This window comes from Giraffa tippelskirchi, chromosome 6 (genome assembly GCF_054371585.1).
Source record: "Giraffa tippelskirchi isolate mGirTip1 chromosome 6, T2T-mGirTip1v1.2.pri, whole genome shotgun sequence".
Classification (NCBI taxonomy): domain Eukaryota; kingdom Metazoa; phylum Chordata; class Mammalia; order Artiodactyla; family Giraffidae; genus Giraffa; species Giraffa tippelskirchi.
The window spans coordinates 96,848,904-96,918,268 of NC_137280.1; the positions used below are offsets into that span (position 1 = coordinate 96,848,904).

Sequence of the window (69,365 nt, forward strand, 5' to 3'; positions counted from 1 at the left end):
CTCTGTGCAGGGGTGGGTGGGGAGGTGTTGAGCAGCTTCCCTGCCCCACCCTCTTGGCACCAAGAGCACCCCCCAGTTGTGACAGTTGTCCCTAGACGTGGCCCAGGGTCCAAGGTGAGAACTGCTGATGTGAACAGGTAAGGTGCTTACCTTGGCTTACCTCGGCAGAGGGGCCAGACTGGGATCAGGGGGACAATGTCCAGGCTGCACCGTCCCTCAGATGTGCGGGAGACCACCTGGGCATTCTGTTGAAAACGCAGAACTGCCCCCAACCCCGTGGGTCTGATGAGGGGCATAGGACTCTATTTCGAACCAGTCTCCAAGTGAAGGGCAGCAAAGGTGTCCAAGGAGACATCCACCGTGTCCCTGTCTTGACGTCTACTGCAAGACTCATTTCATAGCGTGTGGGTTCATTTCATTGGGAGTGGGTGTGACAAGGGCTGAGCCCATGAAGGGAAACATCCTTTCTGTGTCCTGGTCTTGCCACCCTTGGTTTGAGGGTTCATCTGGTGGTGGTGGAAGGGTCAGCCAGTGGGACTAGGGGCCCAGCCTGGAGCACCAAAGACAGTGGTCTCTGCATTGCCAGCCCAAGTGTCTTCCTGGGTGAAGGTCAGCCGTGCCCCGTCCCCTTGGACCCTGTGTCCTTCAGCCTTGTCCCTTCAGTGCCCCCAAGACCCTCATCGTCCAGGCTGTGTACACCTCCTCTGGCACATCCCCAGAGATTGAAATGTCCCCATCCGACAGGGCTTCGGGGCTCAGGATATGTCCCCCAGAAACCTGTACCGCAGTCCCCACCCACCCCAGATGCTGCCCGCCTTCACACACCTAAGGACACAAAGCAGCCGGGGCTGTCCAGGGCTCAGCGCCCCCAGCCCCACTGCCTTCCCTCCGCTGGGAAGGAACTGCCTGTCCGCCTTCCTGCAGGGACCCCGGATCCTCCCTGACCCTCGCCATTTGGCTTCAGGGATGGGAAAAGGTTTTTCATTGAGCCAACCCCTCACTGCCCCCTCTCTCAGCAAATGCCACTCCCTGGACACAGCCAGGGGGAGGGGAATCTGAAACACAACTCCGTCACCCCCTGAGCAAATCTCTCCTCGAGTGGGGAGGTGGGGGAAGGAAAGGAGAGGCTGGAAATAGAGTAGGGACCCAGCCATGCACCCCTCAGTGGTCATGGTCCCTTCCCCCCATCCCTCCTCTGCTGTGGCCCCGCCCCTTTGGCCCCAGGAGTGGACACCTGCCCCTCAGGGCTTCTTCCTGTGGGAATCTGAGCCTGGGAACAAGAGGGCCTGGGTGTTGAACTAGGGAGTTTGTCAGAGGATCTTCCCCCTCCCCAAGTTAGAATGAGAAAGAGATGAATAAATGCTGTTTTCTGAATGAGCTAGCCTCACTGTGTTTCTGTAACTTGCCATCAAAATGGCATGAGAGTCTATATTGCAGGATTCTATTTCTGTGAAATGTCCAGAACAGGCAGAATCCACAGAGACATACAGTGGGTTTGTGGTTCCCAGGGGCTGGGGGAGAGGCTGGGGGGTGACTGCTCATGAGGGCAGGGTTTCCTTTCGGGAGTGGGATAGGACGTTCTGGAATTAGATAGAGCTGACAGATGCACAGCTCTGTGAATGGACTAAAACCCACTGAACTATACACATTGAAATGGCAAATGTTATGGTGTGTGAATGTAATCTTAATTAGACTTAAAAAAATAAAAATAAAAAAGGTGGGAGACTTCCCTGGTGATCCAGGGGTTAAGATTCTGCACTTCCACTGTGGGGGCATGGGTTCAATCCCCAGCTGGGGAACTAGGATCCCACATGCTGCAGGACGCAGCCAAATATATATATATATTAAAGTGACTGCCAGCTGCGTCCTGTTGCCAAGGGACCTTAAGGCAAGATAGTTCTGCCCAGATACCCTTTTGTCCTCTGCAAACTGGACACAGAAGCAGGTATGTGATCCTGACCTGAGCCTTTAGGAGAGGGATGGAAGGAGGGTCCCCGCTGGGCACCAGGTCTCGGTGGTTTCAAGCAGGAACTGTCAGTGGTCACCGACCCTGGGACTAAAGGATCAACCCACAACTTGCTCATTAATCACAAAGGGGAAACAGTGACTCTCTTTTGAGACACCCAGCAGACACATTGTCCTGAGGTCAGCAATGACACCCCTACTTCATTCCTGGTTCCTGTACCAGCGCTCCCTGCACCCTCTCTTCTCCCCTCCCTTAATTTTTTTCTGGACCTTCTATAGGTCAAATACTGATTAAAATTATCAATAACTCTCAGAACTGAGGCTGAAATGTCAAAAGAAGCCAAGGATGTGTATGTGTTAGTCACTCAGTCGGGTCCAACTCTTTGCAGACCCATGGACTGTAGCCCGCCAGGCTTCTCTATCCATGGAATTCTCCAGGCAAGAATACTGGAGTGGGTAGCCATTCCATTCTCCAGGGGATCTTCCCGAACCAGGGATCGAACTCGGGTCTCCCACATTGCAGTTAAGACTCTTTACTGTCTGAGCCACTCGGGAAGCTCCTGAACTGAGGCTGAAATGTCCAAAGAAGCCCAGGACATGTGTCCCCTGCAAAAGGACTGCACCGCCAGTCTGCTCTGGTACCTGCCAGACGTGTCCCATGGTGAGAAAGGGGAGAAAACAGAGGGCAGACTTTGGGGGGCTATGGACTTTTCCCAGAAAGAGCCAGAACGGTAAGCGCTTAAGGGTTTGTGGCCCCTGCAGTGAGAAAACAGCTGAGGGTGATTCACACCCAGGTGGGTCTGGTTGTGGCCATGTGCCAATAAAGCTTTATTTACAAAGATGGGCAGTGGGCCAGACACAGTCAAGGGCCATATTTCTCTGGCATCTGGTTAAACACACTCCCTCCCGAGAGGCACCTATGAAGACTTGTGATGGTATGAACATCAGCAGGGCGTCAGTAGATAAGCCGCAGTATCTTCTGAGTACAGATTACTACACAGCAGGGAAAACGAGCGTGGAATGTAAGTGAGAGATACCAAAGCAAGAGTTAATGCAAGAGAAGGACAGTACAATGTGACCCACAGATGTGTAGGCCACACACAAGCAAAGCAGAATATTGTGTACATACCCATAAACAAGACGCTTGTTCCTTGTAAGGAAAGCTATGACATACCTAGACAGTGCATTAAAAAACAGAGGCATCACTTTGCCAACAAAGGTCCATCTAGTCAAAGCTATGGTTTTTCCAGTCATGTACAGGTGTAAGAGCTGGACCATAACGAAGGCTGAATGCTGAAGAAATGATGCTTTCGAAGTGTGGTGTTGGAGAAGACTTTTGAGAGTCCTGTGGACTGCAAGGAGATCAAACCAGCCAATCCAAAGGAAATCAACCCTGAATATTCATTGGAAGGACTGATGCTTAAGCTGAAGCTCTAATAGTTTAGCCACCTGATATGAAGGGCTAACTCACTGGAAAAGACCCTGATACTGGGAAAGATTACAGGCAGGAGGAGAAGGGGATGACAGAGGATGAGATGGTTAGATAGCATCATTGATTCAATTCAATGGACATGAATTTGAGCAAACTCTGGGAGATGGTGGAGGACAGAGGAGGCTGGTGTGCTGCAGTCCATGGAGTCACAGAGTCGGACATGACTGAGCGGCTGAACAACATATCCATAAACACACACATAGATGTTTTTAGGAGTGAGAAAGTTACAGACAGTGGGAGATGCCTCTGTGCAGAAAGAAGAGATACCAAGGTGGTTTCACCAGATGCTCTTCCTGTTTTATAGCCTTAAAACACAGACCCTGGGAAGAGATTGATGCCACTGGAGTCCCAGTAGGGGATGGCACCTTTGCCCAAATTGTTTGCTGCTGCCCAGGGTTGATGGGAACCTGGGGTCATGCTCACTGGTGCTGAGGGAGCCCACAGAATAGGGTCATCTTCACAACTGTCCCCTGGGAGTCAGTGGCCTTGCCGCAGCCCTCCTCTCTTCTGCCCTTCCCTCCCCACAGCTTCCCATCACACCGACAGCAGGAAGCAAATGCCCACCAATTCCCCAGGGGCCTCTTGTGCCCCCACCTCCTTCTTCTCTCCCCCTCCATCACTGCCCCACCCACAGGCCCCCTCCTCACTGCTCCTGCAGCTTGCCAGGCCTGGTCCTGTCCCAGGGCCTTTGCACGGGCTGTACACTCTGCTTGGACCCCCGTCCTGGATTTCACCATATGGCTTAGTCCCTCCTGTCACCCTGATTTCACTCAAAAGCCTTCTCATGTCCACTCGGGAGGTTTATTTTTACTCCAGTGGACCACGGGCCCCAGGGTCTCTGCTTGGCAGCTGCGTCTGTATGCCCAACAGAGCACCTGGCACATGGTGGGGAAATACTGGCTGACTCCACAGTTGAATGAGACTGATCTGCAGTGGCGGGACCAGAGGGCACCTGGGGACAAGGAGGCCACAGGAAGGGGTGGCAGATGGAAGCCAGGAGCGCTGAGGGTGATGCATACATGCCTTCTATGTGGCAATGGTTCTGTGGGTGTAACGTGTGCACGTGTGTACCTCTCACCGCCTAACGTGCCTACAGAGAGAAACAGTTTTTCACATGTGGATCTCATTTCCAGAATGTGACTTGGTGTACATCCACGTACACATGCCACATACCCAGGGTGGACATGATAGGGAGACACCAGCACATACATAATGGCAGCTGTGTCTGTCTGCCGGTATTGTTGTGGTTTTCATAGTTTTGGTTATGATGGGAACAGTTTTGTGGAAAAGGAAGAGGAAGTTAACAGTCTATGTTGAAATAAGGGGAGGGGCTGGCTTTTCCCCTGAAACGTGGGGAGTTTTACCTGAGTCCAAACTGGGGCCAGAGCCACTTTCCAGCCACCGGGTAGTGGTGTGGGGGACACGAGGGTCTGAGAAGAGGCAGCAGTGACACTGACCCTGAAGATGGGAGACACTATGGAGACTTGAGCAACCCTGTGGTCAGGCCCACATATGGTCCAGAAACAGCCTTCGAGCCCCTCATCTGGGTCCAGGGAACCCAGTCCCCTTCTCCCCTCATGTGTCCCCCACCTGGACAAGCATAGCCCCCTGACCTGCTGGGGGTACCCACCCTGTCTGCCTTCCCCAAAGCTGCCACCAGAGGGCGCCCATGAGCACCTGAGTCCGACCCCTCCTCTGCCCACAGCTCCCCCAAGGCTTCCACCCCCCTGGGGTCAAGGATCTCACAGCCCTCTTTCTTGGCTCAAGCCATGGCGTTCAAACCACACCCCCTGTACTGCCTACCTCCCCCAGGCTTCCTCTTCCCACTGCACATGTCTCTATACTCTGTTCTCTGCTCCCCAAAACCCAAGCCCCTGACGCAGGGAGACTGACACAAAGGCACTGAGAATGGTGTGGACAGGCAGAAGCCAACAGGGATAGGCCCCAGATCAGGGGTCCCCCCCAGTGGAGCCCAGAAAGCAGGTGGACCCCTCGGGAGCTCCCGGGCCCAGAGCAGGGACCCCGATGCTGGAACCCCAGTGTGGAACTGCACCAGGCACCCCGATGACTGGCCAGGGCCTCCCCAAAGCCTGGGCTGGGGCTGAGGCTGGCCAGTGGGTTTGACCTTCATACAGCCATCACCCATTCTCCCCCCACCCCATGTCAGGTTGAATGGTATCCTTCCAAATTCACAACTATGGAGAACTTCAGAACGTGTCCTTATGTGGAAACAGGGCGTCTGCAGGCGGAGTGAGTTGGCATGCAGGCTGGAGCAGGATGTGCCCTAAACCCAAAGACGGACGCGTGCTTATGAGACATCAGAAGAGATGGTCACGGAGCCAGGGGACACATGGGACCCTGGCCCTCACCACCTCCAGGGCTGGGAGGTAATGGATCCCAGCTGTATTGTGGTACGCCACCCCCCACCACGATCTATCAGCTCTGAACTGGCTGGTCACCTTCATGTTGCCATGGGGTGGGTGGTGGTCCCAGCTAGGGGCAGGAAGGATGCAGACTCTGCTCTTTATACAGGCATGAGGCTCCCCCCAGCCCCGCCCCAGAAATGCATATGACCCTCAGGGGGTCTGTCCAGACCCTGAGGCCCCAGCCCCAACAGGACACGTGATGCTGTAGTTTGTTATGGCTTTATTTCTCATCGTCTGGCCGCCTCCCACAAGCAGCCTGAGCTCCACCTAGTCAGTGGCCCTGACCATGCCCCCCGGGGAGGAAGGCCACTCACTCAGCCCCCAAGCTGGTCCCTGGCTCACACATTCACACCCGGAGAAGGGTGGGCCACCAGCCCCGCATTGCCCTAGGGGGGGCCAGGCACTGGGTAAACAGTCTGGGGCAGACGGGCCACTGGACAGGGAGGGGCAAGGAACCTGCAGCCCCCACGCCTGTCCCTCCCAGGCCTCCCAGATAGTCACCTGTTCCCTCCAGTGTGCGGTAGGTGGCTTTGGGAGGGAGCCAGCCCCCGGACCTCCAAATTGGAAGCCTGGCGAGCATCCCCTGGTGGCCAATAGGCCCCTGGAGTCCCTCCTCCTGGACCCTGAGTCCCCAGCACTCGACAAATCACTGATTATATTGCTAATGAATGGATACACCTAGGTCTCCCTGAGGTCACTCCCAGCCCTGCTCACCTCCCCCACCTCACCCCTTCCCAGGGGCTCAGGCCTGGATCTGCCCCCTCCAGGTCCCAGGAAGAGCTCCCCTGTGGTCACGTCCCCTCCGGGGATAGGAGGGTACACGCTCCTGCGAATGCGACCTCCTCCTTGCAGATGAGGAAACCGAGGCCCCGGGACAGGAGCAGAGGGGCTGCCTCCGCCCCCAGGGCTCCGCAGAACAGGCTGAGCAGGAGCCCCAAGGACTAGGAGAGGTGGGCGGGGCTCCCGGGCAGGAGGCGGGGCAGAGGAAGCCAGAGGCGGGGTGAGAGGGTGCCGGGTGTCCAGGGCACCAACTGCCCAGGGGCTTCAGGGAGTCCGGAGGCCGCCCCCTGAGCTGGTTCCCCTCAGCCGGGCTAGGGGGTGTGGAGGCGGAGCACAAGGCTGCGAGGGAGGGGCCGGAACCCGGAGACCCAGAGGCCGGCGCACTCTCCAGACAGGAGAGAAGGGAGAGCCCGGGTTACTGGAGGGCGGGGCGGGGAATGCGGAGGGCAGCCTCGAGGTCAGAACAGAGCCAGCGTGGTGGAGGGCTGGGGGTTTGGGGGGTGGCCTGGCCGGACTTCCTTGGCCTGCGACTGCCAGGTCCAGGGTCAGCGTCTGGCGGGGGTGATGCCCAAGGCCACGCTGGGTGCATTTCCTCTTTCCTGGCCATGGCTTATGCCGCAGGGCCATGGGGCCGACTCCAGGGTAGGGGGCTCATCCACACATTTGTCCCCGAGTCTGTGGCTTGGCCCCAGACCTCCACCAACGCTCCTCCAGGGGAGCGCAAAGGACAAAAAAGAGAAAGAAGCCCCCAAGTCCTCAAGAGCAACACAGAAAAGCTCTGTAATTCAGGGTTTCGGCCACCGAGGGGGAGGCCCTGCCCTCCAGGTGAGGCGGGGATGGCAGCCTGGTCACTGCGTCTTGGCCTTCAGCAGTCTCTGAACTGTTTTGTACAAGAGGTCGAAGTGCTGGGGGTGGTGGGAGGACTCCAATGAGGCCGGGGGGAAAAGGGCCACCCGTTGGGCTCCCACGAGGACCCACCTCCCGCTGCCCCCTGCTTACCTGGACTGCCGTGTAGGCCATCCCGAGGTAGGCACCAATGCAGACGGCCAGGAGCAGGTCAAAGATGGCTGGCTTGACCCTGGGGAGGGGAGGGGGGCAGCGGAGGCGGTCAGCCGGCTGCTCCCAGCTGTCCCAAGGACCCAGGCCCCTGGGCAGTGACTCAGGGCGCTCACCTGTAGGCATTCATCACCTGCTTCAGCTGGTCGTAGAAGACAAACTCGGGGTCCCTGGCAAGAGAGCACTTGCTCAGCAGGCTCACCCTGACATCAGAGCCACCCGAAGTCCCACTAGCCCAGGAACACACCAGTGGGGAGGACCCTGGGTATGTGTCTGCAGGGGGTTGCCACTGTCTGTCCTAGGGAAGGACGTCCTTTATTCTGCACTAACATCTTTTCTATGGCTTTCTGGGCCAACAACTCTCTAAGAACAAAGTGTGGTGACTGTGGAAATGCTCTGGTCTGGTTTCTATAGAGGGAGAATGATCACAGCTGAGGACTTGGAAGCCCCAGCTCCACAGCTGTGGGTCCACGGTGACTCTCAGTTTCTTTTTCTGTTCAAGAGCTGTCTCCCTGGAGTGCCACAAATTGGGAGGAAGAAGGAGAGCCAGTGAGTGGCACTGAGCTGTCTGTGGAGGAGGAGGGGTGTCTCTTGCCTGAGGGTCCCCAGACACCCTTCCTTAGTCCTCATTCAGCCCAACCAGGGAACTTGGGAGCATCAGACAGAAAGAAGGCAAATCCCAGGAGGCCTGCAGTGGGCAGGAGCATTCTGAGGGCAGGAGGGGGCCAGGGTATGAGTCGCCTGGGGTCCAGGGCACAGAAGGATCACAGAAGGTGGGCAGGGGTACAGGGCTGCCAGATAAAACACAGGGCTTCAGTTCCGTGAGGACTGAGGATAAGACGACAAGGGCTTTCAGTGTGTGCCCCAGACACCGCGTGAGAGGCACTTATGCTGGGATAGTTCGTAGTTCACCTGGAGCTCAGGTTTAATAGGCCGCCTGCACTGCTCACTCATCCTGTTACATTTCGCCCTGAGTTTCCATTTGCTTCATCTGGTTCAAGGGTGTGGTAGGGAGACCCTGGAAGGGCCCTCTGCCAGCTGGGGACAGGGGCTGCGCCTGGCCTCACCGCTTGTCGGCCTTGACGTGGTGCGGCTTGACCTCCTTCAGGTAGCGACTGAGGTAGTGCTCCAGCGTGCTGAGGAACGTGCCGTCCTTGTCCACCAACTGGGCGGCCCGTGGCTGGGTGGTCAGCCAGTCCATCACCGAGTCCAGCTGCTCCTGCTGGATCTGCTGCGGAGACGCGGCGGTGGTCACGGGACCCCCACACACCCCTACCACGCCCCCGAGCCCACCTACCCGCCGGCCAGGCCATTACCATCTGCTCCGTGAAGACCGGCATGTCCGGGGGCGTTCCCTGCAGAGAGAGGCAGGCCGGGGCTGAGTTCAGACCCGCTGGGGGGCTGGGGCGGGGAGGGGATGGCTGGCAGGGGGGCGGGGGCTCACCTTCTCTGTCAGGTTGTAGATGACACGGGTCAGGGCCTCAGCAATGAGCCTCGTGTTTCGGGTAAGGGTTTTCGAGTCAACCCGGGACCTTCGAGGACAGATTTTATTTATTTATTTATTTTGCTGCTAAGTCGCTTCAGTCGTGTCCGACTCTGTGCGACCCCATAGACGGCAGCCCACCAGGCTCCGCCGTCCCTGGGATTCTCCAGGCAAGAACACTGGAGTGGGTTGCCATTTCCTTCTCCAATGCATGAAAGGGAAAAGTGAAAGTGAAGTCGCTCAGTCGTGTCCGACTCTTAGCGACCCCATGGACTATAGCCTATCAGGCTTCTCCATCCATGGGATTTTCCAGGCAAGAGTACTGGAGTGGGGTGCCATTGCCTTAATTACTTTACAATATTGTGGTGGTTTCTGCCATACATTGACATGAATCAGCCACGGCTATACATGTGTCCCCCCCCATCCTGAACTCCCCTCCCACCTCCCTCAGAGGGCAGATTTTAAAAACATACATATTTGGAAGTGGCGTAAATCACCCAAAACCAAGAATGATCACATATGTATCTGATGATGAAAAGACAGAAAAAACAACAGCCTTCCCAGCGGATGGTCCCCCACCCCACACCTCGGGCTCCTCTCTGGGTCAGGCCCACCCCCCACGGGGCTGCCCCGGGTGCTCAGCTGAGCCCTGAGGGCGCCCGTGGGCCTCAGTGACCAGACAGCTCTGGGCCCGTGTGCTCCTCCAGAACCTGGGGGTATGGGGGGGGTGGTCAGGACATCTGCCTCCGCCGGCTGCTGAGGGCAGAGCTGAGGTAATGCCCTGTGGAGGGGCTACGGTGTCCCCCACACCCACGGCCGCCCAAACCCCGGAATGGGACCCGAGCTGGCAGCAGGGTGTCTGCAGATGTGACTGGTTAATATGCAGTCACAGTGGAGCAGGGGCTCCCGAAGTCCACGGCTCTGTCCTCATAAGGAGGGGAGCCTGGACACAGGCACGGGGAGACTCATGACAACAGAGACGAGGACAGCAGCACAGCCACAAGTCCAGGGTCAGCGAGGGCTGAGGCCACACAGAACCAGAGGAGGGGAGTGTCGGAGGCGACACATCCTGACCCGAGTGGGCGTGGGGTGCAGGCTGCCGGGGAGGCATGGTGAGGTGGCGGCCACTGGCTCTCCCAGCACCCCGCCCAACCAATTCTTCCCTCTCTTCTCCTGGCTCATGCCCCTTGGTTCTGGCGCCACCTCCTCCAGGAAGCCTGATGGGTCCCGACTGGCTCAATCTGATGGGGGTTGGGGGGGCTCTGACCTCACGTCCATGATGCTGCTGCGCTGGCCATCACGGTGGCTCTCTAGGTGGGACAGGGTGAAGGCGGGCAGCCGGCGGATGGCGAACCGCTCATGCTCCCAGGCCAGGATATCCTCGGCTAGATTGATCTTCTTGTGCACCATGGAGAACCGCACCTCGGGGAACTGGTGGGCGGCCACCTGCGAGGGGGGCCATCAGGCTCTGCCCGGGGCCCATGTGCCATGCTCTGGCTTCACCGCCCTCTGTAGAGGTGGCCCCGGCCGCCCGATGGATCCCCAGTCCCTCCCCAAACCTCCTGCTTCTGAAACCTGGGGAGAAGCCCACCTGCCCCCTGGAAACCCAACTGAGGCCCCAGGGTTCACATAAGCAGCTCCCATGTCCCCGCTCAGCCCTCATGGGGTGCCTACCGTCTCAAGCTCCCGCAAGAAGGCATGCTGCAGCGTCCCCTCCCTGGGTGGCTTGGACACGTGCAGGTGGAGGCTGTCCCCCCGGCCCACAGTGTCCAGGCAGAGGACGAAGGCCACGTTGTCCTGGAGCAGGCTGGAATCTGCAGGCAGTGAGAGCTGGTGGGCGGGAGTTGTGGGGGAGTACCGGGGGCCCAGACCCCACCCCAGCCGTGGGGGCCACTCACCTGTGTGGTCCAGGTTGTCTTCCAGCCAGCGCTTGGTGCCCTGGTAGTTAAACTTTCCTCCTCCGGAAGCAAAGAACAGGAGGTTGTACCTGGCAGGGAGGAGTGGGGCCACAGAGTTGACAGGTGGGAGTCCAGGCTCCCAACAAGGAGGGGGTGGTCTCCCCGCTGAGTACCAAATCCTACCCTGTCCTGGCACTGCTGACATCGGGGCATCCTGAGCGCTGCAGGCGCTGGGCACATCCCTGGCCCCCACCAGTGAGTGCCAGGAGCCCCCTAGTCCTGACAACCACAGGCATCCCAAGTTCACCCAGTGTTCCCAGCGTGAGAAGGGAAGCTCCAGAGACCTCTCTGAGTGGAGAGGTGGACCAACCGGGAAACAGGAAGTGATGGGAACTCAGCACCACCTCCCTGAGCAGGAGTGAAGCCAGGGGGGTGGTAAAGGACCATGTAACTGGGCCCCCACCCCAACTGCACCCTCACCACAACCACGGCAGTCCTTATAAAAGAAACACAGCAAGCGTGGCCCTGCCAACACCTTGATCTCAACGCCCACCCCTCCCCAATGGAACGTGAGCACAGTGCTTCTCAAGCCATCTGCGTGAGAGCAGGCGTGGGGCCTGGAGTGTGAAGTTTGGGCAGACCCGCTGGCTACTAGGGCCCTGCTCTCCCGGGGCACCGTGCTATGTGGACAAGTGCCCCCGCGAGAGACCACAGTTTCCAGCACCAAGACGGGGAGACGCTTGTCTAAGGGACGATTTTGCAGGGGTTTCTGTTTCTTGCATCTGGAAACAGCCCAGCCCCAGGTGGGATTCCCGGGGAGGGGGGAGGGGGGTGAGCCTGGAGGGGCGGGGCCTGACTGAACTGACTCTGAGATCCTGGGTCGGGCCCGCCCCCAGCCCCGGGCCCTGTCACTCACGCGGCGTGGGTGCGCTTGTAGGTGTACAGCCTGGAGAAGAGGCGGGCGAGCTCCAGCAGCACTGAGATACCACTCCCGTTGGAGTCCGCGCCGTGCGACAGCCACTGCAGGCAGGCAGAAAGGGCGCGCTCACCCTACCTCCGCGCACAGCACCACCCACCCCCACCCCGGCCTGTGGCCCACTCTGAACCCCACCCCCACACTCTTACCTTTGGTCCTCGTTTCCAGTCCAGCTGGGATCGCCTCCTCTCTCCCCCTAGCACCCAGCTCTGCCCAAACCTGACTGATGCCCCCTTGGTGTGGCCCAACTCCCCCACACGTGGGAAGCTCCCCCAACCCTGCTACCCTCCAGCCTGAAGTTAGAGCCCCCAGCTGGGCAGGGAGGGCATGGACATACCGGGGCCACCCCAAAAGCATCGTAGTGGGCCACGATGACGATGGTGGGCAGGTCCTCTCCACCCAGCCCTGTCAGCCGCCCCTGTAGAGACATGGGTGTGAAGGGTCTGCCCATAGGAAGCAACAGCCACCCTCACCTCGGAGGGCAGCGTTCTAGGTTCTGCCGGCTACACCGTGGGCACCAGTGGACCAGTGGGCATGGTCAGTTTCCAGTAAAACTTTATTTACAGAAACAGGAGGGCCAGACTCTGCTGGGGGCCAAGGTGCCAGCTCTGCTTCTCCACCCGGAAACCAGGCCTACCCTTCATGGGCTGAGCTCCGCGGATGGAGACTCTGCCCGTAAGGACAGCACAGGAAGAGCCCAGGAATCAGGGTCCTCTTGTGCAAACTGGCCCACCATCAAATCCAACAAGGAGCAGTTGGGAAGACAGCCTGTCCGGAGCACTGCTCAAGGGCATCAGGCGATAAGGCCCTGCAGCCTTTACTCTCTGGATGTAGGGCTGCCCTGCAAGGAGACAGCAGAGGCCTCCTCATGCAGGGAGTGGGAACAAAACTGCTCAGAGCTTTTTTCTGGGGGGAGCAGTGACATAACTCCACTTCTGCCCGTGGAGAGTATGGAAGTGGGGGAGGACTTGGGAGCTTGCTCTGGCCTGGACGCCTCCTGATGGGAGATGGGTGTCTGGATTTTTCTGCACTCTGCTTTACTTGCTGCCCCGAGCTCTCCTCTCTCCCAGCTCAGTGAACGTTGCATGAAGGTAAGTGGGTGGCCACTCGGGGAGGCAGAGGTCGGGGAGGCAGAGGTCGGGGAAGCAGGAGGAGCTGGAGAAGCCCCACCTCCCCAGAGGTGGCAACTTGATCCCCTTGCCCAAGAAGAGGCCCCTCCAGTGGGGACAGGCAGTTAGGCGCCAGGCACTTACCTCCACGCTGGTGATGAGCCAGTCGCTCACAGCCTTGCTCTGGACCCCGCTGGTAACCATCTGGAAGCCGTTGGCGGTGGCAGTGTGGAGCAGCACTGGATACAGGGCCAGGGAGGGTCAGCCTGAGCCCCGTGACTGCCCTGCAGCAGCTGGGGGGGGCGGTCCCCAGACCAGAACCTGGGTCCTTGTCACCCCAGACTCTTAAGCATTCAGTCTGAGCAAAAGCGGGACTGATCACATGGACTAGATAGAACACAATGCAATAACTGGACACGGGAAAGAATCTGGGCATCCAGGACAAGGGCTGGTGAAACAGTCTCCTGGTTCCCATGCAGGAGCCCATGTGTGCCCTCACTCTGCTCTGCAGGGCTATCAGGGCCCCTTCCTAAATCACAGAGGGGTGCACACTGCCTCTGACCCAGCTTTCCAAGGATCACTTGAGCAGGAACACCAAAACAGGAGTTTCCCATCAGACAGCTCATGACCCTCCAGTCCAGCCCCCAAAGTGGAGATGGCGTGAGAACCCAAAGATTCGTAGAAAGGAAAGTTTTGTTCTCTCCAGAACCGGGAGAGGGTGTGCCCATCTCCCACGGTGGGAGCTAACTGTCCACTTCACCTGGGGGCAGGGGCTGCCTTAAAACGCCCAGGAGCTCACCTTGCCTCAAATCCTGTTCTTTACACATTTAAACGTTTAAAAACACAACTGTAGGGATTCCTTGGTGGCTCACTGGTAATGAATACAACCGCCAGTGCAAAGGAAGAGGGTTCGATCCCTGGCCCGGGAAGATTCCTCCCTGTGGGTGGTGGCTGCAAGATGCGATCTGTGATGCCTGGTGCCCCCACGGTTAAGCACGTGTTGGCTTGGGGGGGCGCAGAAACAGCATAGCCCAGCCCATCCACACGCCCCCCGCCCGGCAGCAACCCCCACCAGCCCACCTTCAGCAGCAGAGGCGGAGCCTTGGGAGGCGGAGGCAGCCTGCGTCTGCTCGTAGATGGACAGCAAGGCATCGTCCTCTACGGCGAAGTACACGGGAACGATGGTCTCCATGGCCAGCATCTCGGGCTCAATCTCCATGAATTGCTGCGAGAGAGGCACGTGTTCGGTTTGCGGTGTGTGTGGGGGGAGGGAGCCCGGAGGGAGAGAGGGGACCCCGGGGTGAGGCGGGGCTCACCCGGATGACGTCCTGCGGCACAGCGGCCATGGTCCGCGGTAGGATGATGACCACAGCGCCGGCAGACTGGCGCAGGGCGCGCTGGTAGCGCTCGTACGAGAAGTCCAGCAGCCTCACGAGCACACAGCGCCGGCTCAGCACGTCCGCGTCGATGGTGCGCGCCTCCGTGTTGAGCACCGCGTTCCGCGTGCCTGCGAGGACGGGACCCTGAGTGGGGTTCCGGATCCCCGCCGGCCGCCAGCCCGCCGTGCACCCACCCCAACCCCGGGGACTCGCGGGGCCTTCCAAGAACCTTCTCCCTGGGCCAACCTCCCCTCCACACCCACATTCCTAGACCAGGGCCCTACCGGCTGTCCCTGCTCTGGCACTCGCCTCTCCGCACTACACCACCTGCTGCAGTCATCCCCCAGAAAGTGATGTCCCTGTCCACTCAGCCACCCCGCGACCATGTGCGGGCTGCCCGCTGGGCTGGGCAATGTGTCCCCAGCCCACCCCGTGTCCCTGAAGCAGCTCAGGGGACTGGTGCCCTCAACCCACCTGACAGAGGCAGCCAGGGTCCCCCCAAGCCACCCGCCCCCACCCCTAGGCAAGACTGTCAGCAAGAGCACTGGGACTGGAACTCAGTTGGTCTTGCTCCCCAAGTCCTTCACCACTAGGTTCCCCGTGGCTCCAGGACTCGCAGGGCTGACACGTGTCAGCTGAGCAAACCCAACCTCCAGCCTCCTGCCCTGCCCAGATTGTTGGGAGATGCCCAGCACAGTCCCCCCAGCACCCACTCCACTCCAGGGTCCAGACACCAGCAGAGGGAGCCCCCAAGCTAGAGGGCTGCACCTCCCCACCTCCAGGTTCCCAATGTCCTGGGGAAAACCCAAACCCTGCCCTCTCCAGGCCAACCCATCCCCCCCTCCCCCGGCTGCCCAGCAACTAGCCTGGGGGTCCCAGGGGCACGGACCTTTTTCACTGCAGTGTGAACCCAGCATCACCTAGCAACTACCAGCCTAGCACGCTCAGGACATGGAATGAATGAACAAATGCTTGGTCTCCCCAAGGCCCCTCAGGAAGGCAAGCGCCATGGTTTGTCCACCTTCTTCCACAGTCAGGGCCACACTGTAGCCCGTGAGTCATCCTGGGCACTGTAGGGTGTAGAGCAGCCTCCCTGGCCCCCACACCCTTGTTGCCAGGACCCCCCTAGATGTGGTAATCACAGATGACCCTAGACATGGCCCCATGGCCCCTGGGAGCAGGGCCACCCAGATTTTTCTCAAGAATCAGATAGGAAGTGAGAAGCTGCCTCCTGGAGTGGACTCTGCCTTGCTCACAAGGTTATTCCAGGCAACTGACTCCTTCCCACCAGAGTGGAAGGGGCAGGTTGTAACCAGGATTGTGCAGCCAAAGTGAAAGTTGCTCAATCGTATCTGACTCTGCGACCCCACAGACTGTAGCCCACCAGGCTCCTCTGTCCATGGGATTTTCCAGGCAAGAATATTGGAGTGGGTTGCCATTTTCTCCTCCAGGGGATCTTCCCAAACCAGGGATTGAACCCAGGTCTCCTGCATCATAGGCAGATTCTTTACTGTCTGAGCCACCAGGGAAGCCCACTGTTCTAAGGCTGGTGAGTCCCCTCACACACAGAGCACCGCTGCCCTGAGAGCTGAAGAGGCAAGAAGCGGGGCAGACATTTGATGCAGCACATGGACTCCGTGGTTGTACCGCCGGGGTGCACGGCACGCGGCGGCCGGCCCTCAGGGCCCTCGGTCCTCCCTGGACTGAGGCGGGGAGGGCTCGGGCAGGCCCCCTCAACTGCCAGGGCCACTAGCACTCAGCAGGATGCTGTCGAAACTCCAGATTCTTAGGTCAGGCCTCCCAGATGACAAAGGCACACAGCACCCAAAATGGCTCACAGGCCCCGGCTGAGCTGGGATGCACAAAGCAAGCACACTAATCCTCCTACACTGGGGGCAAGTGTGGCCCCTGGGCCTCCACCCTGAGCCCCTCACAGCTAGTGTCAAGACAACAATGCAGACAAACAGGTCTGTTTCCCCATGAGAGCCGGACCGTGCTGCCTGGAGATCAAGGCAGCCGGGCGAGGTGACACTGGTGTCCTTGGGGGACACATCAAGCCCCCACGAAGCCTCAGGCTCAGACCGGGGGCAGGGTCCCCCCCCTACTGCTTTGCAGGAATGCACTGGCCAGCAGAAGGGTTGCTTCCTATAGCCCATCCTGAGGGCCAGTCTGGGGGAGGGGACCAGCAGGACACAGAAGGGACGGTGTCCCAGGTGGGAAAGGGCAGGGCCATCTCAGGGGCAGGGGCCAGTGACCAAGGGAGCCAGGCCGTGTGCCCCAGGCTGGGACCTCCATGCCTCTCCCCACCCCTCCGGGGCCCTCCTCTCCTTTAGGGTGACATGGGAGCCTCCGAGGGCCTGGTAGAAGAGGGCAGCAGAGACCTTCAGGAGCCCTTGAAACTCTGAAAAGGTGGGCGGGCCCCTCCTCTGCGCCCCACCTGTCCCAGCTGCAGCCTCCCGGGGGGCCCACAGCCTCCCAGGGGTGGCTCAGATGTCACCTAGGGGCGGGGACACACAGGGCCACCTGTGGAGCCTACTGTGACCCACTTTCTAGAAGGAGGAGGATGGCCAGATAGGGGAAGGAGGGAGTGAGGGCAGAGTCAGGCAGACGCCAGCCCCCCAAGTGCCCCCTCAGCCAAGCACCCCAAGAGCAGAGACCGCCTTGGCTGGCGCGAGGCTGAAGTCTGCAAGGCCTGTCGCCCCTGCGTCACGACGGGCTCTGGACACCTGGACAGGAAGTTGCAGTTCCCCACGATGGGACCAGACCTGAACGGAGGTCGCAGACTTTTCAGTCAAAGGCCAGTCCTCTCTCCCTGCAGTGGCACTAGTCTTATGCAGTGCAAAGCCAGTGACTGTAGGCGTGGCGGAGTGCCAATAAAACTTTATTTACAACCAGAGGCGGAGAGCCTGTCCCAGTGCCCAGCGTGGGTGCCCACGTCCCCACCTACCAGGGCCGTTTCTGCAGGGGACCAAGTGGGATGGGCATGAGCAGCCCAGCCCAGGGCCGGAGTCCGTTGCGGGGGGCAGGGAGGCAGGCCACACCCAGGGCCCAGCTCACACCCCAGCTCAAAGAGCACACGCCTCTCCTGCCCGGCTGCCGGTTTCTCAAGAGGTGCAGAGAGCGGACAGGAAGTTGGGAAACGAGGCTAGGAGAAAGGGCATGCACGATACTGGGGACACTGCAATCAGCGATGACCCAGCAGAGCAGTTCTGAGATGCTCCACCACTGGGAGGGAGCTGGGGTTCCCTGCTCCACCGGACTATCCCACCAGCATCTCCTCAGGCAGCAGCAGCAGGCACCCCACATCCCTGCCAACGGGGGACACTGCCGGGTGGGACCAAGGTGGGGGTGTAGATGTGTGAGCCGAGATGGGTAGGCGCCCCGCCAGGCCCCTCGGCTCACCCCCCGAGCCCACTCAGTGTCTGGCAAAGATGGGGGCCGGGAAGGAGGGTGTGTGGGGTGAGGGAGTCAGGGGGTCAGAAAAAAAGAATAGGAAGGAATCAAGGACTGGGGACAGTCCTCTCTGGGGACTCAGAGAGAGGAGGGGAGGAGGACAGGGAGAAAGTATTGAAGGTTCCGAGGGCCCACGTGGAGGACGAGGCAGACAGGGCTCTGTGGTCAGGGTTAGAGTATCAGGAAGTGCCTGTCTGGGCAAGGACAGGGGGCCATATCAGCAACCAGGCCAGCGCTGAGCAGGCAGCAAGAGACACGGGTCATCCAGGCGGCCAGATTACAGCTGCCCAAGGGGCCGGAGCAGAGCTGGGTGTGCTAGGAGAGCTCGCAGCAAGGCTTCCAGTGTGAGACGGGACAGGGGAGTGACAGGGTGAGGGAAGGACCAGCGAGTTGATCTGGAGAGAGCTAGGATCCCGCCAATGGGATGGCGGAATCCTCCAGACCGGGACAGAACCGCTAGTCACACGTGGCTATTCAAAATTATGATAATGAAACACCAAAGTCATTCCAAAGGGTCACCTGTGACACCACTGGCATAGACCCTCTTCCCAGGGGGATGCCAACAACACATATAAACTGCCCACTTGTTAGGGGCTCCTGGCCTACCACCCCACTGGTGAGGAGCCTGGGGTCTGCAGCCAACACTGTAACCCTGAGTTCTCCCCCTTGGCACTGCTGACAATCTAGCCCAGATAATTTTCTGAGTGAGGCTGTCCCAGGCACGGTGAGGTGTGGGGCAGCATCCCTGGCCCGACCCCACTAAATGCCAGGAGCCTGTCAATCATGACAACCCAAAGTCATCACTCAGGGACACATGGATTGACAACCACTGCACTAAACAGAAATGACGTAACTGTGGGGTGAAGAGGGGTCTGAGGGGGATGTCTCCAGACACTGGGGCTCCCCGAGGACCTGGCAGTGGCGAGGGGTCCAGGGGACTCAGGTTGGCCCTGATGTTCCAACAAGAGAGGTCAGTCCAAGAGAACCAGGGCTCAGAGATGAGGGGACTAGGGGGGCTGGGGAGGGGAAGCCCTCATGTGGTGGACAGGCCTTGCTTGCCGGGGGCCTAAGACACCAAATTGGAAGAGAAGCCAGAGGCCAGAAGGTTCTGGAACACCAGATACAGCAAGGCCAGGAAAAGAGAGGACACTTTCGAAAGACTTTAACAGATGAGGGGGCAGGGCTAGGGCAGCATCCAGGCCTGGAGGCCTTTAATCCTTGTGAGAAGGAGCAGCAGGAGGGCTTCCAGGAAGCTGAGGGGTGGGTAGCTCCCAAGTAGGGAGAAGTACATGGGGTCCAAAGGATTTCAGGAGTCCAAAGGCAGGAGAATTTCTGAGGAACCTAACTCATGAGCTGGGACCAGGGAGTAGGGAGGGCCTCGACATAGAGACAAGCTGGGGTGAGCGATCAGAGCTCTTAGCCCTGAGCCCTAAAGCAGGGTAGAATGTGAGCACTAGATAAAGTGCACCAGGGTGCTGAAGGGCTGTGCAGGGTTGGCCAGCTTAGCCTGGAAGAACGGCTGAGAGGCTCCACTCCAAATCAAGGAGGCCCAAGGCTGGCGTTCTGTTCCAGCTGGGGATTGGGGAGAGTGAGGGGACCCAGGAGGTCAGGAGCAGCGACAGTGTGGCCTGAGGCTGGGAGGGAGTTCTGCGTTCTGGAGCAGTTAGCCCTTGTCGGGGACGGGGCCAGAGGGCTGTGGGAGCCAGTGCGGTGGGTCCTTGGGGCACTGGAAAGAGAGAGCTAGGGGCCCAGCATTGGTCCAGACATCCACGCTCGGACTTGCCTGGAGCTCCAATAAAGGGTCTGATGGCCCAAGTGAGGTCTGCAAGCTGGACTCCTGCTGGACGTGTGGGAGAGGGAGGTCCTGAGGCCCAGGAAGCAGAGATCGAACCGCGGGAAGGCGCATCCCGGCCGGCATAGGCCGGAGCCCTAGGGAGGCGGGAGGCTGGGCGGGAGGTCAGGGCCCCAGCGGGGAGGCTGAGCTGGGGGAGACCAAGTGCCCAGGAGAAGAGCTGGGCCCAGGGGGGAGGACAGGGGCCCGGGTCCACGCACCGTAGGGTTGCCCCTGCAGGTCGTACTGCTGCATGCGGTACACGGTGAACTCGTGCGCCGCATCGGCGGCGGGCAGCGGCGGTGCGACGAGCAGCAGCACCGCGGGCAGGAAGACGATGAAGCCGAGGGGCAGGCACGACGCCTTCAGCATATTCTCCAGCACCTCGCCCGCTTCCTCCAGCATCCTGGCCGGCGGCGGTGCCGCGCGTGGCGGCAGCGAGGTCGGGACGGCGGTGGCGGTGGCTCCCGCGGACTCACCTCGGCATGGGTAGACGCCGGGGTCCTGCGGGCGCCGCGCGGGGCAGCCCGCTCCCGCCCCGGGGTCCTGCCGGCACTGCCGAGGGCCGCCCGTCCGCCGCGCTGCCTACTGGGAGTTGTAGTCTTCCCGGCGCGCGGAGCCACATGGGAGTTGTGGGCCCATTCTGTTACTCCCTAATAGAGAAAGCTGTGGTGGACCATCTGGCTAACGTTTCGCTTAAACTCCAAGTCAGAAAATACGGAGACTTTAAAACAAACTATTAGCAGTGTAACTTACTGAAACCCTGTCTTTGCTGTGGGAGAAGGGCGAGGGATGGGAGATATAGAGGTTGTACAGGAGGTGACCTTGCGACCCGGAAGAAAGTTAGAAATAAAGAAGAGAGGGGCGGACCTGTTGCGCTAGGACTCCTGGGAATTGTAGTCTCGAGCAAGCACAAGGGCTCATGGGAGCTGAAGTCTTCCTGGCAGATGTCTGGGAAAAATCACTTAAAACTCCTAAAGAATATAGGTGTTAAATTGCCTGAGGGCAAAGACTTGTGTTTGCTTTGTGCACTGATGTGTTCCTCAGAACTTGACCCAAGGCCTGGCACACAAAGGGTGGGTTATATAATTTTTGGATAAATGAATGAAAGGAGAATCAAAAAATCATGACAGGTTCCTAAAAGGGAATGTCGCAATGGATTATGGGACTTGTAGTCTGCAGCCTGGCATTGTGCTGGGGTTGATGATACAATTATTTATACTTAGGCTTAATTATATTTGGGGCATACTCATAGTAAAAAAGTTACTCGTTGATAATCAGAAATTCAAATTCTACTGAGTGTCTTAAATTAATATTTTCTAATCCGCCCACCCTAAGAGCTCAATTATCCCTGGGTCAGAGGCCTTAAGGGTCATCAGTAACTCGTACCCTCTGTACGGATGAGAAGGCTGAGGCCACAAGATGCAGAACACAGTGGCCCTGGACCCTAGGCTCTGGTACTGTTGCCTAAGGAGTTGAGCCTCCCTCTGTCCCAAGTGAGAGGAGGCAGTTGTGTTGATTAATAACATGAGTTCAAGTCCCAGCTCCTCCACTTCCCAACTGTGTGACCTTGGGCAAATCTCTTCACCTCTCTGAGCCTCCATTTCCTCAACTGCCTGCCGAATACGATGGTAAATAATCAAACACTCTTCCCAGGCTCCTCAGTGGTGTGTGAGGATTCAGTAAGATAATTCACGTGAATGCACTTCGAAAGGATGAGGCATACATGAAGCACTCAATATATGTGGGTATTATGAGAATGCACCAAGTCTTGCAGCCTTGGAGCTGCTGCATCTGCTCTTCCTGCAGAACCCTCACAGATCCCTCCTGCTTTCTGCATGGGTATATACTTACCAAAAACAACGTTGAACTCTTAGTTTGGTGTTTGTCACCTACACCAAACTGTGACCTCTGTGCAAGCAGGTGCCAGGTTGTTCATAGCTGCAACCCCAGTGCCCAGAATAGAGCCTGACACACAGTGGTTAAGTGAATGAGTGACTGAATAAATGAGTCATGAAAACCCTAACACACCAGCCCATCCCTCCCAGCTATGTCACCTGCCATCCCTAGGTCTCTCGGGGTGAGGGGGTGGGGGGGTCCCAGGCTGGAGGAGTCAGGAGTGGCTTGGCAGGGCAGGGAGAGGGATGAGAACTCATTCTGGCCCACGTGATCTTCATGAGCAAATATTTATTATGTGCTTCTCCATCTACCCCTGCCCCTATGAACAGGCAACACACATACACACACATTCACCCAGAGACAGAGCAAGAAAGGGGCCTGAACCTGGCTCAGATAACAAGGCTTGGATCTTAGGGCTGCCCATGCCACCTCCTCCCCTGAGCCTTGGTTTTTCTGTCTGTAAAATGAGGAGTTTCAAATAATCCTGCTTTGTGGAGGTGAAACCTTGAGGCAGCCCAAAGAATAACTTGGAACATTGATTCTTAGTTTTCCAAAGAGGGAAGGAATTGCTATTCATTCATTCATTCATTCATTAAGGAGGCAGTAACAAACAGGGATCAAGAAGTCACCTGTCTGAGTCTGAATCCCAATTCTGCCTCTTCCCAGCTGTGTGAACTTGTGTGTTACCTAACCTCTCCGGGTCTCAGTTTCTCCTTCTGTAACATGAAGTTAGTGACAGTATCTGCCTCCTGGAGGTTTTGCAAGGATTAAATAAATTAACACACAGGTGATTAGAACAACACTGAGTGATCTTTAAGGCTTCGTTGTTATTATTCATTTAACTATGTTACCAAAAGCAAATTTATTCACAGCGAGGACAAACAAACCAAAACTTTGGGAGTTGGAGCAGAGAAAGGTTTATTTTAGGGCCATGCAAGTAGACCAGTGGCTCATGCCTCATAAACTCATACTCCCCAAAGGGTTTCAGCAAAGAAAGGTAAGAGAGGGACGTGGTGGATTGTTGCAGACTTCTTAGTGTTGGAATCCTTTGTTCTTGCAGCTGGCCACGAAGGACAGGATGTTCCTGTAAACCTCCAATGAGACAAATGTTATTCTCTGTTCTGCAACTTTTTTACCTCTGTATGAATAGATTCAAGTGTCAGAGCCTTGAGGACAGGCTCTCCTGTATATTTCAGGCTATAATGCAACATTCTTGTACAAAAGGTGCAGAATCAGCATGACAGGCAACAGGGCACAAAGGTGAAAGTAAGAGGAACAGATCTAATAGGGAGTCAGATTTGTTCTTCCCTGTTGCAAAAACACGCTTCCCAAGTGGTGCAGTGGTAAAGACTCCGCCTGCCAATGCAGGAGACACAGGTTTGATCCTGGGGTCTGGAAATCCCCTGGAGGAGGAAATGACAACCCACTCTAGTATTCTTGACTGGAAAATTCCATGGATAGAGGAGTCTGATGGGCTGCAGTTCATGGGATCACAAGGAGTCAGACACGACTAAGCAACTGAGCACAGCACATTACACAAACATACATAGTTTGAGGGCCTTTATATTCCTTGCCTTATCAACATCCCAGGAAGGCAGGAGATAATCAATATCTCCATTTTACAGATGAGGAAACTGAAGCCTGTGGTGCATGGCAGAGCTGGGGAACAGCAATGGGTTACAGACACCTGAGCCACCTAAGAGCAGAGGACTGCATTCATGAGGACGGCTCCACCTCAGTTAGGGAGGTGGGGAATAAGGAGGTGAAGTTTCAGTGGAAGGCATGCTGCTGGAACCAGTTATACCAGAGCTCTGGTTCATGGAGCACCTCCTATCTGCTGGGCCCCATGCTGTGTTTGGGACACAGCAGTGACCCAAACACTGTCACTAACTCCACTCTCATGGAGCTCAGAGTCCAGGGGAGAAGGTGGATGTGTGGCCAGGTGTGATTGGAGCTGTGATGGAGATGCACAGGCAGATGTGTGAGCCCGGAAGAGGGCTAAGGGAGAGGAGAAATCAGGGAGATTTCCTGGAGGAGGTGATGCTGAAGCTGAGACCCGAAGGAAGCACAGGCCACTCTGGTGGGGTCAACAAAGACAGGTGCAAAGGTCCCAGATGGGAAGGAGCAGCAAATAGTCCAGTTCAGTCAAAGCAAAGTGTGACACTCTCAGGGTGGAGGGGGCCACGGGGCCAATAGGCCCAACTCACACAGGCCTGGGGTTGCAGGCCAAGAGCTTCAAGGCAGCCTGGGCTTCACTCGCGCCAAATTCCGCCAAGACCCCACCCACCCTGTCACCGTCCCAGATAAACACACGTGGTCAGGAATCCGGAAAATGTAAGAAGTATCCCAGGTTATGGGTTACCCAGGGGCCACTCTGGGAAGGGAGAACCCACCTGCCAATGCCCAATGCAGGAGACACCGGAGACACAGATTTGTTCCCTAGGTCAGGAAGATTCCCTGGAGAAGGGAATGGCAACCCACTCCAGTATTCTTGACTGGAGAATCCCATGAACAGAGGAACCTGGTGAGCTACAGTCCATGGGGTCGCAAAGAGTCAGACACAACTAAGCGACTGAGCATGCAAGCATGCAATCTAGCTTATACATGCTTAGAACTTTCCCCTCCCTCTCCCATAGCACTTTCTGTAATGGTGGATAGATTCTGTGTCTACATTATCCAAAACAGTAGCCACAAGCCACATGTCCCATCAAGCACTCAAAATGGGGTTAGTGTGACCAAATGTTATGGGCCGAATTGTGTCTTCTCCAAAATTCACGTCTCAAAATCCTAATTCCAAGACCTCAGAAGAGGCCCTTATTTGGAAATAGGATTTTTATAGGTATAATTAGTTAATCTGAGTCACACTGGAATAGGGTGGCCCTAACCCAATAGGACTGGTGTCCTTATGAAAAGGGGAGGGACTGCCCTGTTGGCCCAGTGGTTAAGAATCCTCCTTCCAGAGAGATATCATATGTCATCCCTTACATGTGGACTCTAAAGAGAAATGATACAAATGAACTTAAAAAACAGAAAGAGACTCATAAAGGACAAACTTATGGTTGCTGGTTGGGAAGAATAGGGGGAAGGGATAGTTAGGGAGTTTGGGATTGACATGTACTCATTGCTACACTTAAAATGGATAACCAACAGCACATGGAATCCTGTTCAACTTTATGTGGCAACCTGGATGGGAGGGGAGTTTGGGAGAGAATGGATACATGTAATGGATGGATACATATATGGATACAAATGGATAGATACATATATGTATGGCTGAGTCTCTTCCCTGTTCACCTGAAACTATTGCAACATTGTTTGTTAATTGGTTATACCCCAATAAAAAATAAAAAGTTGAAAGAATCCACCTTCCAATGCAGGGGACCTGCGTTTGATCCCTGGTCAAAGAACTAAGATCCCACATGTTGCAGGACAACTAAGCCAGAACACCAAAACTAGAGAAAGCCCTCGTGCCACAATGAAGACCCAGAGCAGCCAAAAAAAAAAGAGGAGAGAATTTGGACACAGACATGCAGGCAAACAGAACCCATGTGAAGATGGAGGCAGAGATGCGGGTGATGCGTCTATAAGCCGAGGGATGCAAGACTGTCAGCAAACCCCCAGGATCCACGAGAGAGGGCTCAGAGGAACCAAGCCTGCTGGCACCTTGACCTCAGACTTGCAGCCTCCAGAGTTGTGAGCAAATACATTTCTCTTATTCAAGACCCACCTCCCCAGTCTGTGATACTTGGCCACCGAAGCTCTGAGAAATGCACCGAGAAACTGAATTTTTAAAACTCATTTTTATTTTAAGTAGCCACATGTGCCTAATGGCTGCTTTATTGGACAGCACAGTCAACACATCCATCATGCCATCCCCTATCCTGCAGGGGAGAAATGGAAGCTCAGAACAGAGCTGTCGCTTCTGGAGTGGCAGACAGGACGCTGCCCCAAGGACTCGGCAAGACGGAGGCAGAAAGACCTGTGGGCACTGTCTCGGCTGGGCAGATGGAGACAGAGAACTTCCCACTAGCCAAAAGTGGCGACATTCAGAAGGTGTCCCCCTGTAGCACTGTCTGGTACCATTGCTGCAAGTCCTGTGGACTACTTAAATTCGAACGCATTCTAAGTTGATTTCTTCAGTCCCATTGACCTCTTATTGAGGGCTCAGTAGCCATATGGGAGGGAGGGTTCCCATACTGGGAAACACAGATGTAGAACATTTCCACTATCGCCGGATGTTTCTTTGACACACTGATGCCTGCTCGCCACAGCAAAAGCATTGAGCCAGTACGACAGCCTCCTGCAGTGAGTTCCATCTGCCATCAGCCCATTTTACAGATGGGGAAGGGAGAGGCAGTTAGTGCTAGAGCATATCCCTCTCTGTTGGACTCCAGACTGAGTCCCAAAAGATGCAGAAGCCAGAGGTGGGGGGAGGAGGCTGACCAGAACCCAAGATGAGAGATAGGGCAGGCAAAGGGGAAGTGAACGGGAAGGGGTGGATGTCAGGGTCACCGCCCCCACCCCCACCCCATCCCCTCCTGGTAGCCTCCCAAAGCTTACACACACCTTCAACAGAGTGGATTGGTCACACACATGTGTGCACAAGCACACACCCTCAGACAAAAGGCCTGCCACATGCAAGGATATCTGTGCACACCAGTGCACGCTGCTCACCAGCACAACTTGTTCTGCCCTCGACCTCTCTATCCCTCTCTCTCTAACACACACATACAGTCTCACCCACACCAAACCCCTTGCGGTCACAACCACACCCCCCATCACACAGACCCATGGCGCTCCCTGGCCACTGGCCCAGCTCCAGCAGACCCACAACCCTCATGCATTCACCCTGACACCAGCTGTGAATGAGGGACCACACCATCTCATCCCACCACTGAATTTCCATGTTCCCAGGGCATCCACCCATTCCCTCCCAGCCCACCCCCACCGAGGCCCAGAGAGGGGCTCGGACTTCCTCAGAGTCACACAGGAGGGGGGCGCACACAGCAAACCCATTGCTCTCCAGTCCATCGCGCTCTCAGTTCCAACCAGCCGTTGCCTCCCGCTCCACAACAACCATGGGAAATCCACTTGGTGCCAGCAGCCCCAGAAGGCTTCCGGGAGCATCGCGGGGCCCTGGGATGCAGGCCTCTGGTGGCTAACCGGTTCCTTTCTCTTCTTCAGGCCCGACTGCAGCATCCCTGCACGGGGATGGAGGCTGCTGAACCACCACCCCGACCGTGGGTTCAGACACTCCTTACGCTAGAGACACTGGTCAGGGGCTCCCGCATCCGGAAGCTGTGCGAGCGAGAACCCCGAAAGCTGTCCCTCGGCCTCAGTGAGCTGTCGGTGTTGGAAGCTGCAGAGTGGGCCTCGACAGCCTGAGCCAGGCAGTCCCCAGGCCCTCGAAGCCCTAGCCGGAGACACGCGCCGCACAGGAAGCCCACCACGGCCCGGCACACCTCCCGGCTGCGGAAGGAGTAGATGATGGGGTTGACCGCCGAGTTGAGCACGGCCAGCGCCAGGATCCAGTCCATGCCCCGCAGGTACTCCTGCGCCCAGACGTTGGAACCGAAGATGTCGGCCAGCAGCAGGCCGAAGAGCGGGCCCCAGCACACCACGAAGGCCACCAGGATCATGAGTACCGTCTTGAGCAGCCGGCGGGCCTTGCGGCGCGCCGGGGTGCTGGGCGCCTTCTGCCCATTGGCACGCACCACTCGGAAGATGGCCCCGTAGAGCACCATGATGGTGGCCAGGATGCAAGCGAAGACCACCACGCAGAAGAGAATGTAGTCCTTGGAGTAGAGAGGGAGGAGACTGGAGCAACGTTGGAAGGCGCACACGCAGTTCCAGCCGAGCAGGGGCAGCAGGCCGAGGAGCGCCGCCAGCAGCCAGCATAGCCCGATGAAGCTGCACACGCGGCCCCGCTTGGTGGCCCCGCTCTCGGCCACCGGCCGCACCATGGTGGCGAAACGCTCGCCGGCCGTGAAGAGCAGGCTGAAGGTGGAGGCGGCCAGCGCCATGAAGAGGAGGCCTTCGCGCAGGAACCACTGGGCCGGCGCCAGGCGGAAGGTGTGCGCCCCCGACAACAGCACGTTGGCCAGGTACGCGGCGCCGGTGAGCAGATCGCTGAGCGTGATGTTCACCAGGCAGTAGTAGACCCAGCGCCGGGAGCGCATGCGGCTGGCGATGGCCACCAGCACCAGCAGGTTCTCCAGTACCACCAGGCAGCTCACGGCCACGAACAGCCCTCGCAACACCCCCAGGCCGACCTCCTCCGCTCCGGCGCGACCCGCCAGCCGCCCCGAGTGGTTGTAGTGCAGGACGATGAGCCGGCTGTGCCCGCCGGCCGCCAGCAGCTGGCAGGACTCATGGTCCCCCGTCGGGGTCCCCGTGGCGTTCATTGCAGTCCCCCTCCCCGAGGGCAGACTGAGGCCCCGGGGTGAGGTGGTTCCGTTCGCCCCAGGCAGGGTGGAGCCGCTTAGCCTTGCCCGGTCTTGGTTTCCTGTTATTTGAAATTTCCTGTTATGTTCAAGGTACCCCCCGGGGTTGGGGTGAGGCTGAGACGGGAGGGGCATCCAACGGTCGGCTCCCATCCTTACTCCCAAAGGGCAGGGCGCTGCGGTCACCTCCTGCCTCCCCCTTCCGGTCCTCGAAAGCCCACTGAGGGTGGGGTCCCCGCCCCCACCCCCTCACTCCCTCTAGAGGGTTGGTAACGGGTTCCTTTGTGGCACCCAGGCTGGACGACTCTCCTGCCCCCACCAACTCCTTGCAGGCTGGACCCACTGTTCCATCACCTGCTCCTCAACCTCTCCAGGCCCTCCTGGCACACAGTAGGTGCTTAATAAGTCTGTGCCGAGTGGCTGCATGCACAGAAGCACTGCCCACTCCCTCATCGATGGTGCAGTTGTACCCCCATTTTATCCTCACAACAGGGCCAGGACCGAACAGTTCTCAGAGGGGAAACTGAGGCCTGGAGAGGGGCAGTCCCTGGGGAACCCTGCTGAAGAACACACAGTGGGGAGGTGAACCCCACGCACCCACACACCCACCCGTGTCTGGATGGGGGGGACCCTCCTTATCCGGGTTTTCTGTTGTTTTCCTGCCCCTGAGCTGACCTCGCTAGCAGCAAAGCCACAGGGGACCCCCACCCAGGGCAGCACCTCACTTCTGGAGGGAGGAGGGGCTCACAGACGTGGGGAGCTCACACCTGAACTGCTCGACCTCCCTCAGACTGACTCAACCTGAGAAGGTTGAGGGCCAAGGTGTGTGGGGACCAAGTTGGGGAGAGGAAGTGGGGGGTGATGTGTGGAGTGATGCCGGGGGAGCCTGAGGGGGGAGGCACAGCCCTGGCTAGTGTCTGAGGGGAGTGGCACAGTTATCTGAGGGGCTCCCATAGCCCCCTGAGTGGAGGATGGGCAGGACGTGGGGCCTGAGGGCAGCCCAGGGCTTGTGGCCCCGCCCTGCAGCCCTCCCCTGAGTTCACTGTTCAGCTCTGGAGCAGGACAGTTACAGGGAAGGGAGGGGGGCTGCACTGAGAGGCAGCCACATATAATCTCTGGAGGTGACCAAGCAGGAACAGATCTGAGGTGGGAAGGTGGGGGAGGAGGGGCTATGCAGGCAGATGGGGAGAGCGAGGAGGGCACAAGAAGTGAAGTCTTTGCTCAGGTACTACCCTGTGCAGTGGGACCACCGAGCCCCAGTCCCAGCCTCACAAGCGACCCCCGACCCAGGCACACTCAGAGAGAGACACAAGCATAGTCTGAGCCTGGACCCTGGACTGAACCTTGACCCCAGGCTGAATCCTGATCTTGGCTGAGCCAACAACCATAGGCTGACTCCAACCCTGACCCCTGACCCTTGCTGAGACTTGACCCTGAACTGAGCCCTGATTGCAAGCTAAGCCCCGATCCTATTGAACCCCAACCCCAACTAAACCCCATTCCCAGGTGAGCCCCTGACCCAGCCTAGAAGAGCAAATTGAGAACTAGACTGAAATGTTATGAGAGAGCAGGGTTTGACTAAATTGAGGCCAAGCTGTCCAACTGTGGTGACCTTATGCCATGAATTACCTGCTGCTTAGGTGAAAAGCCATATGTGCATTATAACTTATTTAACCTTATGATTATCCTTATGTTACAGAAGAGCAGTCCCCCTTCAGAAATTCATCCTGAAGACACTACTCTAACAATACCCAAGTGAGTATGCAGAAGGTTATTAATTGTCATTTGTAAATGCAAAATATTGGAAGCAACCCACATGTCTGTATACAGGAGAGAGACTTATGTATTACACTGCACTTCAGAGTGGAGTATTACACAGTCATGAAAAAGAATAAGGTCCATTTCTGTGATGGAATGGGGTGATTTCCAGGACATATTGTTAAGTGGAGGGGGAAGTACTAGAGTATAGGTAGTATGTTACCTTTTGTATAATAAAGAAGAGGGAATAAAATATCCACATATCTGCTTGTTTTTGCAAAATGAAAGGTAAAGCAAGGAGCAATCAAATTGGTTACCTATAAGGGTGGCTGGGGTTGAAATTTAAGAAAAAGGGGATAACATCTTTTGTATTTTCCTTTTTGTATAATTTTTAAACTGTTATTGCTTTCTATATTCAACAAAAATTTAAATCAACAACAATGGAGGACAAAAGCTTTAAGATGGAATATAGAGACATCCCTGGTGGCCCAGTGGTTAAGACTCTACACTTCCACTGCAGGGAGCATGGGTTTGATCCCTTGTTAGAGAACAAAGATCCCACATGCATGCAATGCAGCCAAAAAAGAAAAAAAAAAAGATGGGATATAAGTAGAAAACAAATAAATCAAATGATATTTCAAATGAAAAACATAACCACCAGAAATAGAAAAGAACCAACTTATGCAACTCGGACACGACTGAAGTGACTTAGCAGCTGCAGCAGCTTGCAACTTGTGGACACGGTACTGATTCTAAAGACAAAAGGAACTGCAAAAAATATTTTAAACTTGGTTCAGTACATATGTGTGTTCCGGAGTTGCATAGGTATAGTGATTCTGAAACTCTCATGTGTATTATGGGACTGAGCGAACTAGCAAGTGTGTTGATATTATTAAGAATCAGGTCTTTCCTGGGGAAGAAGGAAGATGCAAAGATGAAATGGAAGAATCCCATGGGAACAGAATGAGATTAAAGTATCTGTGTGGACTTGATAGTTAAACAAAAATCTACTTGCTAACTCTGTCCACTGAGACAACCCAATAGGAATGAGTGCACCTAGCACCTAGATCTTGGCTTCTAAATATCTTCCCCTCAGAAAGGCAGGGAGGGGAATGCAGGACTCTTGGGAGAAATGGCAGAATCCAGGAAGTATACAAGGTGAGGCTGGAATGTCTTGGTGCATCAAAGAGTAAGGAAGGGCTCCCAGAAGGATGGGACCCATCAGAAAGATACAGGCTGGACAAATCTGGGATAATCTGATTGTGAGCAATTGTTGTTCAGTCACTAAATCGTGTCACCATGAACTGAAGCATGCCAATCTTCCCTGTCCTTCACTATCTCCCAGAATTTGCTCAAATTCATGTCAATGGAGTCAGTGATGCTATCTATCTCATCCTCTGTTGCCCCCTTCTCCTCCTGCCTTCAATCTTTGCCAGCATTGGGGTCTTTTACAATGAGTCAGCTCTTTGCATCAGGTGGCCAAAGTATTGGAGCTTCAGTTTCAGCATCAGTCCTTCCAAAGAATATTCAGGGTTGATTTCCTTTCGGATTGACTGGTTTGTCCTCTGTGCAGTCCAAGGGACATTCAAGAGTCTTCTCCAGCATCACAGTTGGAAAGCATCGATGAATGGTCTTAAAATCATATAGACAGAAAATAGGATGGTGGATGTAGGGGCAGGGGAGGGAGAATTCATATTTAGTGTTTAATGAGAAGAGAGTTTCAATTTTATAAGGTGAAAAGAAAGAGTTCTGCATATAGAATGTGATGGTGACATTTGCAAACATTACGAGTATATTCATTCAGTCCTATCTCTGAAATGGATTCTCAACATGGTTCATTTATGTTATGTTTATTTTACCACAATAAAAAACAATTTTGAAGGGACTTCCCTGGTGGTCTAGTAGCTAGGACCCCATCTCCCAATGCAGAGGGCCCGGGTTTGATCCTTGGTCAGGGAACTAGATCCCACATGCCACAACTAAGACCCGGTGCAGCCAAGTAAATAAATATTTTTTAAAAATTAGAAAAAAATGAATGATCTTTCTGTATGATCCAGCAATTCCACTCCCAGGCATTCACTCAAAAAGAGTTAGAAAAAAATCACCATTTGATAATTATCCCAGCAATAATGGACCCAAACAAGATTCACCAGTGGAGGGCTTCCCTGGTGGCTCAGTGGTAAAGAATCTGCCTGCTAGTCCAGGAGACACCAGTTTGATCCCTGGTCCTGGAGGATCCCATATGCTGAGGAGCAACTAAGCCCGTGCACCACTACTATTGAATTTGGGCTCTAGAGCCAGGGAGCCACAGCTATTGAAGCCCAAGTGCCCTAGATCCTGTGCTCCACAATAAGAAAAGTCACTGCAATGAGAAGCCCAGGCACTGCAAGTAGAGAGTAGCCCCCGCTCGCCACAACTAGAGAAAGCCTGTGCTCAGCAACAAAGACCCAGCACAGTAAAAAATAAATTTATCTGTGGATGTTAAAATGATTGGGTGGAAGTTTGAAGGGGAGAAGTGATCTCAAAGTATGTTCCTACAGATGACTTAGCAATTACGAATGCCTTACTTAGAACCCTAGTGAATAGCTTCTTAACCAAGCCATCCAGTTAAACATGTTGGGAATGAAGACCAAATGGGCTTTGTGGGCCTCCTGAGATGAGGCACCGAGGAGGACACATTGCTTCTGGGATATTCCTGCCAAACTGAGACCACCTGCATTTGATTGTGGGAGCCGTCAGACAAAGCCACACTGAGGGACAAGGTCGTAACAGCCATTAAGTGTGTGTACGTGTGTGTGTGTGTATACGCACGCGCGCGTGCTAAGTCACTTCAGTCCTGTCCGACTCTTTTGCAACCCCATGGATCATAGCCCACCAGGCTCCTCTCTCCCTGGGATTTCTCACGCAAGAATACTGGAGTGGGTTGCCATTTCCTCCTCCAAGGGATTTTCCCCACCTAGGAATCAAACTCACATCTCCTGCATCTCCTGCACTGCAGGTAGAATCTTTACCACTGAGCTACCTGGGAGGCCTGAAAGGTATTAAGAGACAACAACAGCAACAACAAAAAGCCTGAAGCTGACTCAGAAGAAAGGAGATCACAGATACATGAAATTATGTGCAGTAAGTGATCCCTGACTGAATACACCACCGGTGGAGAGTGAGGGGTGGGGAGGGGAGCGTTGCTATATAAGACAATATTAAAACAACTTGTGACACTTTCATATGGGCTGTATATTAGATACTATTATTGTCTCAGTGCTAGGTTTCCTGAATTTGACCATCCTGGTTACTTAACAAGAGGTGTTTTTTGTTTGCAGGAAATACATGGGTTTTTGTTTTGTTTTTGAGTCAAAGTGCATGGTGTCACCAGCTTACTGTCAAATTATTTAGAAAAGATTAAGAAAAAGAACATGTGCATATTCTTTAGGGAATAGATTGTATACTTTTAGATTATGATTATAGAGAAATGTAAAGCAAAAGGTTAACTGTGGGAAGCTCTAGCTCAGGGGTGGGCAGACTTTTTCTGCAAAGAGCCAAACAGTAACTATCTTTGGTGTTGAGGGCCAGATAGTCTCTGTCACAGTGACTCTGCTGTCATGGAGAAAACTGCCCCCGGGAGAAAACTGCCCCCGACGATGTGTAAATGAATGGGTGTGGTCATGTGCCAATAAAACTTTATTTACACAGCAGGCTTACAGCAGGTAGTGAGCCCTGCTGACCTAGGGGAAGCCTTTATGGGGGTTCATTATCATCATCTTGCAACTTCTATAGGCCTGAAATATTTTCAAAGTCAAAAGATAAGTGAAGAAAATGTGGATTTCCTAACTTTGTGGTCAAGTGATGGTCTCTAAATATCAGGAGGAAGCAGGGGAGCTTCCCTGGTGGTCCAGTGGATAAGACTCTATGCTTATCTCAGGGAGCCCAGGCTCAATCCTTGGTCAGGGAACTGGATCCCACGTGCTGCAACTAACTAAGACCCAGTGTAGCCAAATGAACAAAATTAATACGTTAATTAACAACAACAAAAAAAAGGAAACAGGGCTCCTTGGGGAAACAACTGGATCCAAGGCTGGGGCTGTGAAGTATGAGATGATCAGAAAGCGTATCACTATGCCAGAACTATGAGCTCTTAAGACGACTGCGTCACATCACAAGGACTTAGGGGCTAAATTGAAGAGGCTTCCATTGGCCAGAGAAGGAAAATAGCATAGACATCACCTTGCAGAAAAATGCCCATATTGTCAAAGCTATAGATTTTCCGGTAGTCATGTATGGATGTGAGAGCTGGACCATAAAGAAGGATGAGCACTGAAGAATTGATGCTTTAGAACTGTGGTGCTTGAGAAGACTCTCGAGCATCTTGGACAGCAAGGAAATCAAACCAGTTAATCCTAAGGGAAATCAACCCTGAGTATTCTTTGGAAGGACTGATGCTGAAGCTAAAGCTACAATCCTTTAGCCACCTGATGCAAGGAGCCGACTCATTGGAAAAGACCCTGATACTGGGAAAGATTGAGGGCAGGAGGAGAAGGGGGCGACAGAGGGTGAGATGGTTCGATGGCATCACTAACTCAATGAACATGAGTTTGAGCAAGCTCTAGGAGATAGTGAAGGACAGGGAAGCCTGGTGTGCTGCAGTCCATGGGGTCGCAAAGAGTTAGACATGACTGAGCAGCTGAACAACAAAGGGAAGAATAAGATGTACAGTGTATAGAAACACATCTAATGTTACATCCATGAGTTCATAGTGACATGAAGGAGAAAATAAAACCCTTTGGTGACCTTTTTGGCTATTAAGGAACTAACTCATTATTATGAAAACTGCTAAAGAAAATCAAGAATCAGGCATTAATCTTTTCTTTCCTGCATAGCTTTTATTTCTGGGTAACCAATTACTTGATAGGGGAAAGATATTTTGATCATACTACATTAAATTTTTTTAAATTGTGGTAAAACACATGTGGCATTAATTATCACTTTAACCATTTTTAAGTGCACAAAGTGGCTTTAAGCACATTCACATTGTCTTGCAGCCACCACCACCATCATCTCCAGAGCTTTCTCATCTTCCCAAATGGAAACTCTGTCTCCATGAAACATTGATTCCCCCTCCCCGTTTCTGGCCCCACCATCTACTTCCTGTCTCTGTGGATCTGACTCCTCTAGGGACCTCCCATGAGTGGAATCAGCGTGTGTCCTTCTGTGTCTGGATTACTTCACTGCGTATAAGATCCCCAAGGTTCATGCAGGTTGTAGTGTGTGTCAGGATCTCCTTCCTTGTTGAGGCTGAATCACATTTCATTGTATGGATGGACCATATTTGTTTAACTATCCATCTCTCAATAGTCATTTGGATTGCTTCCTCCTCTTGGCTGTTAGAAATAATGCTCCTGTGAACATGGGTGAACAAATATCTCTTCAAGACCCTGCTTTCAGTTCTTTTGGGTGAGCTGGGTTGTTGAATAGAAAAATTCCAGGCAGTAAATGCAGAAGAAATCCAAGTATTCGAAGTCACCATTTTTGCAACCCCGAATGATGTATGTAAGTGATGATCATCAGTGGCCACTAAAATTATTAGGAGAGAGAAATTTCTCATTGGGAAATTCACAATGTATGAGTCAGACTGATGCCCCCTGAACCCACTAGTCAATTTTAACGAGAAGAGGGACTTCCCTGGTGGACCAGTGGTTAAGACACTGCCTTCCAAGGCCAGGGGCGTGAGTTCGCTCCTGGGTTGGAGAGCTAAGATCCCATATGCTTTGAGGTGCAGCCAAAATAAAATAAAATTTAAAAAAATTTTAAAGAGAAGAGAGAGAGATATACACACACACACAGAACCAACTGGCTGTTGTGTTGTTACATGTCTCATGGAGAGAGACACACAGATACACAGACAGAGAACCACCTAGATGTTATGTGTCATCTGCTGGAGCTCACACCACCTAGAAAGCCTGTCCATGTATCTAGGCAGATCGTTCACAGGGATTACAGGGCACAGAGGAGCCCATTGATACACACCTGGAAAGCAATCCACCAGTTAGGAAGCTGGGAAACTCTACCAGACAAATGATCTCATTTATTCAACAAATAAATGGCAAAAAAAAAAAAAGGTTGGGTGATAGTTATAGGTGGAAAGCTTCTTAAGAGATAGAAAAGGGCTTCCCAGGTGTGCAGTGGTAAAGAATCCACCTGCCAGTGCAGGAGATGCAAGAGACATGGGCTCGATCCCTGAGTCGAGAAGATCCCCTGAAGAAGGAAATGGCAACCCACTCCAGTGTTCTTGCCTAGAAAATTCCAAGGACAGAGGAGCCTGGCAGGCTACAGTCCATGGGGTCCCAATGAGTTGGACACGACTGAGCGACTGAACTGAACAGCAACCAAATGCCACATGGGGGCTTTGTTTGGGTCATGACTCAAATGAACCAACTGTGAAAAAACACACAGGTAGCGTTTCATCATCTGTGGTGAGGCATTTTCCCACCAGGGACCCACCCGAGAGGGACCCTGCAGGACTCTTGCCCAAAATGCATGGTGTTAATCACATTGTCAGCAAACCTCAGACAAACTCAAATTGTGGGACTGTTCTACAAAATAACCAGGCAGAATTCTTTAAACAGGCCATGACAAAAGCTGAGGAACCATCAGCCAGGAAAGAGACAAAGATCAGGAGGTGCAGTGAGGAATCCTGGCCCAGACAGAAGGCAGAAGAGGGAAAAACTGGCCAAGTTCTAGCAAGTCTAGAGGTTAGGTAATAGCAGGATGGTTGATGTGAATTCCCCGGCTTCTATAACCTGGTTCGTAGCATGTTACCTAAGAGGTTCACATCAGAGGAAGCTGGGTGAAGGGTGTTCTGGAACTCTGCACTATTGCTGCAACTTTTCGGTAAATCTAAAATGATTACAAAATGAAAAGCTTTAGGGAATCCCTTGGTGGTCCAGTGGTTAGAACTCCGAGCTTTCATGACCAAGGGCCCTCGTTCAATCCCTGGTGGGGAAACTAAGATCCCACAAGCCATACAGTGCAGCCAAAAAAAAAAAAAGCTTTAGAAAAGACATTTACAAGACACATGGGGAAATGTGAGTACCTGCTGGATATTAAACACACGGGGATCACTGCTAACTTTTTTAGATGTGTTCATGTTGCATTATACTTATTCTTTTTAGGAGTGAGTTTTGTCTTTTGTTTTTTACAATTTTGATGTGCTTTTAAGCTTTATTGGTATTGTCTTTTTGCTTGTTTTTGGCAGTGCTGTAAGAAACATGTGCGAACTTACTTCCCCCTGCAGGGGGTGGAACCCAAGCCCTCTGCATTGGAAGCTCAGAGTCCCTAGAAAAGTCTTTATATTCTAGAAAGATGTGAATGAAATGGTACTATATCAGGGAAAATGAAAGTAACCAAGAGGCAGATTTCTCTGGTGACTCAGACAGTAAAGAATTCGCCTGCAATGCAGGAGATGCAGGACATGACGGTTTCATCCCTGGGTCAGGAAGATCCCCTGGAGGAGGGCATGGCAACCCACTCCAGTATTCTTGCCTGGAAAATCCCATGGACAGAGAAGCCTGCGGTCACAAAGAGTCAGACACAACAGAAGTGACTTAGCATACATGCCTGCAGTCTTGCTATAATGGGACAAAATTTTCTTCACCTCTCTGCTCTCCTGATCAAAAAATTAAACCTCAGTCTAATCACAAGAAATAACATTAGACCAAACAACTAAAGGATGTTTGACAAAACACCTGCTAGGAGACGGCTGAGGTCCTAACCCAGGTATGGTATCTGGGAATATGACCTTCTTTGGAAATAGGATCATTGCAGATACAATCAAGTTAGAATGAGGTCAAGTTCATCTAATTCAGTATGACTGGTGTCTCTGTTGTTGTTCAGTCGCTCAGTTGTGTCTGACTCTTTGTGACCCCATGGACTGTAGCCCACCAGGCTCCTCTGTCCATGGAATTCTCCAGGCAAGAATACTGGAGTGGGTTGCCATTTCCTTCTCCAGGTGTCTCTGTACGAAGAGCAAAACTGGACACAGACACACACAAGAGGAAACGGCCATGTGAGGACAGAGGCAGAGACTGGAGGGATGCCGTCACAAGCCAGGGACACACAGAACCACCAGAAGCAGCAAGAGACAGGAAGGACCTTCCCCTGGAGCCTCTGGAGGGAGCTCAGCCATGCTGACACTTTAGTCTCAGGCGCTGCCTTCAGAACTCTGAGAGATTACATTTCTGTGGTTTTAAGTCCCTCTGTCTGGGGTACTTCATTACTGGAGCCCTGGACAAGCCACAGAGCTGACCAACACTCTTCAAAATGGTCAAGGTCATCAAGGACAAGGAGAGCCTGAGAAACCATCCTAGTGCAGAGGACCCTGAAGAGATGTGATGACAAAATGTCATGAGGGATCCTGGGTGGTGTCCCAGGACAGAAAAGGGCATTAGGGGGAAACAGGAAATCTGAATATAGAGTAGACTTCAGTTAATATTTCAACATTTGTATGTGTTAATCACTCATGTGACCCCATGGACTGTAGCCTGCTAGGCTCCTCTGTCCATGGGATTCTCCAGGTAAGAATACTGGAGTGGGTTGCCATTCTCTTCTCCAGGGGATCTTCCTGACCAGGAGATTGAACACTTGTCTGCGGCATTGCCAGAGAAGGAAATGGCAACCCACTCCAGTGTTCTTGCCTGGAGAATCTCAGGGACGGCAGAGCCTGGTGGGCTGCCATCTATGGGGTCGCACAGAGTCAGACACGACTGAAGTGACTTAGCAGCAGCAGCAGCTGCAGCATTGCAGGTAGATTCTTTACCATCTGAGCCACCATACCATATTAATGTATAAATAATATGGGAAATCAGATGTGGTTTTATAAGGCAACTCTGTATTCACAATTTTTCCATAAACCTAAGACTATTCTAAAAAAGTTAATTTTTAAAAAATTAAAAAACAACAGACTTCCCTGGTGGTCCATTGGTTAAGATTTCGGGCATCCACTGCAGGGGGCACGGGTTCAATCCCTGGTTGGGGACCTAAGATCACCCACACTGCACGATGCAGGAAAAAATTTTTTAAAAGAAACCAAAAAACTGCTGAATGAATAATAGAGTCTTGGCTCAGCCATCGTCAGGTGTGTGGCCTTAGTAAAATTATGTGCTTCAGTTTCCTCATCTGTAAAATGGGGGCGATGGGATTTGTGCCACATGGGGCTGCCCTGAGACCAGGATATGGTGAGTAGAGTCATCATTGTCTCCATCAGAGATGGTTGGTGGCTGCTGCTGGAATTTTGGCTGAGTAACAACAAAGGGCCAGCTAATACGACCCCATGTTCAGAGACAGAGGCTGGACTCCACTTCTGGCTTAAAGTGCACACAGTCCCGCACAGCTCTGTGTTCTGTAACCTGCACAGCAGATGGACAAGTAAAACTTTTTCCTTCCTTTGCCATGTTGTTACCCTGTCCGGGACAGGAGACTTGCGACAGGACAGCGGGGGCTAGGGCTGGGGGGTGGGGTGTTACACAGGACGCCCCTAAGAAACCAAAGGTCTCCAGAATGTCATTTCTTTAATGTCCACCCTGCAAGGAGCCATGCAGGAGGTGAGGGAATAAATACAGAGGGTTGTAAAATGCAGTGCTCCCGGCCTCCAGCCTGGGAAGGAAGGCGGATGCCTGTAGATCCCGGTTTCCTTCATCTGCAAACCCGGGCAAGACACACTTTGAGCCAAGAGGCTCTGAAAGGGCGTCTCTTTCTCCTATGAAAACGGAAGTCCCTGAGCTCCCCAGACCTCAGGCTAGGATGTCGGCTCCTGTCCGCTAGGGGGCGCCAGATCCCGCGTCCCCGGCATGAAGGACCACTTCCTCCATCCCGGGGCTGGCACAGAAGCCCCAAAGGGTCTCTGCCTAGGAGAGGACATACCTATAGGTGGGGGTCCTGAGAGAGCCCCACCCACCCAAGTCCTGGATCCCTTGATCTTTTTACCCTTTCCTGCACCTTGGCCTCCTAAACGGCTATTGTGTTTTTTCTCCGAGGAAGTAAACTGAGTCGAGGGAAGGGAGATCCTGAGGCTGTCCTGACGAGGGGCGGAGAAGGAAGAGGGTAGCGACCGGCCTTCCACGCTGGCTCACTCGTGGTCCTTCCTCCACCTGGGTCTGGAGCTGGAGCGACATGGGGCATCTGGGCTAGCTAAGCGCCGGCCCGCCCCCCGCCCACCGCTCGCAGGTTCCACCGGCCCCTCGTGGGTCCGAGTTCGGAGCGGCGGGCCTGGGTCAGAGCAGGTTGATCTCGTCCAGGTAGCGGGCCAGGACCGAGTCCCGTACGTCCTTGAAAACCTTGCGGATGTTCTGTGTGTCCGTGGCGCACGTGTAGTGGCTGAAGAGGCGGCGGGAGCGCGGGCCCTTCCTTCCCCCGTCGGCACCGTCCACGCAGCCGGCGTACATGCGGGTGTACATGTCCAGAATGAACTTCTTGGCTGCCTCCGCGTCCTGTTTGGGGCCTGGGGATAGAGGTGGGCAGTCAGAGCATGCGGCTTGTGTGGCAAGTGAGAGCCCCTCCCTCCTGGGACCAAGGTAGACTCTGGACAAATCGGGGCTGCAGGAACCATCCGGCAGGGTGCCTGCCAGCCGCCACCATCTTTTGTGTTTCTAGTCATTCACATGACTGAGGCCCAGCCAGTAGGAGCCTCAGGGGTAGGCTCATGTGAGTCACATGGCCTGGAATGGACCAATGAGGCTGGTCTCTGAGACTGCACAGAACCGTGTTACAAGACCCTCTCTTGGCTGGGCTTGGAGCCTGGAGGTCCAGAGAAAGACATCCTGGGGAGATGAAAGAGAAGGGGAGGGATGGCTCCCCTGGTGAGGCACACATGGGATTTCCACGCCCCCATCTCTCATTCATATATGTATGTGTGTGCATGTGTGTATACATATATACATACATATGTATACATGCATACATATGTATACATATATACATACACACACGCAAACCCACATATATGAGAGAGATATATATATATAGTGAGTCAAGGGCTTCTGGAACCCCCCAAGACCCACCTCCACTACTTACAAATTGGGTTACCTTATCTGTTAATCTATCTAACCTCTGAGAGTCTGTTTCCTCATTTGTTTAAAACAGGGATCATAACAGTCCTAGGCTTCCCTGAAGTGTTGTGAGGACTCAACACAATCATGTCCAGGGCTCTGTGTTCAATCAGAGAAGCTTTCAGGAGTCTGTACTATCATCATTCTGTCAGAAAGGCAGGTTCCCATAGTGGTTACGATCTGCCAGCTTTGGATCCAGGAAACTTGAGTGGGAATCCTGCCTCTGCCAGTCACTAGCTGTGTGACTTTTGGCAAATGACTATACCTCTCTGTGCTTCAGTTTCCCCATCTCTATAGTGGTGAGAAACATGAGTGCTACTGAACAGGGATTTTTTAATGAGCATTTTTAACAAGTCAGTACACGAGGGTGCTTCCATCAGTGTTAGATGTATTAGCTGTTATTGGCTTATTATTATTGTCATGAATATTATTTAGTAGAGAGGAGAAAAGACCGTGAGTCAGAAGTTAGCAAAGGGTGCTCCAGCCTCAGTGGCTGGGAGAAAAGGATGAGTTATGGGGGTTCCCTGCGACATGAAGGAAAACAAACTATCCTCAAAACTATCTACTTTATCCCTGTTTCCAAACTCTCCAAGCCATGGTCCCACTTCCAGAACTGCCCAGGGGATGCTCTGGGAAGAGAGTGAGGTGTCCAGGCCACCTTCCTGGAACAAGCTGACATCTATCACTCAGACCTCAAGTCTTGTGGGTAAGATTGGGTGAGACTGGCCACACGGGCTCTGACAGGCCAGCGGTCACACCTGTGGTGACATCATCAAAATTTACACACCAAGCTCATGCTAAGGGTTTCAGTTACTGTGGTTGATTGTGTATTAGGATGAATACACAAAACTCACAATTTGGTGAATACACCAAATCCATGTCCACTCAGAATCTCAGAATATGACCTTATTTACAAATAGCGGGTTTTGCACGTGTAATTGGTTAAGCTGAAATGAGATCACACTAGGTTAGGTCAGGTCCTAAACCCAATGACTGGTGTCCTTGTAAGAGAAGAAAAGGGGACTTCCTTGGTGACACAGTGGATAAGAATCCACCTGCCAGTGCAGGGGGACATGGGTTCGATCTCTGATCTGGGAAGATTCCACGTGCCGCAGGGCATCTAAGCCTGAGCTCTAGGGCCCATAAGCCACAACTACTGAAGCCCATGCACCTATAGCCTGTGCTCCACAACAAGAGGAGCCACCACAATAAGAAGCCTGTGCACCACAACGAAGAATAGCCCCCACTCCCCACGACTAGAGAAAGCCCACATGCAGCAACAAAGACCCAGCACAGCCAAAAACGAAGAAAGAAAGAAGAGACAACCAGAGACAGAAAGAGAGTCATGTGGTAACAGAGGTAGAGATTGGAGACATGCAACTACAAGTCAAGGAATGCTAAGGATTACAGGTGACCGTCAGAAATTAGGAGGGAGGCCTGGGACAGACTCTCCCCAGAGTCTCTAGAAGGAACCAACACTGCTGGCATCTTGACTTCATACTTCTGGCCTCCTAAACTATGAGGGAGAAATTTCTGCCGTTTTCAGCACCCAGTATTAAGGCTTCTGTTACCTTTTCCCCATTCGACAGAGGGGGAAGCTGAGACTGAGAGATCTCCGGCAGAGATCAGAGATGGGTATGGAACTCAGGTCTGTCTAACTGCACTTGGAACCCCAGTGACTCCAGGCTGAGGTGTGGCCTGAACCAGCGTCTCTCTTGGGAGCTGCTTTTGGGAAGTGAAGGGTATAGAAAGTTCTAGAACCACTCACCCCGGAAACTGGGGAAGTAGGTAGCCAGGTGGGAGGTGGGGATCTTCTCCTCCAGGATGTCGGTTTTGTTGAGGAAGAGGATGACGGAAGTGCTTTTGAACCAGGGCAGTTCCAGGATGGTCCCAAACAAGGCCAGACTCTCCTTCATTCGGTTCTGGGTTGGGAGGCACAGGCTGGTCATGGATCCAGATGGATGCTCGGCCTGAACAGGAGCCCTCCCCGCAGGAGGAGATGGGGCTGGCAGCCCACCATCCAGCAGCTTGAGGTTCCCCAGTTCCCGCTGGGCTGGGACTCAGGGCAATGGGGCCGGCTGCTTGTGTATGCCCAAGATTGTTTTGTGCCTGTACTGGTTGGGCTAGTGTACCCCACCCCCAAATTCATGTCCACCTGGAACTTCAGAATGAGACCTGATTCGGAAATAGGGTCTTTGAAGATGTTATTAGTTAAGAATCGGTCACACTGGCATAGGGTGGGCTCTGACTCCAATGTCCTTATAAAAAGGGGAAATTAAAGGACTTCCTTGGTGGCCCAGTGGTTAAGACTCTGTGTTTACAATGCAGGGGGCAAGGGTTCCATCCCTGGTTGGGGAACTAAGATCTCACATGCCACACAGCATGGCCAAAAATGTTTTAAAATTATTTTTTAAAATAGGACAGAGGGAGATGGCCATGTGAAGATGGAGGCAGAAATGGGGTGGTGTCTTCTCCAGTCAAGGGACCCCAAAGATTGTCAGCAGACCAGAAGTTGGGGGAGCCCGAAACAGATTCTCTTTCATAGGAAGGAAACAGCCCCACTGACACCTTGACCTCGGATTTCTGGCCTCCAGGACCATGAAACAATAAATTTCTGTTGTTTCAGCTCCACCACCCACTCCCCACAACCAGCCCTACCTCCCAGTTTGTGGGACTTCATCACAGCAGCCCAAGCAAAGTGGGACATCGTGTGTGGCTGGATTCAAGCTAGATCTGTGTCAGAATGACCTCAAATTGATTCTATCTGACTCAGTTTGATTCTATCTGACCCAGCCCGAAAGTACAAACTGTAACACCTGACCCTTGGATCCTGAAACTGTCTATGTGAAACTTTAACCCTGAAGAGTGCACATGTCAGAGACAATAATGTGCCCAACCTTCACCGTGCTCAGCCGCTTTGGTCGTGTCTGACTCTTTGTGACCCCATGGACTGTAGCCCGCCAGGCTCTTCTGTCCATGGGATCTCCCAGGCAAGGATACTGGAGTGGGTTGCCATTTCCTCCTCCAGGGGATCTTCCCGAACCAGGAATTCAACCCGCATCTCCTGCATCTCTCCCATTGCAGGTGGATTCTTTACCGCTGAGCCACCAGGGAAGCTGAATTAGGAGAAGAATTCATGAAAAGAAGAATCCTGAAAAAAAACAGGACAGAGCCCCATTCCCACAGCATGACCCATACTCCCAGGACAGCACACACTGTGCTTCAGGGTGTGGGAACAGGGTGGTGTGCCTTGAAGCTTGAGTATCTAACTCTGTGTGTGTGTGTGTGTGTGTGTGTGTGTGTGTGTGTGTCCCCAGGGTCCTTGTCTCACAAATACTTATGGATCTGTGTGTTGGCGTTCACTGGTCTGGCCACAAAAGAGTGGACGGTGAAGCTCAAAGCCACGCCAGACACACAAAGACTCCCTCAAGAGTGGCAGTAGGGCTTCCTGCTCAGTTGAGGGTCCCTGGGCCAAGGAGTGAGTAAGAAGAGTAGGGGAGACGGGACCCCCACACCCCAAGTGGCACCTCACCTCTTGGTTGTTTTCCTCCAAACACTGGTCGTATTCACTCAGTGAGGCCAGGTAGATGAGGGCAATCACGTTCTCGAAGCAGTGGATCCACTTCTTGCGTTCTGACTTCTGGCCCCCGACGTCCACGATCCTGCGGGAAAACCACCTCCTGTCAGAGCTCAGACCCAATCAGGGACCCTGAGACATGGCACCCCAGACCCCAGTCATGGCCGGGACATGCCACAATCAACATTAATAGCAGCAAGAATAGATGCTAGCCACCTGTGTGTGACTGCCTTTCACCCCATGGGGTAGGCATCACTATTATACCCATTTTACAGATGAGAACACTGAAGTACAGAGAGGAGAGGAGACTATCCCGAACTTCTGTTGCACTGGGCTGCCTTCCACCCCACACTAGAGGACAGCTGGTTGGACACATCCTCAGCCTGCCCTGTTTTGACTGATGACCCAGGGGAAGTTGCAAAATGTCTCCAGAACTCAGTTTTCCATTGGCTGTGTTCTGGGTGACCATGGGAGCGTCCAGCAGCCACACAGATGGGCAAGAGCCATCCCTTCTGTTTGCGTCCCAGGACGAGTGTTCGCCTCCACCCCCAGACACACCACAACAAAGACCTGAGCCATCCCGCCTTCCTGTTGTCTCTTCTAAGAAATGTGGGTTGCTGATAACAAACCCTGCGTCATTTCCCCAGGGATGCGACCATTACTCAGGCAGCAGGCAGGAAATGCCAGAAGCCTCAGAGCAAGAAGAGACTTGCCCCAATGTACGGGAGGAAAATCCAGGCTGGTGCCTGAGGCTCCTGAGTCCCAAAACCGGCCTTTCTGGTGATCCCCAGATTCCCTCAGATCCTGTGTCCAGAGTCAGATGGGGGAGGCAGCAACTTAGAGTGGGGCTCCAGAGGCTGAGACAGCTGTGGGGTTTGCTTACTCTCCAGCCTCCCAGCTCAGAGTCTCCCTTTCCTCTGAGCCCTCACCTTTGCCTTGAGAATGGACTCAAGTTTCCCATTCTGAAAATTCCCCTCCTCCACCCAGTCTTTCCTCTGAACTCCCCCAACCACTACTTCTACTCCTAAACTTTCACCAACTCACCCATCCACCTGTTCGTCCGTCCACCCACCCACTCGTTTATCCATCTTTCCACCCACCCATCTAGTCACCCATCTGTCCACATATTCACCCAACCATTCATCCATCTATCTATCCATCTATCCATTCATACAGCCACCCATTGATCCATCTAGCCACCTACCTATCCATCTATCCATTCATCCACTCAACAATCCACTCATCCACTCAACCATTCACTCATCCCTTCATCCATCCATCCTTCCATCCATCTATCCACCCATTTATCTACCCATCCACTCATCTATCCATCCACCCATCCATTCTTCTATCTTTCCAACCATACACTCGTATTTACAAACTTCCACTCTGACATTCAGTTGATTATCACTAGAGAAGCAATGGCTTTCCCGATGGCTCAATAGTCAAGAATACACCTGCAAGGCAGGAGACAAAGGAGACGTGGATTGAATCCCTGGATTGGAAAGATCACCTAGAGGAGGGCATGGCGACGCACTCCTGTATTCTTGTCAGAAAAATCCCATGGACAGAGGAGCCTGGCAGGCTACGGTTGAGGGAGTCGCAAAGAGCTGGACACGACTGAAGCGACTGAGCACACACACTCTGTCAATATCACATAATATATCAATCAGAGAAGCAGTAGAATCAGCCTCAAGCTGTAACTTCAAGGGGCTCTCCATCTAGTGGAGGAGACCCAAATGCAAACAGTAAATTATGAACCTTCTTGTTTCAAAAGCATGGAGCCAGGAGGGAGGGCCATTCGAGGAAACAAGATCAACACAAGTGGGTTGAACACTGGAGGCTCTCAGGCACACCTACACAGCTCTCTGCCACCATCTTGCTAAGCTCATTGAAGATTCTCTAAAGGCCAATCCCAGAAGTTGCTTGTCTCTCTGACCTTTTCTTGGTCTTTGACACTGGCCATGGCTCTGCATGGACCATTCTTGGCTGCACTGGACCCCCACACCTCTCTGTCTTCCAGCTCAGGCCTGTTTGGGCCCAGCCATCTCCCAGATGGCCCAGACTCCTCAGACCCAATCTGCCCCAAATAACTCCATCGGCTTTTCTAACACCTCCCACTCTACCACCATCACAGTGGCTTTTACCATCTGCACCATCACCTTGATGGGAAACTCACAGCGAGTCATTTTTGACTGCCTGCTCTAATTCCCACACTCACCCATTCTACATCAGAAACATTTCTTGCACCATTACCTCATTTCCATCCTCATGGCCAGACACTTCCCAACCCTGTCTGCCTGAACCATGGCTCCTGCCTCCTCCTGGGTCTCCTGACCCCCAGCCTGAACCCCTCATTGATCACTAGAGGGATCACCCTCTGAGCTTCCCCAGCCCCAAATCAATCCCTCTGGTCTAGCCCTGACCGCACAGTCTCTGCTCCTTCCCATCACCCCATAGCTCTAGTGAACTCCTAATCATTCTTCAATGCCCTAAGACCAATGCCTCCTCCTCCAGAAAGACTTCCCCTCCCAGAACTCTGGGGGCTATGTGTGGGCCCTTCCAGGTCCCAGTCCTGACTTCATGGGGGGATGGAGATGTCTATGCCCAGCTTTGCCTCCTCCGGCCTGACAGGCCCTTTGTGGGCTGGGACAGACAATTCCTACTCAGCCCTCAGCGCTGCAGCTCCTTTGCCCCTCCTACAAGAGCCTCCAAGCTCTGTGCTCACCGCAGGTTGGTTTTCTGCACGGAGAAGCAGTACTCGTTGATCCCGGTGGTGGGCATGCGGCTTCGGAGCACATCTTGTGCGGTAGGTATGTAGCCCTCTTCCGTGATACGGTCCAGATTCGACAGGTAGCTGTGGAGCCGGAAGCCCTGAGTGCTGGCCTTGCAACCTCCCTTTGCTTCTCAGATTTCCCCCAACCCAGGGCCCCAGGAGGACCCTGCTGGGGGAGGAGAGACCCCAGAGAAGGGCCAACATTTCTGTGGGTCCCAGGTGGCCAAGGAGCACAACCTGAGGCCACAGGAGCCTCAGGGAGAAGCAGCTTCACCCTCAGGGCAGTGTGTCTCTCTGGGGAGGGTGTCACCCCAGGTGTGTCACTGCCTCAAGAGCAGTGATACCCTTGAGAACTAGGTGCCAAGCGTTGAGCGCAGGACAGCATCACCCCAGAAACGGTGTCACCCCAGGGCAATGTCATCCTAGAATAGTCACCTTTGAGGTGCCATCACTCCAAAAACGGTGTCATCCCAGGAGCTGTGTCACCCCAGAAACATCACCCCAAGAGCTACAACATCCCAGAAACAGCATCACCCCAGGAGCTGTGTCACCGCAGAAACATCACCCCAAGAGCTATGTCACTCCAGGAGCTGTCACCCTAGAAGCAGCATCACCCCAGGAGCTGTGTCACCCCGGTAGCAGTGCACCCCAGGAACTGGGTCACCTGCAGAGAACGTCACCCCAGAAACACCCTCCCCCGAGAGTCAAGACCTCCCACAGCACCCCCACAGTGGAAGCCGGCCAGCCTTGGGGCCCCTCTGCCTGCTAGGATCCCTGGGAATGGGTCTCCTCGGATTGTGTCCAGGCACACCTCCCACCCCAGACCCCGGTCCCTTACCCGGCCCGCAGACCCCAGACTCACTACACAGCCGAGTCAAGCAGGTGGAACTCTCGCCGGCGCTCATAGCAGGCGTGGATGCCGGCGTCCTCCCACAGCCACTGCATGGCCACGGCGTGGCGCTTCTCGAATTTGGTCACCTTGTAGGGGTCCTGGCTCATGATCACGTTGGCGTGGTGCTGGGAAGGGACGGTCGGGGGGTGCTCAGAGCAGCAGGACAGGGCGGGTGGGGGGCGGGGCTGCCCTCCTGACTTCTCTGCCCCCTTGGCGCAGGTGTCTGCAGGCTGCAGGGGCAGCAGGGGCGCGCGGGCAAGGAGCGCCAGTTCGGGTGACCCTGCACGGGGCAGCACCCTCTGCTCCATCTGTCCGCTTTTCTTTGCACCAGAAGCAGGCACTCTTGTTTATGTTTGAATTATCTTTTTATAGAGGTAATTAAGCTACCATGAGGTCATGAAGGTGGCCCTAGTCCAGAGTGATTAGTGCCCTTATCAGAAGAGATTGGGACACAAACACAACAGAAGGATGACCATGTCAGGATACAGAGAGAGGACAGCCGTCTACAAACTAAGGAGAGAAGACTCATAGTGAACCAACTCTGAGGTCTTAGGGGTCAGGACCCCTATACACTGCTGGGGGGAATGTAAACTGGTACAGCCACTGTGGAAAACAGTTTGGAGGTTCCCCCCAAATTAAAAATAGAGCCACCAGGAATTCCCTGGCAGCCCAGTGGTTAGTATTCCACACTTTTACTGCCAAGGGTCCAGATTCAGTTTCTGATCAGGGAACTAAGATCTCACAAGCTGCCTGAAGTAGCCAAAAAAAATAAATAAGCAAATAATTTGTTTTTTAAAAATAGAGCTACCATATGATCCAGCATTTCCACTCCTGGGTATGAAATCAGGATCTTGAAAAGATATCTGCACTTTCAGGTTCATTGCAGCATTATTTACAGTAGCCAAGATGTGGAAAGAACCTAAATGTCCATCAATGGATGAATGAATAAGGATGTAGATACAGAGACTACTATGCAGCCCTAAATTCTGCAACAGGGGACAATGTGGATAAACCTTGAGGACATCATGTTAAGTGAGATAAGCCAGTCACAGGACAGATCCTGCATGATTCTACTTACACAAAGAATCTGGAAGCAGCAAGTGCAAGGACACAGGGAATAGAATGGGCTGAGGGGATGGGTTGGGGGTTGATATGAATAGAGTTTCTCTTAGGCAAGGGGAATACCTTCTAGAATTCTTTCTTTATGACATTGTATCTGCAATTACTGATACTGTATTGTGCACTTAAAATTTGCTAAGAGAGTAAATTTCATGTTGAATGTTCTTCATACAATAAAATATTTAAAAAGAAGGGTGGAGACGTCCCTGGTGCTCCAGTGGTTAAGACTCCCTGCTTCCAATGCAGGAGGTGCAAGCTTGATCCCTGGTCAGGGAACTAAGATCCCACATGTGGTCTGGTGCAGCCAAAAATAAAATAAAATAAAGAAATATAAAAAGAAGGGTGATGTGACACATGGTCTGCATAGCACTGTGCCCTCAGCAGGGTGGGGCAGGGCTCAGGAACCAGTCCACCATAATAATACTTCTAGAACAAAACACATGCCCACTCAGGACTCCTACCAGGTATCATAAGGTCCAAGGGAGGGATGACTGAGCCCTAGGGGTCCACAGGGGAACCCTTGAGGTGGGGGCACATGCTGGTGCTGAAAGTGAAACTGTTTAGTCTCTCAGCCCTGTCCAGCTCTTTGCGACCCCATGGACTGTAGCTCACCAGGCTCCCCTGTCTGTGGGATTTCCCAGGCAAGAATACTGGAGTGGGTTGCCATGCCCTTCTCCGGGGGAATCTTCCTGACAGAGGGATCGAACGCGGGTCTCCCACATTGCAGGCAGATTCTTTACCTACTGAGCCATCAGCTGGTGCTAAGCTGCCTGACATGCACACCAGGATCCCAGGAAACCTTGGAGGGGGCAGTTCTTAAGAAGTTAGGTGATCTGAGGGGATGCGGTTCCACCTGGAAGCCCTATGGAGCTCCCTCCCCACGGGGCTCACCTTGCTCTCGGGCCAGCTGAAGGGGATCTGTAGCCGTTCCATAGCCTCGATCATGGTCCTCATGGATACGAAGATGTTCTGGTAGACTAGGGGCCGGAAGTTCTTGCGGTCCTCCTCCGAGTAGCCTGCCCCGTGGATGATTCGCATCTGCTTGATAAACGTGCTCTTTCCACTCTCCCCCGGACCTGGAGAGACGGCCACCATGGTCAGCTCAGCCCTTGGGGGGCTCCCGCCACGTGGCACTGGCCACCCCTGGGCAACGGGGCTCAAATCCCAGCTCCATGACCCTGAGCGAGCGCCTTCATGGCTCTGAGCCTTTGTGTCTCCACTTGTAAAACGTGGTTTGCTGGGTAGATGTGAAGGTTAAACTGGTTCATGGAAACGTAGTCCTGGAGGGTTGGCAAACCACTGGCCCTCGGGCAAAGCTTGTCGGCACCTGTTTTGGTTTCGTTTTTGTTTGTTTGATTTGATTTTCTGTTTTATTATTATTATTTATTTGGCTGCGCTGGGTCTTCTTGGCAGCATGGGGGATCTAATTCCCCAACCAGGAGTCGAACCCAGGTCCTCTGCATTGGGGGCTTGATGTCTTACCCACTAGACTACCCGGGGAAGTCCCTGTTTTTTGTTTTGTTCGTATTTTGTTTTTGTTTTTGGCTGAGCCACACGGCTTGTGGGATCTCAGTTCCCCAACCAAGGATCAAACCAGGCCCTCGGCAGTAAAAGTGTGGAGTCCTAACCACTGGACCTCCGGGGAATTCCTGACAGCCACCTGTTTTTGCATGGCCAGCAAATTTTTACAGTGTGCATGGTTTTTACATTTCTAATTCTTTTCACGATTACAATTTTTTCACTTTTTAAATTGTTAGTTTTTGCATTTCTTAAATGGCTGAGAGGAATCTAGATGCTGTTTGATGACACCTGAAAATTACATGAAATTCAGCTTTCAGGGTCAGTAAATAAAGTTCTGGGCTTCCCTGGTAGCTCAGCTGGTAAAGAATCCACCTGAAATGCAGGAAACCCCGGTTTGACATCTGGGTAGGGAAGATCTCCTGGAGAAGGGATAGGCTATCCATTCCAGTATTCATGAGCTTTCCTGGTGGCTCAAATGGTAAAGAATCCTCCTGCAATGTGGGAGACCTGGGTTTGATCCCTGGATCAGGAAGATTCCCCTGGAGAAGGGCATGGCAACCCACTCCAGTATTCTTGCCTGGAGAATCCCCATGGACAGAGAAGCCCGGCGGGTTACGGTCCATGGGGTCGCAAAAAGTTGGACATGACTAAGCACGGCACAGCAAATAAAGTTTTAATTGGCACATGGCCACACCTGGTTGTATATAAATTATCTAGGGCCGGTTTCTTGGGACAGCAGCACAGTTGAGTAGTCAGAGACCCTCCAGCTTGCAAAGCTCAAAAGATTTACTGTGCCATGCTGTTTAGTTGCTAAGTCTTGTCTGACTCTTTAGAGACCCCATGGACTGTGGCCCACCAGGCTCCTCTGTCCATGGGATTCTCCTGGCAAGAATACTGGAGTCGGTTGTCATTTCCTTCTCCAGGGGATCCTTCCGACCCAGGGATTGAACCTAAGTCTCCCGCATGGCAGGAAGATTCTTTACCACTGAACCACCTGGGAAGCCCAAAACAATTTTCTATCTGGCCCTTTACAGAAGAAGTCTGTGGACCCCTGGCTTAGAATGAGCTTTGACATAGTAAGAGTTACACTCGTGTTCACTACTATTAGCAGTAGTAGTCTTTACCATAATTATAATTACTGTTATCATTATTTGCTATAATTTTTTCAGGTAGAGAAAGTTTTATGAACGAAATACAATAGGATAAATAGAGTGATTAAGTGACTACTACAGCTAAGTGCATGGAACACTTCTCAGTGGAGATGACATTGGGGTTGAGAGCTGAAGGCCGAGAAGGTTGCTCCCATGTCAAGGTGTGGGGAAAGGGAGCACCAGGCAGCGGACACAGCATGCGCAGGACTGTGTTTGACAAACAGCTGGGAGACCCCTGTGGCTGGAGCAGAGTGAACAAGGGGGACGGAGGAGGGGAGGACAGGGAGGGGATGGGGCTGGGCATGCAGAGGCTTGTGGGCTACAGGAGAACTTGGGCTTTTACCCTCAGGGAGGTGGGAGCCTGGAAGTCTGTGGGCAGAGGAGGGACGGGGCCTGACTCAGGTGCTCATAGGTGTCCTCTGGTTACTGCAGGGAGGACTTTCCACCAGCCAGATGGTTCAGGCTGACCCAGGTGGCCAAGTGGAGCGAGAGAGAAGGGGACATTCACATGAGATACTTGGGAGACGGAATCCACACAACCTCACAGTGGAACAGAGTGGGATGAGGGTCCTTGCAGGCTCATCTACAGCATTTTCAGGGCCAAGTGCAGGATGAACCCTCAGGGCCCTTCTGAGTGCAGGGTTGCATGGCCCAAAAGCCAGGTATGGGTCTGTGGTATTAACACTAGAACCTTCCAGAGCCCAGGGCCAGGAGCTCAAAGAGGAAGGCCTAGCTCACTGTTGTCTGAGCCCTGATATCTCCCTCTCAGAGCCTCTGTTTTCTCACCTGTGAAATGGGCTTGACAGCCAGGTGAGAGGATCATGGCCAGGAGGCTTCCTCCAACACCTCCATCACCCTGTCAGCCCCTGGGGGACCCTGGCATGGGGTCCCTCCAAGGGCGGGGGGCACTCTTGCAGGAGGAACTGAGACCCGCCACAGAAAGGGAAGGGGTGGCCTGGTTGGAGCCAGAAAGAGGAACCGGGAGCAGTGGGAACATAGTGGGGAGGAGGCAGGGAGTGCGGGAAGTGGTGGAAGAGGGAGTGCCCGCTTGTATCACCCGTGGGGGGGCTCCAGTCCCTCCCCACCCCCAACACATCTGAGGGGAGTGAGGGGTGGGCTGGTGACACCACTGCACTTGAGATCCAGGAGAAAGAGTCACTTTGCTGTTACCCTAAAGGACATTCATAGGGAAACTGGCAACACTGGTGGGACATGACGGAGACAAGACTGTATCACATGCATCAGCTGCTCACCACCATCCTGGGGGTCTTTGCTTTTAGTGGGACCCAAACCCATGGAAGTATTTGGGGGATAAAAAGGTAAAAAATAATTATCCTCCAATTAAAAATAAATAAAATTTAAAAAAAGATCAGGGCTGCAACTGTACTCACAAATGGATCAAAAAACAATGAATATATCTGTACCAAATATATAAATGTATAGCAAAGTGGGACTTCTCTGGTGGTCCAGTGGCTAAGACTCTGCACTCACAATGCAGGGGTCCTGGGTTCAATCCTTGGTCAGGGAACTAGATCCCACATGCCAAAACTAAATGATCTGACGCTGCAACTAAAGATTCTGCATGCTGCAACTAAGACCCAGAGCAGCCAAATAAATAAATATTTTTAAATGCAATTGCATTTTTAAATATATAGCAAGTAAGCTATAGATATACATTATGTAAATTACAAATATATACACACACATATATATAGTGTATATATGTGTGTGTATGGGGAGGGAATAAAGGGCATGAGATAAAATATTAACATTTTTGGAAGAATCCAGTACAACTTTTCTAGAACTCTGAAAGTATTTCAAAATGTAAAGTTAAGAAAGTGGGGGGAAAACCTCTCAAATGCCAGTTGAGATACTGCATTGGAGGCTGAAACAGGAAAAGGGCCTTTGTGTAAAAACCAGTGAAATCTAAACTTTAGAGTTGAGTGTACAGGAACATAAGGGTACAGTTCCCACGTTAATATCTCAGCTATGACAGCCCACGGCACTTATGTAAGAAGTCATCATAGAGGAAATTGTTCAGAAGTCGGGAATTCTCTATGCAGTCTTTGCCACATTTTTGTCCATTGAGAGTGATTCCAAAATAAAAAATTTCCAGGACTTCCCTGGTGGTCCAGTGGTTAAGATTCCATGCTTCCAATGCAGGAGGCATGGGTTCGATCCCTGGATGAAGAACTAAGATGCCGCATGCCATGCAGCATTGCCAACAATTAAATAAATTAAATGTTTACTATAAACAAATTAACAACAAACAGACACCACCCCTTCAGTATGGAGCCACCTGTCTCAGATTCTGAAATTCCTTGGGTTTCAGGACAGAGATACATCAAACTCACTAAATATTCTTGCAGTGGGTCATCTGACTATCGCAGTTGGTGAGATAAACCCACAACCTTGCCTCCCACTGGGAAACCTCAGGAGATGGGCTGGTCTCTGTTATTTAACATCTCTATTTATTTATTTATTTGACCACATCACATGGCATATGGGACCTTAGTTCTTCAACCAGGGATTGACCCTGCACCCCCTGCAATGGAAGTGAGGAGTCCTAACCACTGGACTACCTGGGAAGTCTGAGATAGGCTGGTCTCTGATGTTTCTGCGATTTGGAGATGGTAGTGGTGGCTGTGAGATACTCCCCCCAACCTCGCCCTCCCAGTGTGGTGGGGGGGGTCCATGCACCAGCCCCCCCAAGCTCACAAGAGGAATGGCCCTTGGCTCCACTTTTCAGGTGGAGAAATTGAGTCCCAGATTGGTTGGGTCCTACAGTTGGTGAGTGGCCAGATTGGGACTAAAACCCAGTTTTGAGTCCAGAGTTCTTGAGCTCTTTCATGATCATTCTGGGAAGTTCCTCAAGTGCTGCTTGAATCATTGTCATCATCAGTGTCTTCCCAGCGACAATGATTTAAGTCTTAGCATCTGCCAAGTCCTGAGCCCAGGTCCTCTCTGACTGACCTTGGTAGATCCTCACAAACATTCCCACTGTGTTCCCATTCCCAGTGGACACATGAGGGTTCAGAGAGGTGCAGTGACTTTCCCAAGGTCACACAGCTAATGGAGAAGCAGAGGAGTAAAAACAAGCCCTCGTGGATCCTTCACCAACAAAATAGGACATGGCCGGTAGGCTGAGTCAGGCATCATCAAAATATCAGTTAATAGGATTTTTCTCCGCACGCTTGGAAGCTCATTGGCTCCTCTGGGTGCTGCCAAAATGGCAGTGAGACCTACGGCAGGGGACTGCATTCTTTGAGCTTCCTCTGGGCTGCTCCTCTGGGAGCACAGAGATCTCACCAAGCAACAGTTAATTTTGTTGGGATGCACTGTTTCATTAAAGAAAAAAAAAATTCTGGTTTACGCTCACAACTTGGGTTTCATGACTCATGTGTGAGTCCCAACCTGAAGTCTGAAACACTTGACCTTTGCAGACGTGACTCCTGGAACCACTGAGGATTCAGGAACCTCTCGTGGTATGGTTCAGGAAGCTCCCCAAATGACGCAGAAAAATGTAGGAGAGCTGTCTCCACCTGGCACAGCCTCGCAGCCCAGACAGGAAGTAGCCGCTTCCTCCTGAGCACGGGGGAGGAAGTGGAAATGCAGAGGCCAGGAGCTGCACCAAGTCCCAGGCATCATGAGATGCCAGGCGGCTCCTTCCATGGGGAGCCGCAGCCCCCACCCCACTATCCACTCCCAGGAGATGGGGCTCCTGGGGCACCGGGAGTCAGGCCCGGGCAGCTGGAGACCACACAGCCCAGCTTCCATCCCCAGCTCTGCCTCCAAACCGGCTGCAGACCCCAGACCCAATCCTGCCACCTCCCTGGGCCTCAGTTTCCCCATCTGTCACTGGGGTTCTGTGGAGGCACATTCACAGGGCAGTCAAGAGCGTGGACTTTGGAACCGGAATTCTAGGCTCTAGTCCTGGCTCTGGGACTTTGGGCGAGTCGTTTCACCTCTCTGGGCTTATCTGGGGATAGGAATGGTTCCCACCTCACGTAGTACAGACAGAGCTGGCTTCTTTATTATTATTATTGGAGGCAGGCACACCGCACGGCATGCAAGATCTTAGTTCCACAAAAAGGGATCAAACCTGTACCCCCTGCCATGGAAGCTTGGAGTCTTAACCACTAGACCACCGGGGAAGTCCCAGAGATGGCTTCTTTAATTGTTTTATTCAGACTCTTCCTCCTTCTCAATGTGGTGACTACTTCATGCCAGGGACAGACCCCTGGTCCCTTGGGCTTCTTCCTCAAAAGGATCAACCACCTCTCAGAAAAAAACAAAAAACTTTTGAATTCAATTCCTGTTTTTAAGAAGGAGGGCAAGTGTGGAGGCAGCCCTTGGGGCTTGGATGGGGGTGGTTGAAACCATAGTCTAGCAGGCTGTCCACAGGGCCACATCAGTGCTTGGACACGTGGACAACCTCCCTTGTCCCCTCCCCCCACTCCCCATGAGCAGAAGTGGCTTCCTGATTTGAGGCTGGCTGTCCAGTAGTCAGTGGAGCAAAGGACTCTCCCAGCTCTAGGAAGATACAGTATAACTCTGGGGAAAATCACCCCAGACATTGGATTCATTCATTCATTCACTCATGTATAAAGTATGCATCAGGCATGCCCTCATGAACAGGTCACTGTACTCCTGAAATAATGCTGGAGACACAGGAGTGAATAAGATGGACATGGTATCTACCTCTGTGTTGCTTGCTGTGTAACTGGAGAGACAGACAGTGAATAAGGAAACAGGAAAACACCAGAGAGAGTGTCACGAAGTGAGTGCTATGAAGAAAAATTGGGCAGAGGAAGAAGGACGGGTCTGACTTTGAAGCCAGGGAAATCAGGGAAGACTTCTCTAAGGCAGCGACACTTGAGCTGAGACCCACTGGCCAGGCAAAGGCTTGCAGGGATGCTGAGAGCCCTTGGCAGGGAGAATGGAAAGTGCAGAGGTCCTGAGGTACGGTTAGAGAAACCTTAGATGTGCAAGGAAGGATCGCTAACACTGACAAACCCCTAGCCCAACTGAGCTCCTAGCTTCCCCAAAAGGGAGAGAAGACAAAGATTGAAAAAAGAGACATCACTACAAATCCTACAGACATGAAAGGATGACAAGGGAATGTTAGAAACAATCATATGCCTGTATACTTGAAAACTTCAAAGAAACAAATTCTTTGGAAGATACCAGTAATCAAAGCTCACAGAAGAATAGCCTACATAGACCTATTTATTAAAAAATAGTAAATACTATATCATACATAAAAGCCTAGCTATTACAGAAAGTGAATAGAGATAGCTATTAAAGTCTTAATTAAAACTTTCTTGTGACTTCCAAAAGAAGACTCAAAGGAAGACTCTGAGATTCCACTGCAGGGACCATAGGTTTGATCCCTGGCCAGGGAACTAAGAGCCCACATGCCATGTGGGGCAAGGCCAAAAAACCAAAACAAAATAAAAACCCCTTCCAGGCTCAGACGGCTTCACTGGGGTCCTGTGCCCCACTTTCTCCTCTCTTTCCACCCCTGAGGGCTGCCCATTCCCACTGAGCCGGAGAAGAGACAGGGCGGCTATCCAGATGACCAAGCCCTGCCCTTTGTCCCAGGGCAGGCAGGTGGGATTTGGGGACCTCAGGGCCTTCCCCAGCCTTTGCCCAGGGCTCAGGCATTCCCAGGAGACCCTCCAAGGTTGGAGTCCCTGGGCTTAGGCCTGCGGGGCCACACAGGGCAAAGTGGCTGAGGGAGTGGACACATGTGTACCGTAAGACGTGAGGTCTCAGAGGTCACAACTTCAGAGCCGTCCAATCCATCACACCCGAATCATCCCAACTCCCTCACAGGGTTTTGTTTACCTCCTGTTCTTGCTGCTGGAAATTATTTTATCTACTTTTTAGTTTATGGGCTTAAGGTCTGGCTCTGTCACCGGAAGCTGAGGTCCCTAAAGTCAGGGACACACAATGCTCCATCTCCCCTGATATTATACCCCACCTCCAGGAATTATGCAGTACATCTTGAATGAATGAATTGATTCATCAATCAATCAATCCATCAAAGGTGCTTGGCCATGCTTTGCCCACGGGACTTGTCCTGATAAACCACCAGCACAAACCCAGGTCAAGCCCTCGGAGGGACGGAAGGGTCCTGGACTCTCCATGGTCGCAGGGCTAGGCTGGAGGTCTGAGCTCTGGGCAGCTCGTTCCCTTCTCACGACTCGGGAGCCCGCAGGGTGGGCTGGGCCAGCTAGGCCGGAGTCGGGCCACCCAACTGAGCCACCTCCACCCCTGCAGATGCCCAGGAGGTGGCTGGGCCGGGGGAATGGGCCCACAGCTCACTCCCTGGGAGGAGGAACCGAGCTTCAGTCAACTCATCCTGAAAGTGGGCTCCCAGGCTGCCCCACCCTGGGTGGCCTCTGACTCACCCAGAAGCAGCAGTTTCAGCTCCCCTCGGTCGCGCTTCTTCTGCTCCAGGAGGATCTTGTTGATTTCCTGGTCGATCCGGGCCGCTGACTTCTCGTCCTCGGTCAGACACCAGGGGCAGCAGCGCCAGGTGAGTGAGCGGGCCATGGCGGGGCCTCAGCGGGCACGAGGCGGCATTGCCCCCGCCCCTGCCCCCACCCCGGGAGGAACCCCAGCCCGGCCGCTCTGGGGAGGGCTCCTGGCAGCTGGCGGGAAGGGCCTCCCTCGTTGTGGGGGTCGCCCCCTGAGGGACCCCCTGGCTTCCCGGACTGGGTTACCGGGCGGCCCAGCTTCTCTTGGCCTGCGTGCCGGCTTTGGGGTGGAGGAGGAGAAAAGATGCTGGCTCAGGGCTCTCCGCCCATCCCCAGACCTGCCTGGCCCGGCCCGACAGGTTGACGGCAGAAGAGCTCAGGGATGAGGTGGGCGCCTCGGGGGAGGGCGGGCCGGGGAGTAAAGGCCAGCCGCCTGGGTGCACGCTAGGCCTCCTTCCTCATTCTGGAGAAGGGGTGGACCTGGTTCTCCGTCCTCCCTGGGCCTCTGACGCCAGCCCTGGCCCACGCCCCTCTTCCCTTCCTCTGAGCCAATTAGAGGCAATCCTCAGAATACCTATCACCATCTTTATTATTTTTTTTAATATATAACATTTTGGCCATCCTGAGAAACATGTGGAATTTTAGTTCCCCCACCAAGGATCAAACCTGCGCCCCCTGCATTGGAAGCCTAGAGTCTTAACCACTGGACCGCCAAGGGAAGTCCCCCATCCTGATATTTTTTTAAAAGAACATCCAAGGCCCAGGGGCACATACTGCTTTAAGCGCGTTTGTGTATTGGGGGAAGTGGGTTTCACGCAGACAGTGCCCCAAGTTCCTTGCCAGCCCCCTGCACAGATGGGGACAGGAAGGCACAACCAGGCATGACTCTCAGGGGAGGCTGTCCCACCCGTGGGGCCCCAGGGTTTCAATGCAGAGCCGGCAGCTTTAGAGCCAGAGCCATTCACTGTCCCTGCAAACGTGTATGTGGCGCCTCCTATGCGGCAGGCAGTCTACGCAAAGAAGGGACTGAAATGTCAAACTCCCCCCTACCTCCCTGTGAGATATCCTTGACAGATAAAGAAATATCTTAAATATATGTATATCCGAGGCTATCAGATGGTGATAAAGCGTGTGTGAGAGAAAAATAAAGCCCAGGGAGGGCGATGGGAGATGTAGGGGGGCTCAATTGTGGCTTGAAAAGTGAGGCGGGGGGAGGCAAAGAAGGTCACTCTGACAAGACGACCTTTGGGAGCAGGATGAGAAGCCGGACAGGGAGCCTGGCCATAGTGAGAATCTTGGGAGTGGAAGCTGCTCCCAAAAAAGCCAAGAGGTCACCATGCCCAGGCCCCTCAGCCCTCAGGTCTCCAGAAGTAGAGGGGGACCAGAGGGTGAATTGTGGCTGGTCCCCCACTGACTGCCTCCAATCCGGTAAGAACTTTGCTGTGTTTGGGAGCAGAACGCTCTTGGAGAGGTTCTAGGAACTTCTAGAAAGCTTCCAAACACCCCTCTCCCCAGAGATACACAGAATCCTGCAGCCTCTGAGCACCCCCCAGAGGTGCTGGTGAGACCCAGAGAGGGTGCGTGTTGCACTTGAGGACACAGCCGCAACCGTCTCCCTCCACCACACCCTAGCCGCCACCAGTGTGGTTTTCTTGCTGTTGATTCATAACGACTGGCAGATGGGAAGTTTGATAGGGGCCCCCTTGGGTCACTGGGGCCCAGCAGGCACTGCCCTGCCCACCCCTGTCCCCGCCCCCTGACCGGATGGCCGTAGGGAGAGGATGCTCTCCGGGGCCCCGAGGTCTGGGTAACTTCCCGCTCCCAGGCAGGTGAAGAAAAACAGAAATAAGTCTGGGCCGTGCAGAGCTGGGCGGAGAGAACAGAGGTGACCAGCTTGGCAAAATTGGGAAGCCAGGCTGAGTCACGGGATGGAGAGCGGATGGTGGGGGGAGGCGGAGAGTCCCTGGGGCCACCCCGCTGATCATTTCCCAAAGGATACCAGGCCTTCAGCACGTGACACGGGGCTAGGGCGGTAGGCAATGGTCTAATACCTTCCTTAGCTCCCGCTGACCTCCTGAGAAAAAACAAGCAGTGCCTTGGTTCCTTTTGCTCCAGGGCCCAGACTCTGTGACTTTCTCTAGCCTCACAGCAAATCTTCTCAGTTCCCCAAACAGGAAAGTGTTGCTTCCTCTCTGCCAGGCAGGACACCTGTCACCTGTTAGTTGATGCAGGAAAAACAGGGTGAGCTTTGTGCATACACACAAATACGGACTTCCCTGGTGGTTCAATGGTTAAGACTCCACACTTCCAAAGAAGAGGATGATGGGCTTTGATCCCCGGTTAGGGAACTAAGATACCGCGGGGCTGCCAAATAATATTAGTATAAATAATACTAATTCTTTAAATGCAAACACACATGGAAAACACAGAAAACATCAACATATATCAACCTACTCATTTCCTGTGAAACCAACACCCACGTGATCCCCACCCCGGCCAAGATTCAGGGTATCATCAGCCCCATGAGGGCCCCCACATGCTCTTTCCAACATGAACAACCTCCCACCCCCTCCTCTGGCCAGGTAACCAGCACTACAGTGATTTCTATGGTACTTTTGTGTTTGGGGGGTATGTTTTGGTTACAAGATTATTTTGTTTTTCATTTTTTCAATTTATGTGGCTTGGTAGGCACTTTCTTTGGTGTAGGGTTCTAAGTTTTAACAAATGTACAGTTGACAGAACATGGTTCGGCTATCTGAAGAACCTCCTCCAGATACTGCTTTATAGCCAGACCCTCACCCCAGCCCTCACCCCTGGAAACCGTGGATCTACTTTTCGTTGCTATGGTTTTTTGAATCTTTTTATTTATTTTTATTTATTTGGCTGTACCAGGGTCATAGTTGCAGAATATGGGATCTAGTTCCCTGACCAGGGATCAAACCCAGGCTCCCTGCATTGGGAGCACGGAGTCTTAGCCACTGGACCACCATGGAAGTCCCCATTTTTGTAAAAATCTTTTTGAGAATGTCATATAAACAGAAGCATACATTGTGTAGCTTTTGAGATTGGCTTCTTTCACTTAGCATCTGAGACCTGTCTATGCAGTTGGGTGTGTCAGGAGCCCTTTCTTTTGGACTGTCCAGTACTTTTCCTTTGTGTGGGCTCATCCCCCTTTATCTGTTCACCTGTAGAGGGCCATCTGAGTTGCTCCCAGTTTGGGGTGATCATGAACAGTGCTCCTATAAACATATTATATAAATATCATCAGTGTTCATTTCTCTAGGATAAATTCTTAGAAGCAGGCTGCTTGAGTTATAGGGTAATTATACATGTAACTTTGTAAGACACGGCTGGTTTTCCAACGTGGCTGTGCTGTTTTTCATCCCCACCACCAACACCTGAGAGTTCCTGTTTTTCCACATCCTCATCAGCACTGGGTATTGTCCTATTTTTTTTTTTTTTTTATTTTAGCCATTCTAAGATGTTTTATTTTCTTGGACTCCAAAATCACTGCAGATGGTGACTGCAGCCACAAAATTAAAAGACCCTTGCTCCTTGGAAGAAAAGCTATGACCAACCTCAACAGTGTATTAAAAAGCAAAGACACTACTTTGCCAGCAAAGGTTCATATAGTCAAAGCTATGGTTTTTCCAGTAGTCATATATGGATGTGAGAGTTGGACCATAAAGAAGGCTGAATACCAAAGAACTGTTGCTTTTGAGCTGTGGTGTTGGAAAAGACTCTTGAGAGTCCGTTGGACCGCAAGGAGATCAAACCAGTCAATCCTAAAGGAATCAATCCTGAATATTCATTAGAAGTACTGATGCTGAAACTGAAGCTCCAATATTCTGGCCACCTGATGCAAAGAGCCAACTCATTAGAAAAGACCTCGATGCTGGGAAAGATTGAAGGCAGGAGGAGAAGGGGACGACAGAGGATGAGACGGTTGGATGGCATCACTGACTCAATGAACATGAGTTTGAGCAAGCTCCAGGAGACGGTGAAGGACAGGGAAGCCTGATGTGCTGCAGTCCATAGGGTCACAAAGAGTCGGACACGACTGAGTGACTGAACAACAAAGATGCATGTAATGGTACCTCATTGTGGATTTTAACCTGCGTCTCCCTGATCAGCTAATGACGTTGAACATCTTTGCATGTGCTTATGTGCCATCCGTGAATCTTTTCTGGTGAAGCGTCTGTTCAAATATTTTGCCATTTCTTTTAGTAGGTTTGTTTTCCTATTATTATGTCTTGAGAATTCTTTATATATTCTGGATACAAGTCGTTTTATGGGGTGTGAGGTTTGAAATTTTTTTTTCAGCTTGTGGTTTGGCTTTTCATTCTCTTAGCTATGTCCTTTGTGCTTCGTTTTGATAATGCTCAATTTATCAGTTTTTTCCCCCTTCACAGGTCATGCTTTCACTGCTGTCACTAAGAACCCTTTGCCAGACCCAAGGCCACAAAGAAATTCTCTTTTGTGTGTGTGTGTTCAGTTGCTCAGTCATGTCTGAAACTTAGGGGCCCTATTATTTATTTATTTATGTATTCAGCTGTGGTAGGCCTTAATTGTGCACACTGAATCTGTTTATAGTTGTGGCATGTGAACTCTTAGTTGCAGCATATGGAATCAAATTCCCTGACTAGGGCTCGAACCTGGGCACCCTGCATTGGGAGCACAGAGTCTTAACCAGTGGACCGCCAGGGGAGTCTGAAGAAGTTCTCTGTTTTCTTCTAAGAGTTTTATTGTTTTACATTTCACATTTAGACCTATGATCCATCTTGTGTTCCTTTTTGTTTAGGTAGAGAGTTTTTTTCTTTGTTTTGTTTGTTTTTGCATAGGATATCCCATTTTTCCAGCACCATTTGCTGAAAAGACAATCCTTTCTCTGTTGAACTGCATTTGTATCTTTGCCTCAAATCATTTCACCATATTTGTGTGTCTGTTTGGTTGATGGTATTGTTTAGATCTCTGTTCCTGCTAATATCCTGTCTGCTTATTTTGCCAATCACCAAGAGATGACTGTAGAAGTTTTGAAGCTTAATTGTGACTTTCCATGCTGTTCCTTTCAGCCGTATCATATTTTGCTTCATCTATTTCATGCAGACACATATAGTATTATTATGTCCTCTTGCTGAGCTGATTGTCTTGTGATTCCCTTTTGTAATGTCCCTCTATACTTCCTTGCTTTCTTTATTTACAATTGTATTGAGCGACTCTAAAAATTGTGTTCTTTTTCTGTCATTTTTGAACATTCTGTGAATTATCTATAACTCAACATTTTGTGTCATAATCATATGATTACCTGTGGTTGAAATTCATTAATTCTCACTTCTATAGACTATGCCATTGGGTGAACATCTCACCATCCATGTATATATCCTTTAGTCAGCATTTTCTATGTATTTTTTTAAAGTGAGCTATAATTGATATATAACACAGCTATAATTGATATATAACACACATGCGCTTCAGCTGTACAACATAATTATTCTGCATTTGTATATATTGTGAAATGGTCACCACAGTAACTCTAATTAGCGGCACATGGAGTGGTTATTTTTCTTATGATGAGAACTTTTAAGACTGACTCTCTCAGTTACTTTCAAAGTACAATACAGTTTTTTGTGGGTTTTTGGCCATGCTGCCATGTGGCACGTGGGATCTAGTTCCCAGACTAGGGATCGAACATGTGCTCCCTGCATTGGGAGCTCAGAGTCTTAACCACTGGACCCCCAGGTGAGTCCCAATACAGTATTATTAACTGTCATCACCATGCTGGGCTAGTCATCTATTCTAGTGTCGATGGGCATTTGGAGCTGTAACGAGAAGAGTGGCTGTGGCCATTGGGGTGTGCCTTTCTGAAGACCTATGTATGACTCTCTGTAAATAAATGCCCAATTGTGGACCTGCCGGCTTACACCCGGCTTATATTCCCAGATATGACTTCTCTTGCCAAAGTGTATGCACCAGTGTACACCCCTGCTCCCTCTGGTGAGTTTTTCTAGATCTAAATGTATCCCACCGAAAAGTCTCTCCTTTCTTTTTTTTTTTTCTAGGTGATTTTTTATTTCCATAGAGTACTCTGACAATTGAATACTTTATCTCAGCATTGTTAGGTCTTTATAAAGCTATCTTTATTCAAATCATCATAATGACCAATAAGAGTTTCCATTTGCTTTAAGTATCATGGAAGAATTGTAGATGTATGGGAATCAATAATACCAATAATAATGTGTACTAATGTTACAAATGCAGAGTCTGTCCTTTCTTTAGAAACGAGCTGTTTCCCTTCAAGGGCTGTTCATTCAATATTAAAAATGTCCTTCTCTAGAAGTCCAGTGGTCAAGACTTTGCGTTCCAGTGGAGGGGGTGCAGGGTTTATCCTTGGCGGGGGAGATCCCACATGCCTCCTGGCCAAAAACCAAAAACCAGAAAACAGCAGCAATATTGTAACAAATTCTATAAAGATTTTTTAAATGGTCGGCATCCCCCCCCAAAAAAATCTTAAAAATAAGTCCTTTCTCTTTAATGAGGAATAGGATGTTTACATAGCTTCAAAGTACCTGGCGCTCCTCAGATGATGGGAGACCACAGCGGGGTCCCTCCCTGGCCATTGCGTTAGCCACACACACATCCCCAACAGGGTTGTCCCAAGCCTGGGCTACAAAGGCTCGCCTTCTCCCTTTATTAGCTGATAAATCACAGATTTGATTCCACTCCTGCGGATGTACCCAAAGCAGGGTCTGCACCAGGTCCTTCTTACCCAAGTCCACCACAGCGGGATTCACAGCAGCCAAAAGAAGAAAGCACCCGGAATCCCTCCCTGGCCACCTGCGTAGGTGGGTGGTCCAAAGCTTTTCCGTCTTGAAAGCCTCCTGGTTTTGTAAGGACCCTGCGTTTTCACTTTGCACCGGGTCGTGGCTAGTGCTCGGGCCCGGGAACACCGCCTGCCGTCAGGGCAAGGGCCCAGCTGCTCAGTTTCCCTGTTGGAACCGGGATGCGGAGAGGACATTCCCGGCAGGTGCGCGTTTGAGCCCGCAGGTGGCGGGCTGGCGGGCACGGAAAGCCGGCGAGCGGCACCTGCCGGCGGAGGAAGGCATGACAGCCAGGTGCGCCGGCTGCTTCTATGGGCCCCCTCCCCGCCCATGGGCCCTCTCCCCGCCCCCACCTCCCAAATCCCACTCCTTTCCTCTGCCTCCATCATGTCCTGCCTGGTCTAGAGCGGTCCCCTCCATCCAAGTTCCGGGTTCCGCCCTCATCCCTTCAGTCTCGCCTCCTCGCAATAGCCACCAGAGGGCGCGCCTGAGCATCGAGTCAGGCCCCGCCCCTCCTCTGCCCACAGCCCTCCTCCAGGGTCCCACCTCCCTCGGGGTGAGCCCAGGTCCTCCCTTGGCCCACGAGCCCCTGCACGACCTGCCCGTGCCCTTCTTGCCCTCTCTTCCTCCTTCTCTTTCCCTCCTTACTCTGCTGCAAGCAGGCCTCCTCGCTGTTCTTCCAGCAGCCAGGCACAGTCCTGCCCCAGGGCCTTTGCACTGGGCTGTGCCCTGTGCCTGGAAAGACCTTCACTGGGACTTCCCGGGTAGCTCAGCTGGTAAAGAATCCTCCTGCAATGCAGGAGACCCCGATTCGATTCCTGGGTCAGGAAGTTCCCCTGAAAAAGGGATAGGCTACCCACTCCAGTATTCTGGGGCTTCCCTGGTAGTTCAGATGGTAAAGAATCCACCTGCAATGTGGGAGACCTGGCTGGGTTCAATCCCTGGGTTGGGAAGATCCCCTGGAGAAGGACATGGCATCATCCCACTCCAGTATTCTTGCCTGGAGAATTCCCATGGACAGAGGAGAGGAGACTGGCGGGTTACAGTCCATGGACTTGCAAAGAGTTGGACACACTGAGCAACTAAAGCACAAGCACAGATCCCTTCACGTCTTCCAGCATATTATTCATATGCCACCTTCTCAGAAAGGCCTTTCCTGAACAGCCTGTCTGAAATGGCCACTGTTGCTCCCCATGCCTCTTTTCCCGGCTGTTTCTGTTCACAGATTGAGTCATGGTGATAAATGCTGTTCTCCCCCCTGAATACGCAGTGCCTAGGACAGTGCCTGGCACACACAGGTCTTCAAGGCATTTCCATTCCGCTGATGAGTGAGTAAATAAAACTGGAGGACGATGTGGAGAAATGGGAACCGGGTGAACGGCTGGTGGGAACATGAAAATAAGGTAGCTGCTGTGGAAACAGTCTGGTGGTTCCTCAAATGGTTGACTATAGCATCACGGTGTGACCCAGCAGTTCCACTTCTCTTTACACCCAGTAAAATGGAAAGCCATCTCGAAGAGGTACCTGCACACCGGTGTTCACAGAGGCATGATTCATGGCAGTCAGAAGGGGAAGTATGCCTAGTGTCCACTGACAGACAGATGATGGATAAACACGGTGTGGTCCGTCCACACCACTGGAATGATTCAGCCTTAAAAAAGAAGGAGGTTCTAACACCTGCTACACCATGGATGAATCTGAAGGACATGATGTTCAGTGAGAGAAGCTACACACAGAAGGACAAACTCTGATTCCACTCACAGGAGATCCCTATAGATAGACTCCATAGAAAATACGGTGGTGGGGGCCGGGGGCTGGGGAAGAGGTGGGGAGTTATTGCTTAACAGGGACAGAGTTTCTGTTTCAAGTGATGAAAAGGTTTTGGAGACCGTTAGTGCTGGTGGTTGCACAACATTGTGAATGAAATTAATGTCACTGAATTGTATGTTTAAAAATGGTGAAGAGGGGCTTCCCAGGTAGCTTGGTAGTAAAGAATCTGCCTGCCAATACAGGAGATGCAGGTTCAATCCCTGGGTCAGGAAGATCCCCTAGAGGAGGAAATAGCAACCCACTCCAGTATTCTTGCCTGGAAAATCCCATGGACAGGAGCCTGGTGGGCTACAGTCCATAGGGTTGCAGAGTCGAACACACTGGGCATGCATGCACAACCGGATCTCATAACAAGACCTATTGCTAATGACCCATTGGAACACAAATAAAATCTGATTTAAAAAAGTGTAAAGATGGTAAGTTGTATGTGTATTTATCCCAATATATGTATTTTTTTTTAATTTTTAAGCAAAAAAGACTGAAAGATGGGAAGAAGATTACTGGTCCAACATCTTGGTTTACACAACTGGGTTAGGGGAGGGGCAGATATTTCCAAGAGCATCTGTGACAGCGAATGGCCAGCTGGGCCCAGGGAAGGAAGCACACCCCAGGCAGCCGGGCTGTGGTTCCCCTGAGCTGAGATCCCAACCTGACGGTGACAAGACCCCTCCCAGCCACGTGGGAATCCAGTGACACCCTCGGGGCCTCAGGGCTCCTCTGCTGCCCCGCCTCCCCTGCCCTCAGCCAGCAACATGAAATAAGCCAGAGGGGGGCCACGTGTTTAGGAACAAAATTTATTCCAATTTAAAACAGAATTCATTTCAGGAGAAAGGTATGAAAAGTCAATTTCCACCAGCTCTCTCTGGATTAAGGGGTCAGGGCCCCAGTGCGGACGCACTGCCTGGACATGGGCGGCTCCAGCAGCCCCAGGAGGCCAGCACCAAGCTGACCACCCGCCCCCCAGCCCGCACGGAAGATACATGCATTTCAATGACAAAAGGTTTAAAAACAGCATCTTTATATAATATTTTTTAAATAGATTAAGGTTTAAATTGTCTGAAATCAGGATTGTTTAATATACAAGCAGGCGAGGTCGCCCCCGCTGGCCGCAGGGCTCCTCACGCCGCTGGGGCGTTGGCACTCGGAGGGCAGTTCTGCTGGGTGATGTGACACGGTGGGGGTGGGGGCTGGCACTCAGGGATATGCCGCAGAGGTGAAGTTCACACTGGGGGCGAGGAAGGCCTGACACCTGCCACCCCATTCTCCTGGCACGGAGGTGGGGCCAAGTTGGCAGTGTCCCAGCAGGAGGTTTGGCACTGCGGGGCCGGGCCTGCCCTGGGATATTGGCACGCTGACCTCTCAGGAAGTTAATACTCTGGGTGCACGTCGCCCACCCCACCTCCCCCTTGAGAGCCCGATCCAGTTCCCTGTGTGATGTGGGACCGCGGGAGCCCACCACCAGTGGCACCACCTGTCCCCCCGGTACACATCAGGGCTAGGATACAAACCCCATACGTGGACACACGGCACAAAAGAGGGCCCTTCCGGTGAAGACACCAGGGGAGAACAGGCCAGGAAGCGTGCCCCCCACCCTACCCCAGACCCCGCCTATTAGGAGTGCAGAGGTGGGGTGGGGGTGGGCTGCAGTGGTGGGGGTGGGGCCAGGACCCGGCTGGGTGGAGCAGGTTTGCCTTCTCCCATCACTCCTCTGCAGGGATCCAGGGCCGCCCGAGTGCTCAGGTTTAGGGCCCAGGTGCGCTGGGCAGGTGTGAGCCCCACCAGTGGGCCACTCTCCACACCTTGGTGCAAGAAGCCAAGCACACAAAACCAACCACCGCAGCCCTTGGTCCATGCCTTCCCCCAGAAACCGACCCTCAGGCCCTCTGGGAGGTGCCTCTGTACCATGGCTGATGGCCATGGACCTGCCAGGGTGACCCTCCCTCTCTGCCTCCCGGGGACAGACCTGAGAAGATTCTGAAAAAGTCCCCACCGCACCCCCACTGTTTCCGAAATGGCTACAAAATAGAACAAAATAAAGAGCTACTCTGGGTCCCTGTGGGCCCCTCAGTGTCGGGGTTGGCGCTGGAGCCCAGGAGCGCTCCCAGGGGGAGCACAGGTGCTGGAAGCCCCCCTCCCCGCCCCCCTGCCCAGA

General features: G+C 52.8%; 4 protein-coding genes and 1 long non-coding RNA gene across 8 annotated transcripts in view; 1 reads left to right on the plus strand and 4 right to left on the minus strand.

Moving 5' to 3' along the window:
- Positions 1-6,086: 6,086 nt before the first annotated feature.
- NCLN (nicalin) lies at positions 6,087-20,354 on the minus strand. Of its 2 annotated transcripts, none has more exons than XM_081499851.1 (15): positions 20,070-20,354; positions 14,502-14,692; positions 14,266-14,410; positions 13,330-13,424; positions 12,414-12,494; positions 12,017-12,120; positions 11,101-11,189; positions 10,877-11,016; positions 10,470-10,648; positions 9,164-9,251; positions 9,036-9,074; positions 8,787-8,947; positions 7,836-7,889; positions 7,663-7,741; positions 6,087-7,568 (listed from the first exon to the last, which is right to left on the minus strand). In XM_081499851.1, the coding sequence occupies exons 1-15, from the start codon at positions 20,251-20,253 to the stop codon at positions 7,512-7,514; spliced, it is 1,686 nt and encodes a 561-aa protein (XP_081355977.1). In that variant the 5' UTR covers positions 20,254-20,354; the 3' UTR covers positions 6,087-7,511. The 2 variants fall into 2 exon arrangements, with proteins under 2 accessions (XP_081355977.1, XP_081355976.1); XM_081499850.1 differs by having other exon boundaries at positions 8,787-8,950.
- A 2,299-nt stretch (positions 20,355-22,653) lies between these two features.
- On the minus strand, positions 22,654-28,270 carry S1PR4 (sphingosine-1-phosphate receptor 4). The gene has a single exon (XM_081499852.1). The coding sequence runs from the start codon at positions 28,149-28,151 to the stop codon at positions 26,994-26,996; it is 1,158 nt and encodes a 385-aa protein (XP_081355978.1). The 5' UTR covers positions 28,152-28,270; the 3' UTR covers positions 22,654-26,993.
- A 121-nt stretch (positions 28,271-28,391) lies between these two features.
- LOC145509990 (uncharacterized) lies at positions 28,392-34,748 on the plus strand. Its single transcript, XR_014056597.1, has 3 exons — positions 28,392-28,580; positions 29,890-29,945; positions 32,947-34,748. It is a non-coding gene; the product is annotated as an uncharacterized LOC145509990 (long non-coding RNA).
- A 4,743-nt stretch (positions 34,749-39,491) lies between these two features.
- Positions 39,492-59,030, minus strand: GNA15 (G protein subunit alpha 15). The gene is made up of 7 exons (XM_081499854.1): positions 58,497-59,030; positions 50,300-50,484; positions 48,260-48,414; positions 47,350-47,478; positions 44,577-44,706; positions 42,813-42,966; positions 39,492-40,437 (listed from the first exon to the last, which is right to left on the minus strand). The coding sequence occupies exons 1-7, from the start codon at positions 58,639-58,641 to the stop codon at positions 40,211-40,213; spliced, it is 1,125 nt and encodes a 374-aa protein (XP_081355980.1). The 5' UTR covers positions 58,642-59,030; the 3' UTR covers positions 39,492-40,210.
- Positions 59,031-67,993: 8,963 nt separating this feature from the next.
- The window catches only part of GNA11 (G protein subunit alpha 11), a 17,517-nt gene continuing 16,145 nt past the window's right edge, over positions 67,994-69,365 (minus strand). For all 3 annotated transcript variants that reach the window (XM_081496692.1, XM_081496694.1, XM_081496693.1), the window contains exon 7: positions 67,994-69,365. This exon is cut by the window's right edge and continues 730 nt beyond it. The gene's annotated coding sequence lies outside the window, so the exon portion shown is untranslated.

What these genes read in the sequence shown, in the direction of transcription:
- NCLN (XM_081499850.1), bottom strand. Translation starts at nt 20,253, where the DNA reads ATGCTGGAGGAAGCGGGCGAGGTGCTGGAGAATATGCTGAAGGCGTCG. An exon ending in TCTTGCGGGAGCTTGAGACG is followed by an intron (nt 10,649 to 10,876) that starts GTAGGCACCCCA and finishes CCCCCCTCGCAG; the next exon opens with GTGGCCGCCCACCAGTTCCC. An exon ending in AGCAGCATCATGGACGTGAG is followed by an intron (nt 9,252 to 10,469) that starts GTCAGAGCCCCC and finishes CTGTCCTCGAAG; the next exon opens with GTCCCGGGTTGACTCGAAAA.
- S1PR4 (XM_081499852.1), bottom strand. Translation starts at nt 28,151, where the DNA reads ATGAACGCCACGGGGACCCCGACGGGGGACCATGAGTCCTGCCAGCTG.
- GNA15 (XM_081499854.1), bottom strand. Translation starts at nt 58,641, where the DNA reads ATGGCCCGCTCACTCACCTGGCGCTGCTGCCCCTGGTGTCTGACCGAG. An exon ending in CTGCTTGACTCGGCTGTGTA is followed by an intron (nt 47,479 to 48,259) that starts GTGAGTCTGGGG and finishes CCGGCTCCACAG; the next exon opens with CTACCTGTCGAATCTGGACC. An exon ending in TGGAGGAAAACAACCAAGAG is followed by an intron (nt 42,967 to 44,576) that starts GTGAGGTGCCAC and finishes CTCCCAACCCAG; the next exon opens with AACCGAATGAAGGAGAGTCT.